Raw genomic sequence first — 72,089 nt, 5'->3', positions numbered from 1 at the left:
AATATACTCTAAAAAAATTTGGCTTCAATGAAGATCTAACCACTACCTTTATGGCTCTTTATTCAGGCCCTAAGGCAAAAATTATATGCAACAACCATATTTTAGAAACCTTTGCGGTCTCCAATGGAACTCGGCATGGCTGTCCCCTTTCTCCCTTATTATTCAACATGGCCATGGAACCTTTAGCAGAACATTTACGGCAAAATCCTAATATAACAGGTCTTAACACCCATACCCGCCAGCATAAATTAAGCTTATTTGCTGATGATTTAATACTCACTCTCACAAGGCCAGAGTTCTCCACTCCTGAAGCCCTCAGAGAAATTGATAGATTTTCAACTCTCTCCAACTTCAAAATAAATCATCAAAAATCAAACATTCTTCCACTTCATGTTCAAAATGAACAAATCACAATCATTAAATCTGCAAGCACATTGAATTGGTGCGAAAAGGAGTTCACCTATTTAGGTGCAATCATCAATAAAGACCTATCAGAAACAATCAAATTCAACGTTAAAAAAATAGAGGAATTAATACTTAAAGACAGCAGAACCTTCAAAGACAAAGATTTGACCTGATGGGGGAGGAATCTCGCAGTAAAATCATTTACTTTGCCAAAAATTTTATACATTCTGAGATGTTTACCTCTGCCCATTCCCACCATATCTCTCACGAGCATTCAATCGCAAATAAACTCAATAATTTGGGGAAATAAAAGATCAAGGACTGACACCAGGTCCTTATATAAGAAAAAATCCCATGGGGGAATTAGCTTTCCCAACCTCAATGCACATTACCTCACCCTCCTACTTAAAGACAGTTTGTCTTGGCTTTCGAACTCTGTTGATCCAGCTTGGCTTGACCTCGAAACTGCTATTAATAATACCAAACCCCTCAAATTTTTAGTACTGACCGTAGACAGCAGATCCAACAAAAATATCCTGTCTTTCAAGCAATAACTACTGCCTGGCAAAAAATCTCAAAACCAGCTAATAAAATTTTAAAGACAAAAACATTGCAAAAAATCCCTCTATCTTTACCATACACAATAATTGGCCTTACAATCCCCCTATTTGGGCTGTTTTTGAATAAGAAACCCACCCTCTCTGAGACCTCTTTGAAACTGTTATGCAACCACGACCATCCAAGATTTTGGAGCCATGGCTTCTTATATGACAGTTTCAATTGCGACTCAACTTTAACCCCTTCACTACCAAGGGTGGTTTGCACGTTAACTACCGGGCCAATTTTTACAATTCTGACCACTGTACCTTTATGAGGTCATAACTCTGGAACGCTTCCATGGATCCCGGTGATTCTGACAATGTTTTCTCGTGACATATTGTACTTCATGTTAGTGGTAAAATTGCATTCAAATAACTTGCGTTTATTTGTGAAAAAAACGGAAATTTGGTGAAAATTTTGAAAATTTTGCAATTTTCCAACTTTGAATTTTTATGCCCTTAAATCACAGCGATACGGCACACAAAAAACTTAATACATAACATTTCCCACATGCTTACTTTACATCAGCACAATTTTGGAACCAAAATTTTTTTTTGTTAGGAAGTTATAAGGGTTAAAAATTGACCAGCGATTTCTCATTTTTGCAACACCATTTTATTTTTAGGGACCACTTCACATTTGAAGCCACTTTGAGGGGTCTATATGATAGAAAATACCCAAAAGTGACACCATTCTAAAAACTGCACCCCTTAAGATGCTTAAAACCACATTCAAGAAGTTTATTAACCCTTTAGGTGCGTCACAGGAATTTTTTGAATATTAAAAAAAAAATGAACATTTAACTTTTTTTCACAAAAAAAATACTTCAGGTTCAATTTTCTTTATTTTACCAAGGGTAACAGGAGAAATTGGACTGCAAAAGTTATTGTGCAATTTGTCCTGAGTACGCTGATACCTGATATGTGGGGGGGAACCACTGTTTCGGCGCATGGCAGACCTCAGTAGGGAAGGAGCGCCGTTTGACTTTTTCAATGCAAAATTGGTTGGAATTCAGATCGGACGCCATGTCGCGTTTGGAGAGCCCCTGATGTACCTAAACAGTGGAAACCCCCCAAGTGACCCCATTTTGGAAACTAGACCCCCCAAGGAACTTATCTAGATATGTGGTGAGAACTTTGAACCCACAAGGGCTTCACAGAAGTTTATAACGTACAGCGGTACAATTAAAAAATCATATTTTTTCCACAAAAATGATCTTTTCACCCCCAATTTTTATTTTTCCAAGGGTAACAGGACCCTAAAAGTTATTGTGCAATTTGTCCTGAGTACGCTGATACCCCATATGTGGGTGTAAATGACTATTTGGGCGCATAGCAGAGCTCGGAAGGGAAGCAGCGCCATTTGACGTTTTTGGCTAGATTTGAGATCGGACACCATGTCGCGATTGGAAAACCCCTGATGTACCAAAACAGTGGAAACCCCCCACAAATGACACCATTTTGGAATCTAGACCCCCCAAGGAACTTATCTAGATGTGTGGTGAGAACTTTGAACCCCCAAGGGCTTCACAGAAGTTTATAACGTACAGCAGTACAATTAAAAAATCATATTTTTTCCACAAAAATGATCTTTTCACCCTCAATTCTTATTTTTCCAAAAGTAACAGGACCCTAAAAGATATTGTGCAATTTATCCTGAGTACGCTGATACCCCACATGTGGGGGTAAACCACTATTTGGGCGCATGGCAGAGCTCGGAAGGGAAGCAGCGCCATTTGACGTTTTTGGCTGGAATTGAGATCGGACACCATGTCGCGTTAGGAAAGCCCCTGATGTACCAAAACAGTAGAAACCCCCCACAAATGACACCATTTTGGAAACTAGACCCCCCAAGGAACTTATCTAGATGTGTGGTGAGCACTTTGAACCCCCCAGTGCTTCACTGAAGTTTATAACGTCCGGGCGTGAAAATAAAAAAATCGTATTTTTTCCACAAACATCATATTTTAGTCCCCATTTTTTTATTTTCCCAAGGGTAACAGGAGAAATTGGACCCCAAAAGTTGTTGTCCAATTTGTCCTGAGTACGCTGACACCCCATATGTGGGAGAAAACTACTGTATGGGGACACGTCGGGGCTCGGAAGGGAAGTAGTGACGTTTTGGAATGCAGACTTTGATGCAATGGTCTGTGGGTGTCATGTTGCCTTTGGAGAGCCCCTAATGTACCTAAACAGTGGAAACCCCCCACAAATGATCCCATTTTGGAAACTAGACCCCCTGAGGAACTTATCTAGATGTGTGGTGAGCACTTTGAACCCCCAAGGGCTTCACAGAAGTTTATAATGCCCAGGCATGAAAATAAAAAAATCGTATTTTTTCCACAAACATGATCAATTAGTCCCCAATTTTTTATTTTCCCAAGGGTAATAGGAGAAATTGGACCCCAAAAGTTGTTGTCCAATTTGTCCTGAGTACGCTGATACCTCATATGTGGGAGAAAACTACTGTATGGGCACACGTCGGGGCTCGGAAGGGAAGTAGTGACGTTTTGGAATGCAGACTTTGATGGATTGGTCTGCGGGTGTCATGTGCGTTTGGAGAGCCCCTGATGTACCTAAACTATTGAAACTCCCCACAAGTGACCCCATTTTGGAAACTAGACCCCCCACGGAGCTTATCTAGATGTGTGGAGAGCACTTTGAACCCCCAAGTGCTTCACAGAAGTTTATAACGCCTGGGCGTGAAAATAAAAAAAACATTTTTTTCCGCAAAGTTATATTTTTGCCCCCAATTTTTTATTTTCCTAAGGGTAACAGGAGAAATTGGACCCCAAAAGTTGTTTTGTAATTTGTCCTGAGTAGGCTGATACCCTACATGTGGGGGTAAAACACTGTTTGGGCGCATGGCAGAGCTTGGAAGGGAAGGAGCACCATTTGACTTTTTCAACGCAGAATTGGCTGGAATTGAGATCAGACGCCATGTTGCCTTTGGAGAGCACCTGATGTGCCCAAACAGTGGAAACCCCCCAATTATAACTCCAACCCTAACCTCAACACACCCCTAACCCTAATCTGAGCCCTATCCCTAACCCTATCCCTAACCCTATCCCTAACCCTAGCCCTAACCCTAACCCTAGCCCTAACCCTAGCCCTAACCCTACCCTAACCCTAAACCTAGCGGGAAAATGGAAATAAATACATTTTCTTTTAGTTTTATTATTTTTCCCTAACTAAGGGGGTGATAACGGGGGGTTTGATTTACGATTTATGGCGGTTTTTATGTTTGGTGGCTGTCGCACGCTAAAAGACGCTTTTTATTGTAAAAATAGTTTTTGCATCACCACATATTGAGAGCTATAATTTTTCCGTATTTTGACCCACCGAGTCATGTGAGGTCTTATTTTTTGCGGGACGAGTTGACGTTTTTATTGGTACCATTTTCGGGCACGTGACATTTTTTGATCGCTTTTTATTTCGATTTTTGGGACGCAGAATGAACAAAAACCAGCGTTTCATGAATTTCTTTTGGGGGGGTGCGTTTACACAGTTCCGCGTGCGGTAAAATTGATAAAGCAGTTTTATTCTTCGGGTCAGTACGGTTACAGCGATACCTCATTTAGGTCTTTTTTTATGTTTTGTCGGTTTTTTGCAATGAAAACAATTTTATATAAAAAATAATTATTTTTGTTTCGCTTTATTCTGCAAGCTATAACTTTTTTATTTTTTTGCGGATGATGCTGTATGGCGGCTCGTGTTTTGCGGGACAAGATGACATTTTCAGCGGTACCATGGATATTTATATGCGTCTTTTTGATCGCGCGTTATTGCACTTTTTGTTCGGTGGTATGATAATAAATCATTATTTTTTGCTTTGTTTTTTATTTTTATTTTTTAAGGGGTTCGCTAAAGGGGTTAACTAATGGGACAGTTTTATAGGGCAGGTCATTACGGACGCGGCGATACCAAATATGTGTACTTTTATTGTTTTTGTTTTTTTTTATTTTGAAAAAATGGATTTATTGGGGAATATTTTTTTTTTTTTTTTACTAATTTACTTAGCGATTTTTTTTTAATTATTTTTAACACTTTTTTTTTTTTACTTTATTACCTTGTCCCAGGTGGGACATCACTGTCCTGTGACAGATCAGCGATCTGTCACAGGCACTGCTGCAGACTTCCTCATGCCTGCGCTTTGCAGGCACTGAGGAAGCCAGCTTCCTCAGGCCCCCGAAGGCCCCCGTCGCCATCTTGGATTCGGGGGCCTGGAGGAAAGGAGCCCCCCGCAGCAGCGCTGCACATTGCGCTGCCGTGGGGGGCTCAGGGAAGCACGGAGGGAGCCCCCTCCCTGCCGATGCTTCCCTTTAACCCCCGGTACACCGCGATCGCGTTTGATCGCGGTGTGCAAGGGGTTAACGTGTCGGGGGCGGTCCGTGACTGCCCCTGACACATTGTGCCGGGTGTCAGCTATGATAATTAGCTGACACTCGGCCGCGATCAGCGGTGCTCACCACGTGGGCGCCGCTGATCGCGATGAATATTCCGTCCATGGTAATTAGGTCCATGGTCACATGGACGGAATATTACGTCAATTGTAGGTAAGGGGTTAAAAAAAAACCCTTATATGCTCAACTTGGAAAAAACACTCAATCGCACATTTTCCACAGAAGAATGGGAAAATTCCCTTTCTCTAACCTACAAATCCACCCTATCCATGTCATTACAGGAGGCGCACTATAAGGTATCCTCTCGCTGGTACTATACCCCGGCCAGAATGGCCCACTTTGGCTCGTCAAACTCAGCTCAGTGTTGGAGAAATTGTGGGCAAAAGGAGACATACTTCACATATTTTGGAATTGCCCAATAGCACACTCCTTCTGGACTCAGGTTTCCTCTATTCTAAGTAAACTTGCCGGCACTACTAGGACTTTAAGCCCACAATCTGCACTTCTTTCCTTAGACATAGAAGCATGGGAACCCTCTTTAAGACCACTATTTTTACACATCTGCATGGTAGCAAAAAACTCTATTGCATACCATTGGATAGGGCTTACACTTCCTTACTCAAATGATATTGTACAATTAGTTTCTCGCCACCGCTCCCATGAATTAAAGTTTGTTCTGTCTAACAATCACTTCAAATCATTTTAGAATAAATGGCAAAAATGGGACCAAGCCTTCCCACCCCCCATAGCTTAAACTTTATCGTACTAGGTTTTAGACCTATTTATTTACTAGATTTAAGTCTCTCCAAAGACACGTTAGTGCCATATTGCAACATCTATCTTATTACACTGCTATTCAATCTAAACCCTATAATGTTCTACAGATTCGCTGCTGTGTATTATTTTGTAATATTATTATTACTATTCTCTTCACTGTGGCTCATTACGTAATGCTTTTGTCTTTACCCTTGTATTACAATTTAGACTATAATGTTAAATATGTTCAATATTCAAGGGTTGCATCCCTTGTCAACTGATGCATATTCCCTAATTCCCTAATATCCTTTGTTCCCTTCCCCCCTCCCCACCCCTTCCTCCTTCCCTCCCGCATACCTCCCCTGTTTAAGACAGTTTAAAACAATATAATATTTGGAAAAAAAAAGAATCTGGGAATTGGAAGGTAAACCAGGGCTACGGTCTCAGTTATAAGTCACTGACAGGTGGGAGGTGGGAGGGCTTTTTAACCTCTCTGTGTTTCCTGTCCCCCATCAGGGCAAAGAGACAACCTCCGTATACCGTCGTGGAAGGTTCCTAGAAACCGAATTACCGGTAAGTCTAATTCTATTTTTTGTAGTCCACCAGCTTCTACGGAACCCGATGGTTCATCAGCTGCAGAAACAGATGTTTCTGCAGCTGAAGAAGATGGGGCTCCATCAGAAGCTGTGTCAGGACATGGTGACAAGATATCATCAGCTTCACAGGACCCTGCTCCATCTTCGGAATCTTCCACTTGCGAAACAATGTTCCCTTGAGTCCTGTGGAGAGAAAAAACAAAAAACAATATTATGTTAATTTTGAAACGCTTTATATGAGCAATGTTTTTGACAACTCCTAAAGACATCTACGAACAAAGAGGTGCCTCCTTTTTTATAGCATGTTGATAACGCATGTTTGCGTTGTACACAAAAAATTGGTACATAAATGGCTAATTACCAATTTGTGACTAGGTTGCATTTGGCAATGCATGCCAGTTTGGGTAAAGTTCGCCCCAAATTTTTAACCAACATCTATCCCTGTGGGCACGGTCTTTGTAAAAATGGTCTGCGGGGTCCCAAAGTGCTGGGTAATCACGTACCAACAAACAAGTAATGTAATTAGCTACTATATCCTTTACCAAAATAATAAAAAAGCAAAAAAATAAAAATTTATATATAACCCCTACACATGGCCTAACCATAAGGCCATCCCTAAACCTTATCCCATCCCTTACCCTAATCCCGTCTGTAACCCTAATCCCATCTCTAACCCTGATCCCATCTCTAACCCTAACCCTAATCCCATCTCTAACTCTAACCCTAATCCTATCTGTAACCCTAACCCCATCTCTAACCCTAACCCTAATCCCATCAGTAACCCTAATCCCATCTCTAACCCTAATCCCATCTCTAACCCTAACCCTAATCCCATCTCTAACCCTAATCCCATCTCTAACCCTAACCCTAATCCCATCTCTAACCCTAATCCTAATCCCATCGCTAACCCTAACCCTAATCCCATCTCTAACCTAACCCTAATCCCATCTCTATCCCTAATCCCATCTCTAACCCTAACCCTAATCCCATCTCTAACCTAACCCTAATCCCATCTCTAACCCTAACCCTAATCCCATCTCTAATCCTAACCCTAACCCTAATCTCATCTCTAACCTACCCCTAATGCCATCTCTAACCCTAACCCTAATCCCATCTCTAACCCTAATCCCATCTCTAACCCTAACCCTAATCCCATCTCTAATCTAACTCTAATCCCATCTCTAAGCCTAACCCTAATCCCATCTCTAACACTAACCCTAATCCCATCTCTAACCCTAACCCTAATTTCATCTCTAACCCTAATCCCATCTCTAAGCCTAACCCTAATCCCATCTCTAACCTAACCCTAATCCTATCTCTAACCCTAACCCTAATCCCATCTCTAACCTAATCCCATCTCTAACCCTAACCCTAATTCCATCTCTAACCCTAACCCTAATCTCATCTCTAACCCTAACCCTAAGCCCATCTCTAACCCTAACCCTAATCCCATCTCTAACCCTAATCCCATCTCTAACCCTAATCCCCACACATGATTTTATTTTTTACATAATGTGGTAAAATAACATGCTTTTTGATGTAGATGTCAAATTTTATTTTTTTTTCTTTGTAAAATAAAATTTTAGACAAAAAATTCATAGCCTAGGAAGGGGCCATGGATATTGCCCCCCCCCCCCCGGCTACAAACAAATATCACCCTGCAGTCACCCCAGAAATGGCACATCTATCAGATGCGCCAATTCCGACACTTAGCCCCTCTCTTAACACGCCCGTGTAGCAGTGTGAGATGGGGTAATCAAGGGGTTAATGTCACCTTTGTTTGTAAGGTGACATTAACCCTGGTTAATAATGGAGAGGTGTCAATAAGACGCCGATCCATTATTAATCGAATAGAAAAGTTTAAAAAAATACACAGACACATTCAAAAAATATTTTTAATTAAATAAAAAACAGTGTTTTTGACCATTTTTTATTGGACAGGTAATCCACAGCGAAGCCCTTGATCTCCTAGAAAAAACAAAACAAAAACAAACCAAATTTATACTCCCTGGTCCAACGCGGTCCATAATCGACTGTCCCACAACGATCTGCCATGGAGAACAGTCACATCAGGAGATGTGACTGTTCTCCATGGCTGCAGAAACACACTGACAGGAGCTAAGCTCCTTCAGTGTGTTACTGCACATGCGCCAGAGTTTACCGGAGTTCATTGACTCCGGTACTCTCCTTTACGGCACTGCTGCGTGGGAAAGTTCACATGCAGCTCTTGTGCCGTAAAGCGAGGGAATGGAGCTTCAGAACACCGGGAAACTCGGCGATACACTGCAGGAGCATCGCTCCTGCTAGTGTATCGCCCGAGGAAAGAAGAGATGGCCGCGGGACAATCTTTTTTTGGATTTCTGCGGACAGGGAATTTTTTTTTTTTTCACCGAGGGGAGCGAGGGCTTCGGGGAACAAGATGGCCTGGCCTGTATGGTGAGTATATAGTATATGTTTTATGTTGTATGTCATGTCTGTTACATGTATTGTATGTTGTATGTAATGTATGTCATGTATGTTACATGTATGTTGTGTTTTGTTATGTGTTTATCACTGTACAATTGTGCTCGGTCGCCGCAGGGACTAGTCTCCCATCCGATAGCCGTATGGGAGCAGCAGTCTCATGCGGCGATTGAGCACAATTGTCGCACTACCGTCGCATGGAGACGCACACAGACTGACGCACACAGACAGACACACAGACAGACACATACATACAAACCAAATCAATCAAACGTCCGACGTCTATCTCCATGCGACGGTAGTCCTCCATCATCCTGCAGATATGGCGACTGGACACTACACTCCATCCACACACTACACTTCTTCCCGCCTGACATCACTTCCCTCCATTCTGCAGCGGTTTTTACACCACAATCCGCAGTAAAAAACGCAGATATTTTTCAAACTGCGGTTTTTCGGCGGATTTTCCAAAATCAATGGAAGTCAATGGGTGCAGAACCGCTGCAGAACCGCAAAAATAATTGACATGCTGCGGAAAATAAACCGCAGCATTTCCGCGCGTTTTTTTCCGCAGCATGTTCCACAGCGGTATTTATTTCCCATTGACTAAAATGGTACTGTACAACGCAGCAGAAACTGCTGCTGTTCCGCAGGGCCAAAACCGCTGCGGAACCACAGTAGAATCCGCAGCGTGTGCACACACCCTAAGGGTAAGTTTACACAGGGCATTTTTGGTGCTTTTTTTCTGCAGCAAAACATGATTTCTTGGCAGGAAAGAAGCTGCGGCAAAAACGCAGGTTTAGGTGCATTTTTTTATGCGTTTTTGTTGCGTTTTTTTTTATGTGTTTTTGTGTCTCTTTGTGCAAGTTAATAAAGTTGAATGCCCCCAGAGAAAAAAAACTTCCTGTAGAACCGCACCTCCTTTGAAAAGCCGGCAATTCAAGTGCAAATCACACTGACAGGGAGGGGGATGGTAAAATCACACGGACGGATGGTAAAATCACACGGATGGATGGTAAAATTACACGGACAGATGGTAAAATCGGACGGACAGGTGGTAAAATCGGACGGACAGACGGATGGTAAAATCGGACGGACAGATGGTAAAATCGGACGGACGGTAAAATCGGACGGACCGACTACCTGACTGACTACCTGAGGTACCCTCTTCACTGTCATTTTCCCACGGTGAAGAGTTCACCTCAGGTCAGGCTGTCAGCGAGCACAGACTCAGTGAGGTGACGTCACTGACTCTTTGTTTGCTGCTGGCATGAACTCCTGTGACCTCAGCATCGTCATTTTCCCACGGTGCTGAGGTCACAGGAGTTCATGCCGGCAGCGAGCACAAACTCAGTGACATCACCGCTACGCACTGAGTCTGCGCCCACTGCTTCTCATTCATTCCCCAGTAGTTTACAGCAGCCAGGAGCAGTCGCATTAGCACTGCTCCCGGTTGTAAACTGATTAACCCCCTGAGATGGATTTACGCCTTGGGACTTGACTGTACGCCGGACAGGTATGCTATATTGTTGGTTTATTATTTAAATTTTTTTGGAGGAGAACGAGGGCTTCGATATTGGAATAGCAGTTTAATAAAGATGTAAAAAATGTGTGTAGTGTATTCTTTCATTAACCCCTTTCTGACATCAGACGTACTATCCCGTCCATGGGACCCGGGCCCCTATGCCCATGGATGGGATAGTACGTCTAGCGCGATCAGCGGTGCCCACGTGGTGAGCGCCGCTGATCGCGGCCGGGTGTCAGCTTATTATCACAGCTGACACCCGGCACAATGTGTCAGGGGCGGTCACGGACCGCCCCCGACACGTTAACCCCTTGCACACCGCGATCAAACATGATCGCGGTGTACCGGGGGTTAAAGGGAAGCATCGGCAGGGAGGGGGCTCCCTCTGTGCTTCCCTGAGCCCCCCATGGCAGCACAATGTGCAGCGCTGCTGCGGGGGTCTCCTTCCCTGCAGGCCCCCGAATCCAAGATGGCGATGGGGGCCTTCGGGGGCCTGCAGGGAGCTGACTTCCTCAGTGCCTGCAAAGCGCAGGCATGAGGAAGTCTGCAGCAGTGCCTGTGACAGATCGCTGATCTGTCACAGTGATCTGTGATGTGACAGATCAGCGATCTGTCACAGGACAGTGATGTCCCTCCTGGGACTATGTAATAAAGTTAAAAAAAAAAAGTGTTAAAATAATTTTAAAAAAATCGCCAAATAAATTAGTAAAAAAAAAAAAATTCCCCCAATAAATCCATTTTTTGGAAATAAAAACAAACAAACAATAAAAGTACACATATTAGGTATCGCCGCGTCCGTAACGACCTGCCCTATAAAACTGTCCCATTAGTTAACCCCTTTAGCGAACCCCTTAAAAAATAGAAATAAAAAGCGAAGCAAAAAATAATGATTTATTATCATACTGCCAAACAAAAAGTGCAATAACGCGCGATCAAAGAGATGCATATAAATATCCATGGTACCGCTGAAAACGTCATTTTGTCCCACAAAAAACGAGCTGCCATACAGCATCATCAGCGAAAAAATTAAAAAGTTATAGCTCGCAGAATAAAGCAATGCAAAAATAATTATTTTTTATATAAAATAGTTTTCATTGCATAAAATCGACAAAACATAAAAAAAGACCTAAATGAGGTATCGCTGTAACCGTACTGACCCAAAGAATAAAACCGCTTTATCAATTTTACCGCACGTGGAACGGTGTAAACGCACCCCCCCAAAAGAAATTCATGAAACGCTGGTTTCTGTTCATTCTGCGTCCCAAAAATCGGAATAAAAAGCGATCAAAAAATGTCACGTGCCCGAAAATGGTACCAATAAAAACGTCAACTCGTCCCGCAAAAAATAAGACCTCACATGACTCGGTGGGTCAAAATATGGAAAAATTATAGCTCTCAATATGTGGTGATGCAAAAACTATTTTTACAATAAAAAGCGTCTTTTAGCGTGTGACAGCTGCCAAATATAAAAACCGCCATAAATAGTAAATCAAACCCCCTGTTATCACCCCCTTAGTTAGGGAAAAATAATAAAATTAAAAGAAAATGTATTTATTTCCATTTTCCCGCTAGGGTTAGGGCCAGGGCTAGGGTTAGGGTTAGGGCTAGGGCTAGGGTTAGGGCTAGGGCTAGGGTTAGGGCTGAGATTAGGGTTAGGGGTGCGTTGGGGTTAGGGTTGGAGTTAGAATTGGGGGTTTCCACTGTTTGGGCACATCAGGTGCTCTCCAAATGCAACATGGCGTCTAATCTCAATTCCAGCCAATTCTGAGTTGAAAATGTCAAATGGTGCTCCTTCCCTTCCAAGCTCTGTCATGCACCCAAACAGTGTTTTACCCCCACACGTAGGGTATCAGCCTACTCAGGACAAATTGCAAAACAACTTTTGGGGTCCAATTTCTCCTGTTACCCTTAGGAAAATAAAAAATTGGGGGCAAAAATATCATTTTTGTGGAAAAAAAAGATTTTTTTATTTTCACGCCCGGGCGTTATAAACTTCTGTGAAGCACTTGGGAGTTCAAAGTGCTCACCACACATCTAGATAAGTTCTGTGGGGGGTCTAGTGTCCAAAATGGGGACACTTGTGGGGAGTTTCAATAGTTTAGGTACATCAGGGGCTCTCCAAACGCACATGACACCCGCAGACCATTCCATCAAAGTCTGCATTCCAAAACGTCACTACTTCCCTTCCGAGTCCCGACGTGTGTCCATACAGTAGTTTTCTCCCACATATGGGGTGTCAGCGTACTCAGGACAAATTGGACAACAACTTTTGGGGTTCAATTTCTCCTGTTAGCCTTGGGAAAATAAAAACATTTTGGACTAATTGATCATGTTTGTGGAAAAAATACGATTTTTTTTATTGTCATGCCCGGGCATTATAAACTTCTGTGAAAACCTTGGGGGTTCAAAGTGCTCACCACACATCTAGATAAGTTCCTTAGGGGGTCTAGTTTCCAAAATGGGGTCACTTGTGGGGGGTTTCCACTGTTTAAGTCCATTAGGGGCACTCCAAAGGCAACATGACACCCGCAGACCATTCCATCAAAGTCTGCATTCCAAAACATCACTACTTCCCTTCCGAGCCCAGACGTGTGTCCATACAGTAGTTTTCTCCCACATATGGGGTGTCCGCGTACTCAGGACAAATGGGACAACAACTTTTGGGCTTCAATTTCTCCTGTTACCCTTGGGAAAATAAAAAAACTGGGGACTAATTGATCTTGTTTGTGGAAAAAATATGATTTTTTTATTTTCATGCCCGGGCATTATAAACTTCTGTGAAGCCCTTGGGGGTTCAAAGTGCTCACCACACATCTAGATAAGTTCCTTAGGGGGTCTAGTTTCCAAAATGGGGTCACTTGTGGGGGGTTTCCACTGTTTTGGTACATCAGGGGTTTTCCAATCGCGACATGGTGTCCGATCTCAATTCCAGCCAAAAACGTCAAATGGCGCTGCTTCCCTTCCGAGCTCTGCCATGCGCCCAAATAGTGGTTTACCCCCACATGTGGGGTATCAGCGTACTCAGGACAAATTGCACAATAACTTTTAGGGTCCTGTTACCCTTGGAAAAATAAGAATTGAGGGTGAAAAGATCATTTTTGTGGAAAAAATATGTTTTTTAATTGTACGGCTGTATGTTATAAACTTCTGTGAAGCCCTTGGGGGTTCAAAGTTCTCACCACACATCTAGATAAGTTCCTTGGGGGGTCTAGTTTCCATAATGGTGTCATTTGTGGGGGGTTTCCACTGTTTTGGTACATCAGGGGTTTTCCAATCGCAACATGGTGTCCAATCTCAATTCCAGCCAAAAACGTCAAATGGCGCTGCTTCCCTTCCGAGCTCTGCCATGCGCCCAAATAGTGGTTTACTCAGGACAAATTGCACAATAACTTTTAGGGTCCTGTTACCCTTGGGAAAATAAAAATTGTGGGTGAAAAGATCATTTTTGTGGAAAAAATATGATTTTTTAATTGTACCGCTGTACGTTATAAACGTCTATGAAGCCCTTGTGGGTTCAAAGTTCTCACCACATATCTAGATAAGTTCCTTGGGGGGTCTAGTTTCCAAAATGGGGTCACTTGTGGGAGGTTTCCACTGTTTAGGTACATCAGGGGCTCTCCAAACGTGACATGGCGTCCGATCTGAATTCCAGCCAATTTTGCACTGAAAAAGTCAACGGCGCTCCTTCCCTTCTGAGCTCTGCCATGCGCCTAAACAGTGGTCCCCCCCCCACATATCAGGTATCAGCGTACTCAGGACAAATTGCACAATAACTTTTGCAGTCCAATTTCTCCTGTTACCCTATGTAAAATAAAAAAAATTGAACCTGAAGTATTTTTTTTGTGAAAAAAAGTTAGATGTTCATTTTTTTTTAAATATTCAAAAAATTCCTGTGACGCACCTAAAGGGTTAAAAACTTCTTGAATGTGGTTTTGAGCACCTTAAGGGGTGCAGTTTTTAGAATGGTGTCACTTTTGGGTATTTTCTATCATATAGACCCCTCAAAGTGGCTTCAAATGTGATGTGGTCCGTAAAAATAAAATGGTGTTGCAAAAATGAGAAATCGCTGGTCAATTTTTAACCCTTATAACTTCCTAACAAAAAAACTTTGGTTCCAAAATTGTGCTGATGTAAAGTAAACATGTAGGAAATGTTACTTATCAAGTTTTTTGTGTGCCGTATCTCTGTGATTTAAGGGCATAAAAATTTGGAAAATTGCGAAATTTTCAAAATTTTCGCCAAATTTCCGTTTTTTTTCACAAATAAACGCAAGTTATTTGAATGAAATTTTACCACTATCATGAAGTACAATATGTCACGAGAAAACAAGAATCAACGGGATCCATGGAAGCGTTCCAGAGTTATGACCTCATAAAAGGACAGTGGTCAGAATTGTAAAAATTGGCATGGTCATGAACGTGCAAACCACCCTTGGGGGTGAAGGGGTTAAAAGACTTTATTCTTATTGTGTGTGTGTGTTTATTTAACCCTTTAGCAACTCTAGTATTAGTAATGGAAAGGTGTCTTATTGACACCTCTCCATTACTAAGCCTGCTTAATGTCACCTTACAATAGCAAAGTGACATTAACCCCTTATTAACCCCACTTGCCACCACTACAGGGCAGTAGGAAGAACCGGGCAAAGCTCCAGAATAGGCGCATGTAATAGATGCGCCTTTTCTGGGCAACTGGGGGCTGCTGTTTTTAGGCTGTAGGGGACCAAGATCAATGGCCCCTTACCAGCCTGAGCTGTGAGCTTTAGTCAGGGTGGTTGTCAAAAATGGGGGGTCCCCAAGCCATTTAAAATTATTTATTTAAATACCCCTCTATTCTTGAGAACCAACCTTGCTGAAGCTGACAGCTGAGGGTTGCAGCCCCCAACTGTAAGTTTCAAAAAATAAGAGGGAACCCACTGTTAGGCATCGGGTTCCTGCCTCTGCACAGAAGGAATCTCGAGTCTTGCCTTTTGCGGTCTCCCATTCAGTCCCAACCGCAGAGGAGGCTGCTCAGCTAAGATGTTGTTCCCAGCTAGTGCTGTCAGGTTGGTTGCTGCTGCCACCTCTGGTTCAGCTTTAGCAATCCACACTAGCCAGCAGTGAGCAGCTCCAGAGTCTGTCCTTTTTTTCCTACTGACGATGCCCATGGGATGACCTCTCATTGGAGGTTGGAGGTCACATGCGCAGGTCCTCAAGTGGCTCGGATTGGACCATCACGAAGGTCCCTGAAGGACGCTGCTATAAAAGGTTTGCATGGCCGCTCAGCCATGTGCTAGTATAGACTCTTATTATATTTTGTGTGAGTGATGATGGATGCATGTGTCTGGTGACTGACTTATTATGACTCCCCTCCCTTGGATACGCATTTTGTACGGCTATTAGAGTCAAAGTCAGCGCCTTGTAGTGGCTAAGTCTAGTGCCACAGTGCTTCCAATTCACAGCACCTTTCTTAGCACCATATTCTGCCATTCAGCACAAGGCACCTAAGTGACTGCATCTGCCTGCGCGACGCCGTGCGCAGTCTAGCGCTTTCCTTACCCTAGTCAGGGTGGTTAGTGGCGTCCGCCAGAGCGGTGCAGTGTGCACTAGGTGCGTTACTATTTCAGTAGCTTCCTTGCTGGCACTGCGGCGCCGAGCCCTAGTGGACTAGAGGGACTCTAAGGCTGGAGTCACACACAAGGTAGAAAAATACGGACCGTATTTTACGTCCATAATACGCATAAATGGTCCCTAAATAGTGCTCCGTATGTCATCCGTTGTCAGGGTGTGGCCGTGTATTTTTCTCATGTAAGCATCCGTATGTAATTCGTATGTGATCCGTATACCGTTTTATTCTCGCAACCTTGCAAAATGGACATTTAACAGTTTTGAGGCCTGCACATAATTTAAATCATCAGCACCAACCCTATTTATTGCCTCAACATCGGGTGGCAGCCTCCAATCTGCTCATTTTGGTGCTCTGCTTGTGTGGGTGTCTTGCTGGTTGTTAGCAAACATGTCTGACACACTTCAGTTCACCCCAACTGACCGTGTTCTCTTCAACTGGGTTTTTTCCAGGCGCTTTGCTCAGCCATACCCAGTGATTGTGGATCTGAGGAGGAGGAGACGCATGTGGGTGCATCCGCATTTGAGACAACGCCTCAATAAAGGCCATTTTCACAGGCTTTATGCAGCTCTGAGGACACATCCTGACAAGTTTTTCCTCTATTGTCGGATGACCGTTTCTACCTTTGATGCTTTGTTGGAGACAGTGCACCCAGGGATCACCTTCCAGGACACCCGGATGCGCAAATGTATCTCTGCGGAGGAGTGCCTTCTCCTTACGTTACGGTATGTATTTCTCAGCTACAGAATGTATGTAGATGATTATTTTCTCAACTAATTCTCTTACTCAGTAACCCCTTTTTGGCCAAGAAACATCATGTATTGGTACCAAATATATGCTCTGAAACTTAGAACACTTTGATGTGTTATTCCACATTACATAGCCGTGGGACATGTGTATATGTAATGTTCGCCTAGCTTCTTACTTACACACTGTTCTGGTGATCTATATGTAATGTGTGCATCCTTGAGCATGTATTTTAATGTATATATTTTCAACATTTGGTAATTGTAGGTTCCACACAACTGGCCTTTCTTATGCAGCACTCCATCTGGAGTTTTTGATTGGGCGATCGACAATATCCGACATCGTTCGTGCTACATGTTCGGAACTCTGGTCCAGAGTTCATCATCTGGTCATGCCAGAGCCCAAGATGGTAGACTGGTTGAGGATTGCCAGGGGATTTGAGTTGCACTGCCAATTCCCCAATTGTATTGGAGCCCTGGATGGGAAGCACATCCGTGTGCCTAAGCTGGCGAACTCAGGGTCGCAATTCTATAATTATAAACAATTTTTTTTGTAGTTTTGTTGGCTCTGTGTCATGTCCACCATGTCTGTCATGTCCGCCATGTCTGTCATGCCGCAAGATGCCTGGAGCAGTGTGCATGCGTGCCTTACCTCATGGCTGCACGCTGTTGCTGTGTAACCATCCGTCTCTGTCTGACTCTGCAATCCGCTGTATTCCTGGAAACCCCTGATCATGTGACTTTTCCTATGTTCCAGTCCTGCTCTGATTCTGCAATCTGCTGTATTCCTGGAAACCCCTGATCATGTGACCCTTCCTGTGTTCCAGTCCTGCTCTGATTCTGCAATCTGCTGTATTCCTCGAAACCCCTGATCATGTGACCTTTCCTATGTTCCATGTTCTGAGTTCATTTTCTCCTTCACCTCTGATGTCTGATGAACTCCCTCTGCTGGTGAAATGAGGTAGTGAAATTGATCTGGATGGGAAGAACCTGTCATCTGAACAGGTGGAGTGTGATTGGACATCCGGAATTTCTGAGTGGATATAAAGCAGCCGACGCCCTGCAGGGTTGCTGGTGATCCTTTCTGCTCTGAGCTCTGGCATCCAGTTTAGTTCCTGTCTACTAAAAGCTATGTTTTTGCTCTCTATTTTTCCATGAGATTTTGTCTGTTTACTTAGTGTTTGTGTTCAGCCTGCCCTGGTTGGGATGGGCTGAACTCCATTTTTGTCTCTGATCAGTTGATCTCTTTGCTCTGTCTTCAGAATATACCTGAGTGCTGATATAGTGATTTTGAAGTCGTGACTTCAGGGCCTTTTCTATCAGACGTGTTGGACATTATTTTTGGCAGGGTTTTTTGCGTGATTGCAGCCAGCATCTTTTCTGTCCTTTCCTATCTAGTTAGTTGGGCCCCATCATTTGCTCAGCCTGTCTTTTTGTCTGTGTTTGTGTTTTCATCTTCACATGCTGCTGAACCAAAGATCCCTACTCCTGATGTGTTTTTTGGGGATCGGTCTAAATTTTTGAATTTTAAGAATAATTGTAAATTATTTTTTGCCTTGAAGCCTAACTCATCGGGGAGCTCCGAGCAGCAGGTTAAAATTGTCATCTCTTTGCTGCGCGGCGATCCCCAGGATTGGGCGTTTTCTTTAAAATCTGATGATCCTATTCTAACTAATGTGAACGCATTCTTTCAAGCCTTGGGGTTGTTGTATGATGAACCTAATGCTATTGATCAGGCTGAAAAGGCCCTGTTGGCATTGAGCCAGGGTCAGGATTCTGCAGAGTTGTACTGTCAAAAATTCCGAAAGTGGGCAGTCCTTACTACCTGGAATGATGGTGCCTTGGCAGCTCTCTTTCGGAAGGGTTTGTCAGAAACCGTAAAAGATACTATGGTGGGATTTCCTGTTCCCTCTGGTCTTGACGATTCTATGTCATTAGCCATTCAGGTTGATCGGCGTTTGCGTGAACGCAAAACTGCACGAGAGGTGTTGCCACCTGTTGAACAAATGTCTGAACCTATGCAATGTGATAGAGTTTTGTCTAGGGTGCAACGTCAGCAGTTCAGAAGGCGTAATAAGCTGTGTTTTTTTTGTGGAGATGGCTCTCATATTATTTCTGTCTGCCCTAAATGAGAGAAACGTTTTGCACACACATTTGCTGTGGGTGGTGTTCAACCTAAGTTTCTTAAGGCAATTACTCTGATTTGCTCCCTGTCCACATTTTCCGCTAAGGCTCTGAATCTGATGGACTTGGATTTTGCTAAACGTTGTGGGTTTCCTATGACACCTCTGCAGATGCCTATCCCTTTGAGGGGTATTGATGCTACTCTTTTGGCGAAGAATAAACCTCAGTTTTGGACCCAGGTGGTAATGCGGGTCGCCCCAGACCATCAAGAAAATTGCAGATTTTTGGTGTTGCATAATTTGCATGATACCATTGTTCTGGGGTTTCCTTGGTTGCAAATCCATAATCCAGTTTTGGATTGGAAATCTTTGTGGTGAGTTGGGGTTGTCGGTGTGCCCTTAGTGACGCTCCTGTTTTCTCCACCTCTCCCCAGTCGCATGATGTTCCTGACTATTTGGCTGATTTTTATGATGTATTTAGTGAGAATGAGTCTGCGTCTTTGCCTCCTCATAGGAGTTATGACTGTGCAATTGAGCTGAGCCCTGGGTGTAAATTTCCCAAGGGTCGACTTTTCAATTTATCTGTACCTGAGCACGAGGCTATGCGATCTTATATTAAGGAGTCGTTGGAGAAGGGTTATATTAGACCATCCTCTTCACCCTTAGGTGCTGTTTTTTTTTTCGTGGCCAAGAAAGATGGTTCATTAAGGCCTTGTATTGACTATCGTTCCCTCAACAAAATTACTGTTAAATATCAGTATCCGTTACCCCTGATTTCTGATCTATTCTCCAGAGTTAAAGGTGCTTGCTGGTTTACCAAGCTTGACCTCAGGGGGCGTATAATCTTATTCGCATTAAGCATGGGGATGAATCGAAGACGGCGTTTAATACTCCGGAGGGACATTTTGAGTACATGGTGATGCCTTTTGGGCTCACTAATGCCCCTTGTGTCTTCCAGTGCTTCATGAACTATATTTTCCCAGATTTTGTGGATAAATTTTTGATCATCTATCTGGATGATATTTTGATCTTTTCCAGGGATTGGGACTCTCATGTGGAACATGTTCGGACTGTTGTCCGGATCTTAAGGGAGAATTCCCTGTATGTCAAGGGATCGAAATGCCTTTTTGGGGTACAGAGGATTTCATTTTTGGGATTTATTTTGTCTCCGTCAACTATTGAAATGGACCCGGCCAAGGTACAGGCCATTTATGATTGGGTTCAGCTCACTTCTTTGAAGGCCCTCCAGAAATTTTTGGGTTTTGCTAATTTTTATCGTAAATTTATAGCTAATTTTTCTGGTATTGCCAAACCATTGACTGATTTGACTAAGAAGGGTGCTGATGTGCTGAATTGGTCTCCGGAGGCTGTTTCTTCCTTTCAGGAGCTGAAGCGAAGGTTCACTTCTGCTCCGGTCTTGCGGCAACCTGATGTCTCACTCCCGTTTCAGGTAGAGGTGGACGCTTCTGAGATTGGTGCAGGAGCTGTTTTGTCCCAAAAAGATCCTGTAACATCTAAAATGAATCCCTGTGCTTTCTTTTCCCGAAAGTTCTCCCCATCCGAACCTAACTATGATGTGGGGAATCGGGAACTGTTAGCCATGAAATGGGCATTTGAGGAGTGGAGACATTTTTTGGAGGGAGCTAAACATCAAGTTGTGGTCCTTACTGACCACAAGAATTTGATTTACCTGGAGTCGGCCAAACGCTTGAATCCTAGACAGGCTAGGTGGGCCTTGTTTTTCACACGTTTTGATTTTGTGGTCTCTTTTCTTCCGGGCACTAAGAATGTCAAGGCAGACGCCCTCTCTAGGAATTTCTTTGCTGATTCTCCTATTGTGACCAAGCCTGCTACCATCTTAGGTGAGGGGGTAGTTCTTTCTGCCATCTCGCCCGATTTGAGACGTGCTCTGGTAGAGTTTCAGGAGGACAAACCTGAGCGTTGTCCCATTGCAAAATTGTATGTTCCTGACCAGTGGAGGAAGAGAGTAATGTCTGAAGTTCATTGCTCCGCATTGGCTGGTCATCCAGGTATTTTTGGTACTAGAGATTTGGTGAGTCGGTCTTTTTGGTGGCCCGCCTTGTCTTGTGATGTCAGGAATTTTGTGCAGTCCTGTGGGACTTGCTCCCGGTCTAAACCCTGTTCTCGCTCTAGTGGGTTATTGATGCCTTTGCCGGTGCCCAGGAGGCCATGGACCCATATTTCAATGGATTTTATCTCTGATATGCCTGTCTCTCAGAGAATGACTGTTATTTGGGTGATTTGTGATAGATTCTCTAAGATGGTCCATCTTGTACCACTCCCTAAGTTGCCATCTTCCTCAGAGTTGGTGTCCTTGTTTTTGCAACAGGTGGTTCGCTTGCACGGGATTCCTGAAAACATTGTATCTGACAGAGGAGTTCAGTTTGTTTCTAGATTTTGGAGGACTTTCTGTTCCAAGCTGGGAATTCAGTTGTCCTTCTCCTCTGCGTTTCACCCTCAGACCAATGGGCAGACGGAGAGAACAAACCAGACTTTGCAGTCGTATTTGAGATGTTTTATTTCTGCTGATCAGGATGATTGGGTTTCATTTTTGCCCTTGGCTGAATTTGCTTTAAATAATAGAGCTAGTTCTGCCACTTTGATGTCACCTTTTTTTTTGTAACTTTGGGTTTCATCCTCGATTCTCTTCAGGGCAGGTGGAGTCTTCTGCCTGCCCAGGTTTTGACACTGTGGTGGAGAGAATGCACCAGATCTGGGACCAAGTGGTGGATAAGTTGTCTCTCTCCCAGGAAAAGGCCCAGCGGTTTTCCAACCAGCATAGGACCATTGGTCCCCGGTTTAAGGTGGGTGATATGGTTTGGTTGTCATCAAAGAATATCTCTATGAAGGTGGCTTCTCCAAAGTTTAAACCTAGATTTATTGGACCTCACAAGATTTTGGAGATTCTTAATCCAGTCTCGTTTCGATTGGCTCTTCCTGTTACATTCAAGATCCATAATGTGTTTCATAAGTCTCTGTTGAAGAGGTTTGTTGAGCCAGTAGTTCCTGTGGTGGCACCTCCTGACCCTGTATTGGCTGAAGGTAATGTGGAATATGAGGTTGAGAAGATACTGGACTCTCGTCTGGCTAGACGGAGAATCCAGTATTTGGTTAAATGGAAGGGTTATGGCCAGGAGGATAATTCTTGGGTCTCTGCATCCGATATTCATGCCAAAAGATTGGTTCGTGCTTTTCATCGGGCCCATCCTGATCGCCCTGGTGGCGTGGATGAGGGTTCGGTGACCCCTCCTCAAGGGGGAGGTACTGTTATGAGTTCATTTTCTCCTTCACCTCTGATGTCTGATGAACTCCCTCTGCTGGTGAAAGGAGGTAGTGAAATTGATCTGGATGGGAAGAACCTGTCATCTGAACAGGTGGAGTGTGATTGGACATCCAGAATTTCTGAGTGGATATAAGGCAGCCGACGCCCTGCAGGGTTGCTGGTGATCCTTTCTGCTCTGAGCTCTGGCATCCAGTTTAGTTCCTGTCTACTAAAAGCTAAGTTTTTGCTCTCTATTTTTCCATGAGATTTTGTCTGTTTACTTAGTGTTTGTGTTCAGCCTGCCCTGGTTGGGATGGGCTGAACTCCATTTTTGTCTCTGATCAGTTGATCTCTTTGCTCTGTCTTCAGAATATACCTGAGTGCTGATATGGTGATTTTGAAGTCTAGTGACTTCAGGGCCTTTTCTATCAGACGTGTTGGACATTATTTTTGGCAGGGTTTTTTGCATGATTGCAGCCAACATCTTTTCTGTCCTTTCCTATCTAGTTAGTTGGGCCCCATCATTTGCTCAGCCTGTCTTTCTGTCTGTGTTTTCATCTGTTTTTCACCGACAATACATGTTGGGGGCTGTCTATTGCTTTGGGGTCTGCTCTGGGGCAGTTTAGATTTCCCCTTTCGGCTTATTTAGCTCTCCGGCTGTGACGAGGAGTCTAGGGCACCGTAGGAACCCCCCACGGCTACTGTTAGTTGTGGTGAATAGGATTAGGGGTCTGCCATCCGCTAGCTACCAACCTCTCCGGTTTTCTGGACTTAGCTTGTGTTTTTTCCTCCTCCGGTGACTCATTCATAACAGTTCCAGCTCTGCTCTGATTCTGCAATCCGCTGTATTCCTGGAAAACCCTGATCATGTGACCTCCTCTATGGTTCTGCCCAGGCTGTTCTAGCGATGCTCTCTATGATCCTGGAGGATCTGAACCCAAAGTCCCTCCCTGGTCCTGACCCGGAAGTACTGGTGCTATAGTGCTATATCAGTCCGTCCCTCCCTATGGTCAGGGCTGAGTATTGTGTTGCTTCCCTGCTGTTAGGCGTCGGATTCCTGGCACTGCACAGCGGGAATCTAGAGCCAGACATCCTGCGGTCTCCCATTCTCCTCCGACCGCTCGAACTCCTGTTCAGCAATCACGGCGAGCCAGGCATTCTGCTCAGACTCGTTCTGTGAGCCTGGATGTTGCTGCCACCTCCGGTGCAGCAATGGTAGCGCAACCTGCTTTGCAGGGAACCGCTCCAGAGGCTAAGTCCTCGTGCCGTGCTACTGGGCATGCCCGCAACGTGCCCTCTCAGTGGAGAGCAGGGGTCACATGTGCAGGTCCTGTGTCGGATCTGATTGGTCCTTCCTAAAGTATTGGAAGGTCCCGGAAGCGCATGGCTATAAAAACCCCGCATGGCGGCTCGGCCATGCGCTAGTGTAGCATATTATTCTGTGTGTGTATGGTGATGGATGCATGGACTGGTGTCTGACTCGTTATGAAACCCCTACCCTCTGATAATACGAGTGGTGACTGAGTGTGTATCGTCAGCTCCAGGGTTGTGGCAAGCTACACGCCACTTGCTCCACGCCTACACTAGCGTCCGTTGGCACCCGGTTCTCGGCGCCAACGCTTGCGGCCTTAGCTGCCGCTGCGCTGCAATACCAGCAGCTATTGGTGTTCGCGGCTGCGACGCCACACGCCGGCTCCTGTGACGTTAACAGGGCCAGCACCTTTGAATATATTTTTGCCAAGCGACTCTGTGTCTAAACAGAGCCGCTCCTAGCGTTCTGGTGACGTTAACCCGTGCGCACTACGGCACCTTCTGGTGCATCTGCCATTGTCCAGCAGCGGTCTAGTCACCTATCGCACGGTGGACCCCGGGCTGCGAACGCACCTCCTATTATTTATATTTGGTGCGTTCCGCCGACTCTAACACCTGCATGGCTTCTTAGTCTGTTTGGTCACTCTCTGTATTCTGTGCCCCTGCACTCTGCTCTGTCGTGCGTCTCTGCACACGCTCTGTGCTTGCACTCTGCCTCCTGTCTCATGCCATGTCTTGTGTTGCCTCTCGTGCCATGTTTGTCCTTGCCTTGCTTTGCCTTGTAGTACTTCCGCTGTTCTCTGCCTTAGCCTGTTTCGCCATGTCTGGTCTTTGCTATTCTGAGCCTTGTAGTACTTATCATGTTTCTTGTCTCTGCCTGGTTTTCCGTAATCTGCCCTTTGGTGCTTTCTTGCACATTTCCATGTCTAGTCTGAAGGCTCTGCCTTGACCCGGCTCTGGGCTTCGGCCTACGCTCCGCTGCAAGACTCTGTCCTATCGTGCTCTCTTGCACATTTCCACGCTAGTCCCAAGGCTCTGCCTTGGTCCGGCTCTGGGCTTCGGCCTACGCTCCACTGCTAGCTTTGTTCTCGCTCTGATCTGACTCTGTGTCTCTGCCTAAGTTTCCGCTCCGTGTTCCGTACCTGCCTAGCTCTGCCTTGTTTTTTGTCTTGCTTTGCTTTGTTGCTTCGTGTGCCCTTTGCATGCGCATGGCCTTCCTAGCCTCCTACTTGTGCCTCAGCCGTGCCCGCCCTAGCCGTGCCCGCCTGCTTCAGCTGTGCTCGTCGGTCAGTGACAGCTGTGTCGCCTGCTATGCCTCAGCCAGGTTTGCTGGAGTCTTGCCCGCCTGTTTGTGCTGCAGACCGATCAGCTAGCCAGTGCCCCAGCCATGCTCTCTGTGCTTCCTTGCACTTCACGCTGTTTCTGCACTGTGCTCTACGTGCTCTCTATAGCACGCGCAGGTCCTCGCCTGCCCTTGGCATACCTCCCCGTGCTTCTATAAAAGTATGCGCAGGTTTTGCCTAGTCTGCACCTTGTCTTGAACCCTGACCCTGGCGTATTTCTTTGCACATGCAGAACTCTGCTCTGAACCTATCCCTGGCGTGTCCCTCTACACACGCAGGCCTCAGTCCTTGTACCTGTCCCTGGCGTGCACTCTGCACACGCAGGCCTCCGTTCTTGAACCCTGACCCTGGCGTGTTCCTTTGCATGCGAAGGACTCTGCTCTGAACCTGTCCCTGACATGCCCCTTGGCATGCGCAGGCCTCCGTCCTTGAACCTGACCCTGGCGTGTTCCTTTGCACATGCAGGACTCTGTTCTGTACCTTTCCCTGGCGTGCCCCTCTACACGTGCAGGCCTCCGTCCTTGAACCTGTCCCTGGCGTGCCCTTTGCACGCGCAGGCCTCCGTCCTTGAATGAACCCTGGCGTGTCTCCAAGCACGCACCCTGCCTTGAACCCTGGCGTGGCTCCAAGCATGCACCCTGCCTTGAACCCTGGCTTGCCTCCCGGATTCCAGAAACCTGCCGACCGCTGCCAGAGGTCCGGAACCAGATGACTGCGGCCTGATGTCCGGAGCTGATTTCCGATGCCTGGATCCTGTCGGTCGTTGCCAGTAGTCCGGAGTCCGATGCCATCGCACCCTGTCTTGGATCCTAGCGTGTCTCCTTGCACGCACCCTGCCTTGGACTCTGGCGTGTCTTTCGGCGCGCACCTTGTCTTGGACTCTGGCGTGTCCTAGCACGCATCCCTCCTAGGAACTCATGTGTGATTTCTAACACGTACCCTGCCCTGGACTCTGGTATGTTTTCTGCACGTGTTATGTCTGAACTTTTGGCGTGCCCTTGCCGTGTTTCACCGTTGGTGCCCTGCATCTGATTCTGTTTTTGCCTTGTATCTGATTAAAGTGTGTAACCACGTTTGCTGAAGAAACCCTGTGACCTCGCTTATGTTTCATATCCTGTTCGTCCTGTTGCTAGACACTCAATAGTGTCTCCCTGAGCCGGCTGTCTGGTCCAGCTGCCGTGGTGGCTCACCCCCTTGGTTTTGCCCCTGACACTCCCTGTACAGGGGGTGGGTTCTCACTAGGTTCGCTCGCACTAGGTGGGTGGGTGCCACGGCCCAGAGGGTCCACTCTAAAAGGAAAAACGACTCAGCTTAAGCTGACGCTCATCACACTCTGGTTGACAGCAACTACAGGTTTATAATTGTAGACATTGGGGCTTAGGGAAGAATGGGAGACTCTAGAGTCTTCAGTTCTTCCATTATGGGTCGGCGGCTGCGCTATAACCTGTTGGACCTACCACCACTACGTCAGCTGCCAGGCTGAAATCAAGAAGCGGTGCCTTATGTCCTCGTGGGGGATGAAGCCTTCCAATTGACCAGGCATGTCATGAGGCCATACCCACGCAGAAACCTTGACCACCAGTGCAGGATTTTTAATGTGCGCCTTTCACGTGCCCGAAGACTGGTGGAGTGCGCCTTTGGCATTCTTTGTGCCAAATGGCGTGTCCTCCAGTCTGCCATTCAGCTGAGTGAAGTCAACGTCAATGAGGTCATCAAAGCTTGTGTGGTCCTCCATAACTTCACTAGACTGCATGATTGCTCCTCATCTGATGTGACTGAAGGTGTGGTGGACAATGGGGATAGGTCTACGCCACATGTGCTCCCTTTACGGCGTCCTCTCTTAGGACTCAAAGTACGTGATGTGTTCACCCAGTATTTTGTTTCAACTCATGGTTCTACTACCTGGCAAAATCAGGCTGTATCTATGTTGTGATGTTCTTATGTGTATATAATTTTTTTGGTTTGGTCTTCTCTGATTTGTGTTGTCTGTTTATATGTGATAAAGTTGACTTATTCGAATGCCTAAAATAATTCATGAAGAAGGCCAAAGCTGCATTTTCAAAGGTTTTATAAATTAAAAAAATTGCTTACAATACGGTGTACCATATTTTTGTCATATGGCAGATATTGCCCAGGCCATTTAGCCTTTTCTGTATATAACATTGTCATTTTTTGACACACAAAGAGGTAACAAGAAATTATAAATACCAACAAAAAAAATTTACAAAACAATTAGCTATTTTATAATTGCTGGTAGCTTGGCGGAGGTGATGGCGGGAGGCCTTCATCTCTTTGTTGGGGGTTGGGGAGCCCAGCTTGACCATCACCCTGTTGGGGTGGATGATCTTGGCCCTGTGGGAAGATGTGGCCATGTTCCTGCAGCTGCGCACCAAAGAGACCATAAGGATACTGTCGATTATAATCCTGTGGCTGATTGTAGCCATGTCCATCATACCCCCCAATATGACCATGTCGTCCAAACCCAGATTGGGGCCAGCCTCCAACACCAGGTCTGTACAAGTGGCTATATTGGGCAGGTTGGTTATAGGCTGCCATTTGGCCCTGTTGTAGCTAAGGTTGGTTTGGGGGGAGAATGGGTGGAGGTGTAGGCTCACATGCAGGCGGACACTCAGATCCTAATTGAGCATGCACAGCTGGTTGTCGGACAAGACGGAGACGGTTACGGGTTGAGAGCTGCCACCTCTCAAGATACTCAAACAACTCATATGGGTCATTGGGGTGTGTGCATGCATCAATTAGGATCTGAAAGGATCCGTGCACACGTAGCCTCACCTCACGGGGTAGGGGTGGGGGTACCGGGCTAGGCTTCGGGAATATGCCTCTTCACCCTCATCCTGGGCAGCCCTGGACAGGTAATTTAGGACACCTGTGTCTACATGCCTCCGGGTATCAGAGGAAGTGTTGTCCCTTCTCCGTCTCCCACGGCGGCCTACGGCTGCAGGCTGGGGGGACCCCTCAACACGGACAGTAGGGCTGCTGCTGTTGCCAGGGTCTTCTAAGTTGCTGGCTGCTGGTGGCTCTGCTGGGTCTGGACCAGGTGCAGAACCTGATGCTGGGCCTGATGCTGGTGGAGCTTGAGGGTTGCAAAAGCTCTGGTCAGAAGATGGGCCAGCCACCTCTTCACATCCCCCGTCTGGGTCTATAATGAGCTCAGTGTCTGACCCTGTCTCCCTCTCTGTGAGGTTGGACTGAGTTCTGTTAGGAAATGTACAAAATGTACAAAAAAAACAGATGTAGCTCTGACCCTAAAAAGCATATGTGTCATGTGGTGTGATGTCTGTACTTACGGTCTGAGATCCATACTGGGTGCCAAAAATGCCTAGCGGTCAAAATAGATGTATTTCCGCTTGGTCGGTGCTGCTGCCCCACTCCTGGCCCTCTGCTGCCTTTCCCGCTGGTACTGGTTGCGGATGCTGCGCCAAAGTCTCATCACATCCTCAACTGCAATGTGAAGTGAAAAGGGACTGTAACCTTTGGGAATTGTGCCAAGCAATATTCCTAACATTTCACATAGTCACGTGGCCTAGTAGGGGGTGGTTTTGATGTAAATTTTTCTTTAGCAAACAGGGAGACCTACATACACAGTCTAGGATTGTAGGGGCTACATTTAAAAAAAGCTCACTTCTAGCCTTTAAGCTGATTGGCAAAAATGACATTTACTTACGAATGTGTTGTTGCTCCTAACGTGGCCGTTGGGCATAGTCTGGGAACATGTGCACTCAGATGCGCCTCCATGCCGCCTCTTTGCGGCCCCGGTCAGAATAATGGGCATCCCGTTGGTCCCAAAGTTCGGGCCTTTCCTGTACCAACACAATTAGGAGCTCCACAGTAATGTGGCCAGACATGACGCTGCAGGACTCCATGGAGGCATACTTCCTGGATGTCTGGAGCGCTATTTGAGCTAATTTGCATGTCTAAGCTCCCTGATGATGGATTGGCCCATTTCCTGTGACCAGGAAAAGTCTTACGTATTTCTCGCAAGTCACACGGGTGGTCTGTGTGTAATGCGATTTTTTTGCGCACCCATAGACTTGCATTGGCGTACTACAGTCGTAATACGCTGACAATTGCAGCATGCTGCGATTGGCACGGACTGTAGAAAATACGAGAGAAAAATACGGCTGATGGGAGCTACCCCATAGAGAATCATTGGTAAATGGGCAATGCGTTTTTTTATCGCCTCTCACTCGTCCGTATTCCTCTCTAGTGTGACGCCGGCCTTACCCTGTGTCCTTGGGGCAGTGTCCTGTGTCTGCATACTAGCGCTCATCCGGCTGAGACCTGTGAGCTTAACAGGCTCCGCTGCTTACACTGTGCGGCTACGCGGTTCTGTGGAGCAACAGTACTCGCTCCAGTGCACACCGGGTGACATTAATCTGCGTGTGTTCATTTATTAGTTGCCGTATATCCTCCGTCATTACCGAGCAGCAGGTAAGATCTCTGCAAGGTGGACCCCGGGCTGCGAACGCACCTTAATTCCATCTCTTTTCTCGGTGCATTCCGCTAGCCCTAACACCCACGCCGTTGTTTTTTTTATATATACAGCGCAGGAGCGGCAGATAAATACTCCCATCCGCTGCTCCTGCTCTCACTGCAATTAGCGGCTGTAGGTGTCAGATGATGGGAGCAGTAGTCCCATCATCTGATACAAGTGACCGGAGGTAAACTTCATATGACAGCGTGTCAAACATTGAATTGAACCGAACCCCATTCATTCAAGTGAATGAGGTTCGGGTCCCGCTCTGCTGGATTACAGGCTGAATGGAATCACCATTCAGCCTGCCATCTAGACGTAGCAGAGCTGACTGTGAGGTCAAATCCGGCTGTCCTTGACTTTCCTGAAGCAAATACGCCGCAAAAAAAAGTCAACCAGTGTATTTGCAACGTTTTTTTCACCATCCATTCAAGTCAATGGGTGAAAAACGCTGAAAAAACGCTGAAAGAAGTGACATGCTGTATGCCTAAAAAACGCTGCAAATCATAAAATCCTGATCACAAAAAAACCAATCTGTGTGTATGAGATTTCTGAAATCTCATAGGCTTTGCTGCTAATGAAAAAAGCAGCTGAAAATCAGCATAAAAAAACGCCCTGTGTGAACTTACCCTAAGGGCGTCAGATCCAGGGATAGTGGTATACTTGTATACTCTCCAGTGACTGGTCAAAAGTGCACCATCACTTTACGGACACACTGTAGTAACATCTCTCTGGCAGCTAAACATTTTATTTTACATCATAATAGTAACACTTCCAACACTTCCTCTTTAATATTTATAGGTATCAAGCAAGTCAAAAACCTTAAATGTGGAGGAGACATTAAAAGACGCCTCCTCACGTGTGAGGCTTTCTGGATGTATAATCTAGAAACTAGATATCGTACTGGTCTTAATTAACGGAATGAAATTATGTTCCATTACTGATGTTAAACCTTCTGATATTAATTTTGTTTGATATATGTTTTCATTTAATCTTACAACATTACCACATTAAGTATTAAGTTCTTGTATGATAGATCTTTCAGGACCTTAAAATAAAATCATCTGACATCGGTAAACTATAAAATCGGTCCGTATATACTACTGTATATGACCTGCATGTTTTTAGATGTTGTTTAGCTGTGACAAAGATCTAATTACAGATTGAAACGCGTCACGACTCGCTAGACTCTCTGCACCTTATGGGTACATCCACATAATTTGAGGGTTTTTTTGCCGAATATTATGTTTTTAATAGTCCAATAAAGTTTTAAATTTTTGAGGAGCTGGAACGCCCATTTTTTTAACTTTTGACCACTCCACGTCCAGTCAAGACGGAGTTCTGTGCACTTATGGCTGTCGGTAAGCTGGCTGGGGCTATTTAGCCCATTTGCTTTCTCTGAAGCCTCCCTAAACTTATTTTATGGAAGGTGGGGGAGAATTTGTCGGCACTCAGATTTTCCAACTATTCAAGGTCTCTCTTTTTCCCGGCGCCTCCTAGAAGCTTTGAGTTGGCATTAGTGATGAGCGAGCGTGCTGGGATAAGGTGTTATCTGAGCATGCTCAGGTGCTAACCGAGAGACTTCAGCGCGCTCAAATATTATGTTTGCGTCGCGCGGCTCCATGTCTTGTGGCTATTCGACAGTCAAAGCACATGCAGGGATGGCATAACAGACAATCCATGCACGTGTTGCGACTGTCGAACAGCCGTGGGACAAGCAGCCGCGGCAACTCAAACATATTATTTGAGCTCTGAAGTCACTCGGTTAGCACACGAGCATACTCAGATAACGCCTTATCCCGGCACATTCACTGATCACTAACTGCCTTGTAAGATTAAAAGGGGGCTTCCAGTTTCAGATAAATAAAACTTATTGGCTGATGTCTAGAAGAAATTATTGACGTTCAGAAGAAACATTTCCCATTGCTGATGGTTAGAAGAAACTATGCTTTACTCATCCTCCTCGGGCCCAACAATGCAGCCTGTTGTTGGCTGCAACACTAATGAGTAAAAGCGAAGCAGCCAATCAGAGCTCAGCTGCTTTGGCTGTGTCTAATATTGAAGCTTGGTTCCACTGATACAAGAGCTCAGAGCAGCAATACTACACACAACCTGTGGACAGGGGTGGCGCTGTTCTGGGAGTATACAGCCATATTTACTTTTAATCCTGAATAACCTCATTACGGTATCACTGTGGTACCAAGAGCTCGAGTCGGCACTCTCGTATACACTGTGTGAACTGTGCAGCACAATCCCTGAGGACAACATCATCAGCAATAACAACTCGTCCCCGCCCACCACACCGTTTGCGTTCCAAGCCTCGGTCTCACAACAAGCGGCAAACGGACGACTTGGATTTTTAATTTCTATTGGTCAATACAGGTCCTAGGCGTGGTTCACGTTCCATTTTCTTCAACGTGATTGGTTTAGCCAGCATGATTGCGAGCAGGGTCGAACAGAGAGGAAGTGGCTGCTGCTCATGTGATCCATGCTCGTATTGGGCGGGAGATGCAGCAGGGCCTGGAGCCCGCGACGTCACGTTCGTTGGTCACGTGCTGCGTTGTTGACGTGACGTGGCGCCCCGTGACTGGTGCAGAGGTGACAGGGGCAGTGACGTCACGCGGTGACAGTTCTCGTGGTGGCATCGGGGGGGACAAGTTTTTGAGGGGGTCCCTGTGTGGTGAGTTTGCCGTATCGGGGAGAAAAAGATGGGGGGCGCTAATAACGTCGTCAGTGTGACGTAGCGCGTTTCTGTGTCGTGTGTGGTGCGTTTGTGCTGTGCACTGCGGCTGTATTGAAGCGGTTGCTTGGGGACGAGTGTATCAGGCGTTTATGTTTTGACCTGAACTAAAATCATCCCCAAAAATGTAGTGTAAAAATCTTCTGGGCCGCTTTACCTCTTAAAGTGTCAAAGTTATGATTCATACATGCGATATTTGCCTGATATATGCAATATTTGCCTCTGTAAATGTCATAATTACCTCATACATTCAATATTTGCTTCCATAAATGTAATATTTACCTCATATTTGCCTCACTACATGCAATATAAATCCCATACATGTGATATTTGCCTCCCTAAATGTGATATTTACCCCATTTATGCAATATCTGCTTCACTACATGCACTTTATACCTCATGCATTATTTGTCTCCCTACATACTTTATATTCCCCATACATGCAATATTTGTCATACATGTGATATTTGCCTCCCTACATGCTATATTTACCTCATGCATGCATTTGTCTCCCTAAATATGACATTTACCTCATGCATTCAGTATTTACTCCATACATGCAATATTTGTCTCAATAAATGTGATATTTGCCTCCCTACATGCAATATTTGCCACCCTACATGCAATATATACTTCATTAAGCGTGGTTTTTAACCCATACATGCAGTATTTGTCTCAATAAATGCAATATTCGCCACCCTACATGCAATATATACATCACTAAGTGTGGTTTTTAACCCATACGTGCAGCATTTGTCTCAATAAATGTGATATTTACCTCATGCATTTAATATTTACCCCATAGATGCAATATTTGTCACAATAAATGTGATATTTGCCTCCCTACATGCAATATTTGCCACCCTACATGCAATATATACTTCACTAAGTGCGGTTTTTAAACCGTACATGCAGTATTTGTCTCAATGAATGTGATATTTACCTCATACATGCTATATTTGCCTCCCTACATGCAATATTTTCCCCATACATGCAATATTTGTCTCAATGAATGTGTTATTTACCTCATATATGCAATATTTGCCTACCTACATGCAATTTTTCCCTTATATATGCAGTATTTGCCTTCCTACATGCAAAAATTTACCCCATAGATGCAATATTTGTCTCAATAAATGTGATATTTACATCATGCATGCAATATTTGTCTCCGTACATCCTTTATATTCCCCATACATGCATTATTTGCCTCCCTACATGCGATATTTACCCTATGATACATTGTCTCAATAAATGTGATATTTACCGCATACATGCAATATTTACCTCACATATGCAATATTTGCCCTATACATGCAATATTTACCCTATACATGCAATGTTTGTCTCAATAAGTGTGATATTTACCTCTTGCATTCAATATTTGTCTCCCTACATGCTTTATATTCCCTATACATGCATTATTTGCCTCCCTACATGCGATATTTACCCCATACATGCAATATTTGTCTCAATAGATGTGATATTTACATCATACATGCATTATTTGACTCCCTAAATGTGATATTTACCTCATGAGACTCATTGATATCAAAGTTAGGACTCGTACATGTAATATTTTCCCCATAAATTTTCATATTGACCACGTAAGTATTACATTTAGGGTTTATATATCTAATATTTACCACATAACTGTCAAAAATCTGTGTAACGTCATCTTTGCATGAGCTATATCAGACTTGCTCTCTATACGAGCTTGTGTCTTTCTGGGCAGTGTTATTTACCAATTCTACCTTGCGTCCTATGAGGTATTTTGGTGCATCGCTGCCATTTTTCTCAACTGGGTAAGTTCCAATTATGTCCATAGGGATATAAGTCAGACAAGCGTGCCCTTTTATTGACTAGCCGTAAGTATACTGCAAAAACACAAGAATAAGGGATAGCTTACTGATGGCTGGGGATCCAATCATTTGAATGAAGCAGAGGTGCACATGCTCCACCTCCACTCCTGAAATTGTATATAGGACTAGTGGAAATAGCGGGGCGCTGTATTCAGCTTTCTCCGGCAGTTCTATAGACGATGAATAGAGAGAAGGTGGAGGGTGCGCTCCTCCGCTCTTCTCAAGACAGGGCTGCAGCAAGTTCCCTGAATCCAGAGCTCTGTTCTTGGGATTGCTAGACATCCTAGTGGTTGGACACCTGGTGGTCAGTAAGTTATCCCCCTATCCTTCAGGAAGGAGATGCATTTTTATTTTAAGAATATCACTTAAAGTCTTATTCCATTAAAGCCCAACAGATGCCATTATTAGGCATCTGTCACAGATAGCAATGGGCGACCGTGCTCGGATAACGTCTTATCCGAGCAGGCTTAGGAGGTACCTAGTATCTTGGGTGTGGTCGTATATTATGTTCGAGTCCCTGCGGCTGCATGTTTTGTGGCTGTTGGGCAGCCTGAACACGTGGGGTATTCCCTAACAAACAGGCTATTCTTGCATGTGTTCAGGCTGTCTAACATGTTACTCAAGCACGTCCAATATACTCGGATGAGACGTTATCTGAGCACGTTCGCGCATCACTAGTGACAGCCTCTGTTTAACCTATATGTCAGGAGCTTTTCCTGGCATATACAGTACATTGAACAGATACTGTAACAATTAAAAAAAAAAAAAAGTAAATGCAGACTCTAAACAGCTAAATAAAATTAAAAAATAATACTTAAGTTGGTCTCTTATGGTAAATGGACATGTTTCAGTTTGCAGTCTGTGTTGCTCTGGTCACTGGGGTCCTGCTCTTGGTAAATGCTGTTTTTGCTGAAGGAAGCCGTCGCCAGCCAGACATTTCCCCTGCAATGGCTACTAAAATGGGATCTGTGCACCCACGTGGCGGGCAATCTGGTATGGAGATCAGTGGTGTGCACCAGAAATGGATGTTGCCCATTGATGGGAATCCCTAGTTAATAGGGATAGGCAGTATGACAACCCGTGACCAGCAGCGCAGTCTATAAGGCTATTTAGTAAAGGTCTTGTAATATTAATACTTTAGAATATACTATTAAAATGACATGATATATGTGTGTGTGTGTGTATATATATATATACACACACAGTATATACAGTACAGACCAAAAGGTTGGACACACCTTCTCATTCAAAGAGTTTTCTTTATTTTCATGAGTATGAAGATTGTAGATTCACTCTGAAGGCATCAAAACTATGAATTAACACATGTGGAATAATATAATAAACAAAAAAGTGTAAACCAACTGAAAATATGTCTTATATTCTAGGTTCTTCAAAGTAGCCACCTTTTGCTTTGATTACTGCTTTGCACACTCTTGGCATTCTTTTTTTTTTTTTTACTTCAATAAATTTTTTTTGCATATTTTCGAAAAAGAAAACATTTTGATGAGCTTCAAGAGGTAGTCACCGGAAATGGTCTTCCAACAGTCTTGAAGGAGTTCCCAGAGATGCTTAGCACTTGTTGGCCATTTTGCCTTCACTCTGCGGTCCAGCTCACCCCAAACCATCTCGATTGGGTTCAGGTCTGGTGACTGTGGAGGCCAGGTCATCTGGCGTAGCACCCCATCACTCTTTTTCTTGGTCAAATAGCCCTTACACAGCCTGGAGGTGTGTTTGGGGTCATTGTCCTGTTGAAAAATAAATGATGGTCCAACTAAACGCAAACCGGATGGAATAGCATGCCGCTGCAAGATGCTGTGGTAGCCATGCTGGTTCAGTATGCCTTCAGTTTTGAATAAATCCCCAACAGCGTCACCAGCAAAGCACCATCACACCTCATCCTCCATGCTTCACGGTGGGAACCAGGCATGTAGAGTCCATCCGTTCACCTTTTCTGTGTTGCACAAAGACACCCTGGTTGGAACCAAAGATCTCAAATTTGGACTCATCAGACCAAAGCACAGATTTCCACTGGTCTAATGTCCATTCCTTGTGTTCTTTAGCCCAAACAAGTCTCTTCTGCTTGTTGCCTGTCCTTAGCAGTGGTTTCCTAGCAGCTATTTTACCATTGTGACGAGGTCAGCTTACGCTGAGTCGACTTTTTCTTTAGAGTGGATCCTCTGGGTTGTGGCACCCACCCACCTAGGGCGAGCTGACCTTGTGAGGAACCACTCCCTGTACAGGGAGTGTAAGGGGCAAGACCAAGGGGGTGAGCCACCACGACTGCTGGCACCAGACGGCCGGCTCAGATAGACACTAGGTACGAGTGTCTGACAACAAGGACGTGCAGGAAACAAGACAGGACAAGACGTAAGTTCAAGGTATCTTCATTAAGACAAATTCAGGATAACATTCAGTGCAAAACGTGATAACGAGCAAACACGGCAAGGTGCGTGCGTGGCACGCCAAGGTCCATGGAATAGTACATGCTAGAAGGCAAGCTTGGTTACTGGCAAGGACACGATGACATCGGACTCCGGACAGCTGACAGGGATCAGGGCATCAGGCTGTAGACTTCATGCTTGCAATCTCTGGCAGGGATGGCAGGCTCTGGGAATCCAGCAGGCAAACCAGGGTACAAGCAAGGAGGCATGACGGATCTTCAGGCATGGTGCATGTTAGGGAACACACCGCGGTCCAAGGCAAGATTCCAGGCAGAGTGCGTGCTAGAGGCACACCAGGGCAAGGTGCAAGGCAAGGTGCGTGTGTAGGGGACACGCCAGGTTCAAAGTGCGAAACACGGTGCGTGTGTAGGGGACACGCCAGGGTTCAAAGTTCAACATACAAGACTGGATGCGTGTATAGAGACACGCCAAGGGACAAGGCAGAGTCCCGTGCGTGCAGAGGGGCGCGCCAGGGTCGGGGTGCAAGGCAGAGTCCCGCGCGTGCAGAGGGGCGCGCCAGGGTCGGGGTGCAAGGCAGAGTCCCGCGCGTGCAGAGGGGCGCGCCAGGGTCCGGGTGCAAGGCAGAGTCCCGCGCGTGCGAGAGGGCATGACGGGGTACATGGCTAGACCTGCGCGTACTTTTACAGAAGCACGGGGAGGTATGCCACGGTGCAGGCGAGGGCCTGCGCGTGCTAAGAGAAGCACGGAGAGCACAGTGCAAAGACAGCGTAGGTGCAAGGAAACACAGAGAGCACGGCTGGGGCACTGGCTAGCTCGACGGGCTGCAGCACAAACAGGCAGGCAAGACTCCAGCGAACCTGGCTGGGGCACGGCTGAGGCACAAGCAGGAGGCTAGGAAGGCCAGGCTCATGCAAAGGGCACACGAAGAAACAAGGCAAAGTTAGGCAGGGTACGGAACAATGAGTGGAACGTAGGCAGAAACACAGAGCCAGGTCAGAGCGAGAACAGAGCTAGCAGCGGAGCGCAGGCCGAAGCCCAGAGCCGGGTCAAGGGAGAACCTTGAGACTAGACATTGAAATGTGCAAGAGAGCACAAAAGGACAGAGTACGGAAAACCAGGCAGAGACAAGAAACATGAGAAGCACTACAAGGCTCAGAATAGCAAAGACCAGACATCGCGGAACAGGCAAAGGCAGAGAACAGCGGAAGTACTACAAGGCAAGGCAAGGACAAACATAGCACGAGAGACAACACAAGACATGGCACGAGACAGGAGGCAGAGTACAAGCACAGAGCGTGTGCAGAGACGCACGACAGGGCAGAGTGCAAGGGCACAGAATACAGGGAGCGACCGAGCAGACCATGCAGGGAAGCAACACAATACTCAGGCCCCGACCATAGGAAGGGGAGGTCTGATATAGCACCTGCAGTTCAGGATCAGGGAAGGACTTCCGGTTCAGATCATAGAGAGCGTTGCTAGATCAGACTGGGCAGAACCATAGAGAAGGTCACATGATCAGGGCTCCAGGAATACATAGAGGATTGCAGAATCAGAGCAGAGACGGATGGTTACCTAGCAACGGTGTGCAGCCATGAGGTAAGGCGCGCATGCACACCGCTCCAGGCATCTTGCAGCACGAGACATAGCGGGCATGAGAATTCAGTGCACGTGCACACCGCTCCAGGAGTCATGCGGCATAACAGACATGGCGGGCATGACATGCATAACGGACATGACAACCATGAAGGCCTGCTGCACAAAGTCTCCTCTTAACAGTTGTTGTAGAGATGTGTCTGCTGCTAGAACTCTGGCATTGACTTCGTCTCTAATCTGAGCTGCTGTTAACCTGCGATTTCTGAGGCTGGTGACTCGGATGAACCTATCCTCCGCAGCAGAGGTGACTCTTGGTCTTCCTTTCCTGGGGCGGTCCTCATGTGAGCCAGTTTCTTTGTAGCGCTTGATGGTTTTTGCCACTGCACTTGGGGACACTTTCAAAGTTTTTCCAATTTTTTGGACTGACTGACCTTCATTTCTTAAAGTAATGATGGCCACTCGTTTTTCTTTACTCAGCTGCTTTTTTCTTGCCATAATACAAATTCTAACAGTCTATTCAGTAGGACTATCAGCTGTGTATCCATCAGACTTCTGCACAACACAACTGATGGTCCCAACCCCATTTATAAGGCAAGAAATCCCACTTATTAAACCTGACAGGGCACACCTGTGAAGTGAAAACCATTTCCGGTGACTACCTATTGAAGCTCATCAAGAGAATGCCAAGAGTGTGCAAAGCAGTAATCAAAGCAAAAGGTGGCTACTTTGAAGAACCTAGAATATAAGACATATTTTCAGTTGTTTCACACTTTTTTGTTAATTATATAATTCCACATGTGTTAATTCATAGTTTTGATGCCTTCAGAGTGAATCTACAATTTTCATAGTCATGAAAATAAAGAAAACTCTTTGAATGAGAAGGTGTGTCCAACCTTTTGGTCTGTACTGTGTGTATATATATATAAATATATAAATTGCAGAGTCACCGCCAATTAAAAGAATGTGGGTTGTCTGTCTGTACGTAAATTGATTTGTACTACTCATACATGACGACCGCTCCCATAAGTAGTGAATGAAGCCGTGCATGCATCCTGCTGCTTGCTCCCTCATTCCTGTGATCGGTGGAGAATCCTAGCAGTCGGTCCACTCCTGGTACATGAACCTTGACACGTGGACGTGTTGAGTTAGGTTTAAGGCTGGCGGCAGACAAGTCTGTAAAAATAGTCCTAGTTACCTGCAGAAAAAAGAAGCCGTTCTTTTTTACGTCCCTGTGCAATCCGTTCTCATTCATATATATTAAAACATACATGATCAAATACCGTGGTAAAGGTTGATAATAGAAATATATCCATAAAAATTGGTTCACTTTATTATTTTTGCTGCACCCATTGCCTTACATGGGTGAGTCTCAGAAGAAAGAAGTGTATGCTGCAAATTTTTTTTCCTAACGGACTGTTGAACCGAGAGATCGTTCATCTGACCAGCTTTATTGAATAACATTGGTCAGTGTTGTGTCTTATAAAAAAATTGAACAGCACACGTCAGATTTATACACTCGTCTGCATGAGCCCTAAAACCGGGAGGCTGGGAAGACCTGCCCATTGGCATTATTCTTGCATGTAATACCTTGTACACAGAAGACTGCATAAAGATGTGCTGCTTAAACTCAACATTATAAATGAAGGGCTCATGAATACAGGCTTTTATTTGGTTGTTTTATGGTTGTCATAGTACAAATAAACTTCTATGGGGGCTTCTCTACCTCTGTACCTCTTATATTAGTGGTCCACACCCATCTTCACTATAGACTTGTATCTTTTTGTTAGGATGCAAATAATTGATAAGATACTTTATAACATGTTACGCTCTTGATGTTAAATACTGCCTTGCATTTGATTGTCAGATGATTGGCCATGTGGAACATTTGTAAAACACTATCGAATCTTTAAAGTTTCTGCACCATGAGCTGTCCAGAGAAGAGTGGGGAGTGCTCTCCTCCACCAGCTAAACAGAGAAAAGTTTTGGACACTGAGGAAAAAAACAATGGAGTTCTTGATCTTCCAGATAGTCGTCAGGAAGTTGAGGCTGCTCAGACATTATGGGAGATGACCAATTGGAGGGAGAATGCAGAAGATAAGGAGCAGACAGGAAATGTTATTCCACACAATACAGAAAATGGCGCAGTGGAAGACACACATGCAAGGCTACCTGTGTGTACACCCGAAAGGGGAGATACGGGAGAAAGTGCAACAGGAACCCCTCACATCCCTGAAGGCGGTGAAACCGGAGAGAAGAAAACACCATCCAAGCAAGAGTCATTAAGAAGGGAAGCAGCAGGGAATGGAGATTCAGATGATCAACGGAGAAGATGTGCCCCACCGAGCCTAGAGATAGCAGACACAGAAGAGTCGGCTGTTTTGTCACCCCTGTCCTCAGATTCAGAAACGGGTGACCGTCGATCTTGCAGCGAGGGTGACTGCTGTATTGTTTCTGTTGGCACTCAGGCTACTGGTAGTGATCGCTCCCTGCAGGCTCTCGAGTCAGTGCAGCAGGAGCTAAGGTCAGTGAATGAACGGGCCGACCGTGCTCTACTGCAGCTGAAACGAAGGTACGGACAGCTCAGAAAACCACACATACAGAAACGCAATGCGATCATACGCACCATCCCAGGTTTTTGGGTTACTGCTGTATCCTATAACAAATGTGTTACTCTTTTTATGACATTTTATTTTTCCCCTTCTCTGTGAAGACAGTAAGAAGTATTTATGTAAAAATAATGCACTGCAAAGTATTTGTTATACAGTAGTGTTCAAAATAATAGAAGTGTGTTCAAAAACATGAGTTGATTACAAAAATCTTTATGCTAGCTTTTAATTTTCATGCATTGGGAACATTGCACGCTGTTGTCTAATATACCCACAGTTTTTTTAAAGTTGCTTCACATCTCTGTTGCATAGAGTCAACCAAGTTCTGGCCCCTGTCAACTGTTATTCCAGACCAGGTTGCTTGGACTACATCTTATAATTTTTTGTCATTTGATGACTCTGCCTCAGAAACGGCATTTTTAATGTCACTCCATAGGTGTTCTATCAGATTAAGGTCCGGGGATTGGGCTGGCCAGTCCATAATCTCAATTTTGTTGGACTTGAACCATTATTTTGCTCATTTACTGGTGTGTTTAGGGTCGTTGTCTTGTTGAAACACCCATTTCAAGGGCATATCCTTTTCGGCGTCAGGCAACATGACCTCTTCAAGTATTTTAATATATGCAAACTGGTCCATGATCTCTGGAATGCAGTAAATAGGTCCGGCACCATAGTAAGAGAAACAAGCCCATATCATGATGTTTCCACCACCATGCTTCACTGTCTTCAGGGTGTACTGTGGCTTGAATGCAGAGTTTGGGGGTCGTCTGACGAACTGTCTGCGGCCCTTGGACCCCCCCAAAAAAGAAAAAAAAAACAATTTTACTTTCATAAGTCCATAAAATGTTTCTCCATTTCTCTTTAGGCCAGTTGATGTGTTCTTTGGCAAATTGTATCCGCTTCAGTACATGTGGGGTTTTTTTAAGAGTGGGACTTTGCAGCAATTTCTTGCTAAGAGGTTAGCTTCACATAGAAAAATATTTAGAATTGAGAGTCCTCAGTGGTTGATACCTTTTAATGGCTGACTGAAAAGATGGTAACACATTGCAAGCTTTCGAAACTACTCAGGTCTCTTCATCAGGCTAGACTAATACAACATCTGAAGAATCACATATTTATACACAAGACAGCACAGAAATAATGCAATAGAAAAGACAAGTGATGTGAAGCAGAATTGTAATTATGGGAGAGGGATAAATATTGGAACAGTGCATAGATAAGGAGTGTGAAAGTTATATTGTCCTCTGATTGGTGTCTGGTTCTGTGTTGATGTTGTATTAGTGTGTGCCTGATGAAGAGACCTGAGTAGTCTCAAAAGCTTGCAATGTGTTACCATCTTTTCAGTTAGCCATTAAAAGGTATCAGCCACCGAGGACTCTCAATTCTAAATATTTTTCAATCTACTGGCTAACACGGTGCAAAGATATATAGCTTCACATAGGCATCTAACTGTCAGGCTGGGTTCACACGTAGCGGAATTCCCATGGAAGTTACCGCGAGAATTCCGGAATTCCATTCCGCGGGAAAATCGCATTTTAAATTCCCGCGGAAAAACTAGCAATTTGCAAGCGTAATTAGCTTGCAGAATGCTAGCGTTTTGCAAGCGATCTGTAGCATCGCTTGGAGAACTGATTGACAGGTTGGTCACACTCGTCAAATATAGTGTTTGACTAGTGTCATCAACTTTTTACTATTGAGGCTGCCTATGCAGCGTCAGTAGTAAAAGATAAAATGTAAAAAATAGAATGTTATTCTCACCTTCCGACGGCCGGCGATCTTCTTCCCGCCTCTCTCCACGCTCCCGGCATCTTCCGGTTCTTTGCGCGAATGACCGTGAGACGTTGCGCCCTCGCGAGACCGCGACGTCATCACGGTCATTCTCGCAAAGGATTACTGGGACCGGAAGATGCCGTGAGTGTGGAGCGAGGCGGGAAAAAGATCGCCGGCCATCTGAAGGTGAGAATAACAATATTTTTTATTTTAATTCTTTTTTTTACAGGGATATGGTACCCAGAGCCCGGAGGGGAATCTCCTCCGGACCGTGGGTACCATCCTCAAATGTTATGCTTACTTTTCGCATGGTGGGCACAGCCACATGTGGAAAGTAAGCAGAACAATTCATTCCTATGTGTGCGGGATTGCCGCGATTCCACAAAATTAATGAGCATGCTGCGTATTTTACCACGATGCGATACCGCCGTTGGAAAATCCGCAGCATTAGCACAGCATTGCGGAATCCCATAGGATTGCATGGGATGCTGTTTTTTTGCATTTTCGCGGCAAAATCGCGCATTTAAAATCGCCGCAAAAACGCTACGTGTGAACCCAGCCTCACAGTTCTCACAGGTACAGTTGTGGCCAAAAGTATTGACACCCCTGCAATTCTGTCAGATAATACTCAGTTTCTTCCTGAAAATGATTGCAAACCCAAATTCTTTGGTATTATTATCTTCATTTAATTTGTCTTAAATGAAAAAACACAAAAAGAATTTTCCTAAAGCCAAATTGGATATAATTCCACACCAAACATAAAAAAGAGGGTGGACAAAAGTATTGGCACTGTTCGAAAAATCATGTGATGCTTCTCTAATTTTTGTAATTAACAGCACCTGTAACTTACCTGTGGCACCTAACAGGTGTTGGCAATAACTAAATCACACTTGCAGCCAGTTGACATGGATTAAAGTTGACTCAGCCTCTGTCCTGTGTCCTTGTGTGTACCACATTGAGCATGGAGAAAAGAAAGAAGACCAAAGAACTGTCTGAGGACTTGAGAAGCCAAATTGTGAGGAAGCATGAGCAATCTCAAGGCTACAAGTCCATTTCCAAAGACCTGAATGTTCCTGTGTCTACCGTGCGCAGTGTCATCAAGAAGTTTAAAGCCCATGTCACTGTGGCTAACCTCCCTAGATGTGGACGGAAAAGAAAAATTGACGAGATATTTCAACGCAAGATTGTGGGGATGTTGGATAAAGAACCTCGACTAACATCCAAACAAGTTCAAGCTGCCCTTCAGTCCGAGGGTACAACAGTGTCAACCCGTACTATCCGTCGGCATCGGAATGAAAAGGGACTGTATGGTAGGAGACCCAGGAAGACCCCACTTCTTACCCAGAGACATAAAAAGCCAGGCTGGAGTTTGCCAAAACTTACCTGAAAAAGCCTAAAACGTTTTGGAAGAATGTTCTCGGGTCAGATGAGACAAAAGTAGAGCTTTTTGGGCAAAGGCATCAACATAGAGTTTACAGGAGAAAAAAAGAGGCATTCAAAGAAAAGAACACGGTCCCTACAGTCAAACATGGCGGAGGTTCCCTGATGTTTTGGGGTTGCTTTGCTGCCTCTAGCACTGGACTGCTTGAACGTGTGCATGGCATTATGAAGTCAGAAGACTACCAACAAATTTTGCAGCATAATGTAGGGCCCAGTGTGAGAAAGCTGGGTCTCCCTCAGAGGTCATGGGTCTTCCAGCAGGACAATGACCCAAAACACACTTCAAAAAGCATTAGAAAATGGTTTGAGAGAAAGCACTGGAGACTTCTAAGGTGGCCAGCAATGAGTCCAGACCTGAATCCCATAGAACACCTGTGGAGAGATCTAAAAATGGCAGTTTTGAGAAGTCACCCTTCAAATATCAGGGACCTGGAGCAGTTTGCCAAAGAAGAATGGTCTAAAATTCCAGCAGAGCATTGTAAGAAACTCATTGATGGTTACCGGAAGCGGTTGGTCGCAGTCATTTTGGCTAAAGGTTGTGCAACCAAGTATTAGGCTGAGGGTGCTAATACTTTTGTCTGGCCCATTTTAGGAGTTTGGTGTGAAATTATCAATGTTTTGCTTTTTGCTTCATTCTCTTTTGTGTTTTTTCATTTAAGACAAATTAAATGAAGATAATAATACCAAAGAATTTGTGTTTGCAATCATTATAATAATAAATTTTATTTTTATAGCGCCGACATATTCCGCAGCACTTTACATTTCAGAGGGGATTTGTACAGACAATAGACATTACAGCATAACAATAATCACATACAGTAGATTATAACAAATACCAAGAGGAAAGAGGGCCCTGCTCGCAAGCTTACAGTCTATGAGGAAAGAGGTAGACACGAAAGGTGGGTGGTAACAATTGCCCTGATTGTATGGACCAGCCTTAATGTTAAGTGTGCAACAGTACAGACACAGAGGGCTAATGGATGCATAAAGCATGTGGGAACATGATGCGGGAAATCTGGTTATGGTAAAACTTTTGGCTGTGCCACACAGGGATAGATTAGGTTAATGTGTTGAGGTGATAGGCCAGTCTGAATAAATGCGTTTTCAGGGCACGCTTAAAATTTTGGGGATTGGGGACTAATCGTATTGACCTGGGAAGTACATTCCAAAGAATTGGCGCGGCGCGTGTAAAGTCTTGGAGACGGGAGTGGGAGGTTCTGACTATTGAGGATGCTAACCTCAGGTCATCAGCAGAACGGAGGGCGTGGGTAGGGTGGTATACTGAAACAAGGGAGGAGATGTAGGGTGGTGCTGAGCCATGGAGGGCTTTGTGGGTGAGGGTAATAAGTTTATACTGAATTCTGGAGTGGATGGGTAGCCAGTGTAATGACTGGCACAAGGTAGAGGCATCGGTGTAACGATTGGTGAGGAATATTATCCTGGCTGCAGCATTCAAGACAGATTGGAGAGGGGAGAGTTTGGTAAGAGGGAGACCGATTAGAAGAGAGTTACAATAGTCCAGACGAGAATGAATAAGAGAAACGGTAAGAGTTTTTGCAGAGTCAAAAGTAAGAAAAGGTCGAATTCTAGAAATGTTTTTGAGGTGCAGATGACAAGAGCGAGCCACTGATCGAATGTGGGGGGCAAAGGAAAGCTCGGAATCAAGTATGACCCCAAGACAGCGGGCCTGTTGCTGGGGAGTAATAGTGGAACCACACACAGAAATGGCAATGTCGGGTATAGGTACATTAGTAGAGGGAGGAAACACCAGGAGTTCAGTCTTTGACAGGTTCAGTTTCAGATATAGTGAGGACATGATGTTAGACACAGCGTTTAGACAATCGCCTGTGTTTTCTAGAAAGGCTGGCGTGATGTCAGGAGAAGAAGCGTATAATTGGGTGTCATGAGCATAGAGATGGTACTGGAAACCAAATCTACTGATTGTTTGACCAATAGGGGCAGTGTACAAGGAGAAGAGGAGGGGGCCTAGAACTGATCCTTGGGGGACCCCAACAGTAAGGGGAAGGTGAGAGGAGGAGGAACCGGCAAAAGATACAGTAAAGGAGCGGTCGGAGAGATAGGAGGAGAACCAGGAGAGAACAGTGTCCTTGAGGCCAATGGAACGGAGCATAGTGAGGAGGAGCTGATGATCCACAGTGTCGAATGCTGCAGAGAGATCCAAGAGAATTAGCATGGAGTAATGACCATTTGATTTAGCTGTTAGCAGATCATTAGAGACTTTGGTGAGGGCAGTTTCAGTGGAGTGTAAAGAGCGGAAACCGGATTGGAGAGGGTCGAGAACAGAGTTTTCTGAGAGATAGCGGATAAGACGGGAGTGGACCAGACGTTCCAGGAGTTTAGAGATGAAGGGAAGATTAGAGACAGGTTTATAGTTAGCGGCACAGTTTTGATCGAGGGATGGTTTTTTAAGTAGTGGATGTATGATGGCATGCTTAAATGAGGAGGGAAAAATACCAGAAGAGAGAGAGAGGTTAAATATTTTAGTTAGGTGAGGGGTGACAGCAGGGGACAGGGACTGGAGGAGATGTGACGGAAATGGGTCACTGGTGCAAGTAGTTGGGCGAGAAGATGCAAGGAGCCTGCTTACTTCTTCTTCTGTGACTGGTTCAAAATCAGAGAGTGAGCTAGATGCAGTGGGGGAGGGAGGACAGTGCATGGTATGAGGTGATTGGGAGATAATTTCCTGTCGAATCTGGTCAATTTTTTCTTTGAAGTAATTGGCCAGATCGTCAGCTCGGAGCTCTGTGGTTGGGGCCTGTACTCTTGGATTGAGTAGAGAATGAAAAGTGTCAAAGAGACGTTTCGGGTTATTGGACAGTGAGGTGATGAGGGTGTTGAAATAGATTTGTTTTGAGAGGTGAAGGGCAGTGTTGTATGTTCTAAGCATAAACTTATAATGGATGAAATCTTCGTGTAGATTGGATTTTCTCCACAGTCGTTCGGCGCACCTGGAGCACCGCTGCAGGAAACGTGTTTGCACCGTGTGCCAGGGCTGTCGCCGTCTGCGTCGTGGTGTTCTATTTATAGGGGGTGCAAATTCATCCAGGGCACTTTGAAGTGTTTCATTGTAATGCTTCAATGCAGAATCAGGACATGAGAGGGAGGAGATAGGGGCCAATGAAGACTGCAAGTTCTGCATAAGTTTCTGGGTGTTAATGGCCTGTATGTTTCTATAAGTCTGGACAGTGGGGGTGACCTGAGCGGCCTGGCAGTTCTTGATAGAGAATGAAAGAAGATTGTGGTCAGAGAGCGGGAGAGGGGAGTTTGCAAAATCATCCACTGCACAAAGCCGAGAGAAGACCAAGTCAAGGGAGTTTCCGTCTTCATGCGTTGGAGAATTAGTAAGCTGCGAAAGGCCAAATGAGGAGGTTAGAGATAAAAGGTGAGTAGCAGATGGGAAGAGCAATGGGGATGTTGAAATCTCCCATGATGAGGGTAGGGATGTCACAGGAGAGAAAATGTGGAAGCCAAGTGGCAAAATGATCCAGGAACTGATGGGAGGGGCCGGGAGGACGATACACCACCGCCACTCGCATGGAGAAGGGGGTGTAGAGTCTGACGGCATGGACCTCAAAAGAAGGGAAGACTAGTGAGGGTACTTGAGGGATAACCTGAAAGGTACATTTTGGTGATAGGAGCAGACCAACGCCTCCACCTGCTCTACTGTCTGATCTTGGGGTATGAGAGAAGTGTAGCCCCCCGTATGAAAGAGCAGCAGCAGCGGTAGTGTCTGACTGCTGGATCCAGGTTTCAGTAAGAGCCAGGAGGTTAAGAGAATTAGAAAGGAAAAAGTCATGGATGAAGGAGAGTTTGTTACACACTGAGCGCGAATTCCAAAGTGCACAATTAAGAGAGACAGATGGCATGCAGGGAATATTAATAAGATTAGAGGGGTTTCTAAGTGTAGCAGACGGGGGGTTTGACTTTCTGTAACATGGGGGACCAGGGTTGGGAGCAATGTCTCCTGCGACTAGGAGAAGGAGGATAGAAAGAGTGAGCAGATGGTTAAGTGATTTGTGAGAGCGTCTCTCATTATCTGACAGAATTGCAGGGGTGTCAATACTTTTGGCCACAACTGTAACTTGAGACTGTCTTTGATTATCCTGGAGCTGATCATTGGCTGAGCCTTTGCCATTCTGGCTATTCTTCCATCCATTCGTACGGTAGTCTTCCCTTTTCTTCCACGTCTCTCTGGTTTAGCTTTCCATTTTAAAGCATTGTAGATCATATTAACTGAACAGCCTATCATTGTCTGCACACTTTAAGGCTATGTGCACACGTTGCGGATTTTGTGCGTTTTTGCTGCTTTTTTTCGCAGCGAAAACGCATACAATAAGCAACCCATTGTATTCAATGGCATTCCGCACATGCTGTGCTAATGCTGCGTATTTTTCCGCGGCGGAATCTCATAGCGGGAAAAATACGCAGCATGCTCATTCTTTTTGCGGAATCGCGAGGATTCCGCACACATAGGAATGCATTGTTCCGCTTATTTTCTGCATGTGGCTATGCCCACCATGCGCAAAGTATGCGGAAAATGTGTGGATGGTACCCAGGATCTGGAGGAGAGGAGACTCTCCTCCAAGCCCTGGGTACCATATCCCTGTTAAAAAAAAAAAAAAAGAATTAAAATAAAAAATAGTGATATTCTCACCTTCCGGCGGCCCCCAGAGTCCTTCTCAGACCTCAGCGATGCTCCTGGCAACTCCCGTTCCCAGTGATGCCTTGCGACAATGACCTGTGATGACGTAGCAGTCTCACGAGATGCTACGTCATCTGGGGTCATTGTCGCAAGGCATCGCTGGGGAACGGGACTTGCCAGGAGCATCACTGAGGCCTGGAAACGCTGCGGGGGACGCCGGAAGGTGAGAATAACAAGATTTTTTATTATTATTATTATTATTTTTAACATTATATCTTTTTACTATGTTTGACGAGTGTGGCCAACCTGTCAATCAGTTTTCCAAGCGATGCTACAGATCGCTTGGAAAACGCTAGCATTCTGCAAGCTAATTACGCTTGAAAAACACTAGTTTTTCGTGAGAATTCCGCATGCGGATTTCCTGCGAATTTCCCGCTGCAGGGAGTTGCGAATTTCCGGGGCAATTCCGCACGTGTGCACATAGCCTAAGACTGTGTTCACACACAGCGTTTTTTTAGTGTTTTTTTTTTTAGCGGTTTTTACCGCGGTTTTCACTATAAAACCGCTAAAAATAAGCTTCCCAGTCACTTCTATGCATTTTGCACTTTTGTGCACATTGATGCGTTTTTTACCGCGAAAAAAACGCATTGCGGTAAAAACCGCAGCATGCTAATTAATTTTGCGGATTTTTCCACGGTTTTGGCTTCTTCCATGCGGTTTGAAACCGCTGCGGAAAAAAAACGCGGAAAAATAGGTGCGGTTTCTGGGAAGGGATTCAGGTTTTTGAGCAGAAATTTTCTGCAACGTGTGCACTTAGCCTAAAAGTTTTTGCCCTCTCCAATCAACTTTTTAATCAACGTACGCTGTTCTTTTGAACAATGTCTCAAACAACCCATATTTCTCAGGCTTGTACAATATGTCCTGGCTTCACCCTTAAATAAGGGCCACCTGATTCTTCACAGAATGATTGACCGCTCTAATCGATCTCCACACTGCTATTATTTTGAACACCCCCCTTTCATTTATTTATTCTAATACACAGACTCAAAAACATGCAGAACTTGAATGCTGAGTGTTCATTTTCTTAGAATCTACTCCATCAACTGGTAAATTGACATGGTAGTATAATTTATACCAAAAGCAGTGATTTATCTGGTTAGTCATATTGGACTGCTATTATTTTGAACACTACTATATCTGATTAGAGGTTTTAACAACAGTAGATGTCAGTGAGGGAGTGGTAAGAGGGGGGATAGGTGTTGAGGAATTACTGTATATACTCGTGTATAAGCCGACCCCCTTAATTTTGTCACAGAAAACTGGGAAAACTTATTGACTCGCGTATAAGCCGAGGGTGCACAGTGAGTGGCCCCAGATAATGCTGCACAGTGAGTGGCCCCATATAATGCTGCACAGTGTGTGGCCCCAGTTATGCTGCACAATGTGTGGCCCCAGTTATGCTGCACAGTGTGTGGCCCCAGTTATGCTGCACAGTGTGTGGCCCCAGATAATGCTGCACAGTGTGTGGCCCCAGATAATGCTGCACAGTGAGTGGCCCCAGATAATGCTGCACAGTGAGTGGCCCCAGATAATGCTGCACAGTGAGTGGCCCCAGATAATGCTGCACAGTGAGTGGCCCCAGATAATGCTGCACAGTGAGTGGCCCCAGATAATGCTGCACAGTGAGTGGCCCCAGATAATGCTGCACAGTGAGTGGCCCCAGATAATGCTGCACAGTGTGTGGCCCCATCATATTGCTGCCGCTACCTCCGTTACAAAAAAAAACAACTGTATACTCACCTTCGTTGCTGCCCCCTGCTCATCAGCATTGCGGGCTCTGCAGTGACTGTGCAGGCAGAGGGCACGATCGCGCCCTCTAACCTGAATGTCACTGCAGAGGACGCAAGACAGCAGAGCGTAGGGATAGGTGAATATGCCTCCCCCCCCCCAGTTCATACTCACCCGGTCCTGGCGCTTGTCTCTGCAGCTCCCCTGCTTGTTCCATGTTGTCGGCGCTGCTCTCTTCCTGCTTCAGCGGTCACGTGGTACCGCTCATTAAATATGCGCATATTTAATGAGCGGGTACCATTTGACAGCTGAAGCAGGAAGAGCGCAGCGCCGACAACATGGAAAACAAGCAGGGGAGCTGCAGAGAAGGGTGAGTATGATCTGACGCCCCCCCCCCCCCCCCCCCCGTATATGACTCGTGTATAAGCCAAGAGGGGGACTTTCAGCCCAAAAAAATGGGCTGAAAATCTCGGCTTATACACGAGTATATACGGTACACGGTTTAGATCACCACAAGTTCTGTATCATAGGAAGTTTTGGGCATCAAAACCTTACTGCATGAGCAAGGCCTAAAAGTGTCTCTTATTTCTCTCCAAACTGTTTTTACATTTTATGTGGACATTAAAGTAATCTCATTATCTAAGGTGTTCATATAATAAGAATTCTTTGAAAATATTCCCCATATTTTCCTTAACATTAACCTATTTTAGTTTCTTAATCACCCGCAACTTTCTGCGATGATTGACGACCGTGATGAAGATACATTAAGTTACATGAACAATTTACAGGTAGGTGGATATACCCATTATGTATGTGAACCTGCTTATCTCATACTTGCTTATGCTTAAAGGGGTTTGATCAATACATAATCTGGCGTGGGCTCTCTTTATCAGATCACACCCTGGTTCATGGACCCCTAGGCCCAATTTCTGCAGCCAGTGTATGTGCATTTGCCAAATGCCTTCTGTACTTGCATGTAAGCAATCATGTGGTTAAATCGCAGGGTTGTATAGTCCCTATCTCAGGATCGCTGGTCGGAGCCCAAGCAATTAAACCAATTATCCTCTATCACATGGATAGGGGATAATTTTAGGTTTTTTAGGGAATAATCCTTTATTTCTGGAAATTACGTACAGAAAATCCAGATCTCTGCTTAATTTAGCCCATGCAATTCTGAGACCTAGAAATGTTATTACACCAGAAGTCGTTGTTTTTGTTTAATTTTCTCTTTATCAGTACCATAATTTTTAATTTTTAGGTAGAGGACTTTACACACATAAAGTCTAGTTGCAAGATAAAATTCTACTTTAACTCCAATCCTTACTTCAAGAACGATGTGATCATCAAGGAGTTTCAGTATGCTTCCTCTGGTGAGTATTGAGTTGGCAAATCAGTCCGGGGAATGGGATTTCTGTGTAACACTCCTCTGTTGTGTGCTGAACTATGGGCTGGAATCGTTAAGCAGAATTCTTGCTTAAGGCCTGTTTCACACTTCAGTTATTTGACGTCAGTCAAAATCTGCTGTTTTTCTAAAAAAAAAAACATCCGCAATTTTTTTTGGCGGATCCGTTTTTTGTCCCCATAGACTTGCATTAGCGGCGGATTTTGAATGATGGTCGCCCGTTGCATCCGTTTTTTGACGGATCCGTTTGAATTTTAGCGTCCGCCGGCTGGAGTAGACGGACAGTGTAACGTTTTTTTTCCAGCGGCGGACCTCTATTTTAAACTGTGCATGGATGGAAGATTTTCCTTTTCATGCAGTTTAACCCTAAAAGGCGTTCTGGAAGCGGCGAAAAAAATCTCTCTATCTCGCTTTAAATTTCAAGTACTTAGCGGCTGCAGCGGATCCGTCCAAGAAACGGATCCGGTGGCATCCGTTCGTTGCGAAGTGAATCCATTTTTTCACACTTTGGCGGTTTGCAACTGACGTCAAACAACTGAAGTGTGAAACAGGCCTAAAACAGCTTGAAATGTTGCAAAATTGTTGCACAACTCAAAACTGAGCAAAAATGTATCGACTTTTGACATTTTTATGCTAGTCCCAGCCAGTGTCTGTGCGAACATACCAGTTCGGGGATTCAATTCAGGCATCGCGAGCACTATCAATCAAGAAGTGGTAAGGTACACGGCATGGTGATTGATGAGGCACAACAGTGCCCTGAGCACTTGGCCATACCAGGTGTACACTGGAGCCTCTTGGATCCCCAGAACTAGGCTCTGAAATGCCCCCTTCTGAATGCTCCACTTATTCTCTATGAGACTACTGAAGGGACCGGAGTACAACATTTGAATCTGGTGGTCCTACTGCTTCGTTCCTGCCAGAAGGTTCAGCGCTCCATTTTCAAAAATGGTGGGGGTCATATCTACTTTTAATGATGTTTATGACCTTTTAATGTGTTTGAGTTCTTAGCCTCCATGTCATTGATCTGGCCAGTTCTTAGGAATGCAGCTAAATATTGCATTTACTATTTAGAGAGACAATATGAAATTATGCACAAATATTTTTAGAGCTGTTAATGAAAGGGAGAGGTCCATTCTTGAGGTGGGTAACCTTTTGTCTCATTGTGGGTGTTTAACTGCTTTTCCTATGATGTTTAGTCATAAGTGGTGCAGAATGTTGTGTATTCTTGAACCTTTGTATGTTTACTGAACATTGAACTTATAAATTATATCTATATTTGTTTTGTCTTTAACAATGACTACATTTTTCCTGGAAAAACATTTGATTTATTTAAATTGTCAGTGGTAAAACCTATAATACTAATAAAAAAAATACTTCATGCCGATATCAGCTCCAAAAAAACATAGTGGTGCAGTGCACCTACTATCTGTGTGTTGTGATATTTTCCTATAATTGAACGACCCATAACTTTCATCTTTCCATCGATATAGCCATATGATTGTGGTTTTTTTTTTAATAATTTTCGGACATGTTCTCATTTTGAATGACATCATTCACTTTTCTAACAGAAAAAAAAAATCCCACAGTTTCACATTTTTTTTTGGGGGGGGGGGGTTGTGTCTACAGCATTAATTTTTTGGTTAAAATTGCCTGTTAGTTCGATTCCTTGGATCTTTTTTTTTTAAAACTAAATCTGAACTTTTGGAAATAACAAAAAAAAAATTCTGATTGTGTTGCCTTTTTTTCAAAACCCATAACATTATTTTTTTTCAATCTGTGGAGCTGTATAATAGCATTTTTTTGTGCGCTGAGCTGTAGTTTTTATTGGTACCATGTTGGAGGGCTTACAACGTTTTCATCACTTTTTTGGGGAGCAACCCTCACCAAATGGGTTAAGCAATATTATATTTTCGTGTATTCACTAAGGAAAAGTCATCATGTTGCAAAGGTCATTGGGCGCCCTGTATGGAATCCCTGCAGGATCGGCCGGCTTAAATGCTGTTGTCATTGATTGACAACTGCATTAAGATCACTGCTCTAAAGGCCCTTTTACATTTAGCGATGCACCAGCGATCCAACCAGTGATCCGACCCGGTCAGGATCGCTGTTGCATCGCTAAATGATCGCTAGTGAGCTTTCATACAGAAAGACCTCACAGCGATGCAGCAGCGACGCAGCGCACGATACTTACCATTCACACACAGCGATCCTGCGTCCTCCCGCCTGCCTCCACGCGTCGCTGGACGTCACAGCAGGAAGCGCCCGACGAGAAATGGAGCTGGACATTCTCGCGCGATCAGCGATGGACAGCGGGGGAGCCGGTCGGAGGTAAGTATCACACATAGCGATATCGCTAGCAATATCGCTATAACGTCACAAAACCAGTGACGTTTTAGCGATATTGCTAGCGATATCGCTTAGTGTAAAACCCCCTTTAGAGAGAGTTTGCAGCTGTGTAACACAGCCCACATCTTGAGCCCACTCTACACACCCGGACATGCTCCAGGATGGATATGTCTGCCATAGAGTGTTAAATGGGTTAGTATTGTACAAACTGTGGAGTGATAAATATGCACACTAGAGTTATGTTCACATATATTGTAAGTCCTTTATCAGGACACCACACCACTACCACTTAGCAAAAACTGATATTGATTATTGTAAATCAACCTGTAGTTAGCTGATCTAATGTAATATCATGCTAATTATGTTAGACGGGATAGGTTTTCTGACAATATACTAAGATGTTTTTTTCTTTGTTTTACTATTATTGCATTAAAACTGCCTTGCAAAAACCATAGAATTGTGTAACAACAAGGCCATAGCCAAGCAAAACTTTTATCAAAACTGCCCATTGCATACTACTGGTAAAGTAACATGGAAATCTCTAGTTTTCTGTGTAATGCACTGCTCGTAAATACAATTTTCCAATTTGTTTCAGGCCGCCTGGCATCTCATTCTACTCCCATACAGTGGTGGCGAGGGCAGAACCCATCATACAGAGGCAAAAACACTTCTACACCAAGTTTTTTCAGTTGGTTTTCTGATCACAGCTTCCCTGCTGCTGACCGTATTGCAACAGTAAGATATAAAAAAAGAAAATTAACAAAAGTTGGGGCTTTATACATTAATGAACAGAAATTGTCAAGTTTTTAAAATCATAACTCAAGCAAACATGTAAGAGAAGAATTGCTGCAACCCATGCATTTTTCCTTGCAGAGAATCACAATATTTATGTGTAAATAATTATTAAAGTCCCGTGATTACAGCAGCCTCTGCTCCAACATGGAAAAAAAGAGTGTGGACATAACAAAGTTTAATGTCAGCTTGTAGAATAGTAGAAACTTTTTCATCTCCTACTTTATCTGTAACATGGTGGACAGCAATACCCCTCTGTGAGTTAGAATGGAGAGGTCTGCAGCACAAACTGCTGACAACTTAAGGAAAGACTCCAAAATCCTATAGTACGTATAGATCTGAGGACATTAGAAAAAAAAATAAATATATATATATTTATATATTTTCTTTCTTGCTTCATTGGGGGACACCGGTTACCATGGGTGTATGCTGCTGTCGCTAGGAGGCGGACACTATGCAAATAAAAAAAAAATAGCTCCTCCTCAGCAACATACACCCACCGACAGTCACAAAGCAATCCAGTTTTTGCTTAGTGTCTGTAGGAGGCAGACCTGGATCTAACACCAAGTTCACAAGTGTTTTTCCTTTACAGGTTTTGTGTTTGTTTATTAATCTTTTCCCCTTTATTTTTTAGATTCAGCTCTTCGGGTAACAGGGTGCAGTTTTTCTCACCCTGTTTTCCCACATTTATGCGACCAAGAGAGCAGTGTGGTATCACCCACATCGTCCACTCTCGGACCCGCAGGCAGGACTTTGTCCCCTGTCCGCCTTTGCGGTGTTTCAGGATGACTCTTGTTAACCAGTCCTTGCCTTTCCCCTCCTCACCCCTCTTTTCAGAGAGGGCTGAGAGGAAGACGGTGGTCACCGGTGGTGGCCTCTCCCCCCTTTTCTACTAAGGGGGTGCACAGCGTCCATCTTGAGCTCCTGCAGCTTCTTCTCTGACTCGGGGGACACAGCTACCTGCTTTCTTGCATCAGGGATCTGGTGGGGACACAGCTACCTGTGCTGCTGCATCGCTGGGTGTCTGGTCACTGGCCACTTTGTTAGCTCCCCTCAGCAGTATCGCCTCCATAGCATCCTGCTGCAGCCTTTTTCACTTAGGCTCTACCTATGCCCAACACTGCAGGGGCCTCTGGCTATATTCCTACGGTAATTCACTACGCTTGTGCCCGCTGTAAGAGAAAATGAGCTTCAGGCCAGCCGTCTCCCTTCTGTCCGTCCTGCAGTCCTTCCACCATGTCTGCTCCTCAGGAGAACTCTAACGCCCGGGATGAGAGCACACCCCCCCCCTCCAGAGTGGGCTGTTGCCATGTCCCAGTCGGTCTCAGGTCTGACTTTTGCCATGTCTCAATCGGTTTCAGACCTGACCAAAACATCACAGTCCCTGGTACAGGGCCTGGAACGTATGCCGCATCTCACTTCTGCCACCAGTGCCCCGAACACCTCACACGGTGATTCACACGCACCTGACCACTACCTTCATAGGGACAGATCAGGAGGTAGGTCTAGGAAGCGGACTCTGTCTAGCTCCTCTTCAGATTCGACAGCACCAAGGGTGCCCCTCTCTGCCCGTTCCCCATCCTCGGAGGCGGACGTCGGGTCAGATGTAGCCTCTCTGTCAGAGTCTGACTCGGATGCAGATCAGACCTCTGGAACGCAGGACATGGTAGATAGCCTTATTTCGGCTGTCGTTCAAACCCTCGAAATAAAAGAGGAAGATGCGACTGCTCAGGACGAATCTGTTTCATTCAAACGGGTAAAACGTCCCTCCAGACTTTTTCCAAATCACAATGAGTTTGAGGCCACTACTTCTAGACACTGGGAGCATCCTGGCAAACGCTTCCCGGGAAGAAAATGACTAGACATCCTATACCCATTTAGCTCAGACCTTGTCAGCAAATGGTCTGAATCTCCTAAGGTGGACCCGCCGGTCTCACACTTAGCATCCCACACAGTCATGTCCATTCCCGATGCGGCATCTCTCAAGGACGCTATGGACAGACAGATTGAGGCTTTAACCAAATCAGCCTTTGAAGCGTCAGGCGCTTCTTTCTGCCCAAATTTTGCCTCCACGCTGATGTTATTTGTATGGGAGACTTTAACATGGTCATTAACAACTGCCTTGATAAATTGAGGTTGGATGATGGAGTGACTGGGGGGTCCTCGCCACCGACTACAACCCCGTTGTCATTATTTATGGGGGGTGGCGGGTGGTTGGATTTGTGGACGGTGCGTCATCCTGAGTTAAGGGAATATACTTGCCACTCATCCACTAAACGCTCTCTATCACGCATAGACTAATATTTGGTTCTAGTGGTCTGGCAATGTGGGTGACTGATATAGAGCATGGAAGTGGGGGGATCTCAGACCATAGTCCGGTCATCCTTAAACTTAAATATGGGCAAATAAATAATGGGATAGCTTGGAAGTTGAATCCTTTCTGGTTAAAATTGATGGAACCTCCTGACAGAACGATTGATCTATTGCATTGCTTCATCACGTCCCTCTCGGAACCTCAAGATATTAATTTTCTTTTGGGATGCCCTTAAGGCATACCTGAGGGGCTGTTTGTCCTCCACGATCTCTTATATTAAGCGGGTAACCTCAAGAAAGGATGATGTGGAGCAACAACTGAAAGACTCAGAGGCTACATATATATCTAACCAAACCAGTGGGAACAGGATTGAATGGTTGGCTGCCCAGAGGTTATATACTCAGCATGTGGACACTAAATCTAAGCGTTAACTATTCTTTACCTGTCAATCCTATTTCGAATTGGGGAACCAGACAGGCAAATTCTTGGCCTATCTGGTGCGCCAACATAACACCTCCAACACAATATTACAGATTTGTAGGGCGAATGGTATATTGGTGTCTTCGACCGAGGAGATTCTTGGCTGTTTTCAGGATTACTACAGGTCACTATATGAATCTAAAAGTGACTTTGACACTTTGGGGTGTTTAGACTATTTGTCAGATGTATCATTCCCCACATTAGATCCTGAGCAGCGAGCCCTTATGGACGCTGTGTTCACCGCAGAGGAGATAGAAAATGCTATGACAGACATGGCTTCTGGGAAGGCCCCTGGACCTGATGGGTTTCCTATTGAATTATATAGGAAGTACAGGGATATATTGATGCCACTTTTGGTGAAGGTATTTCGGCGAATTTGGGAAGGGAATTCTATGCCCGAGTCCTTTTATGAGGCTAACATCATAGTGCTTCGGAAGGAGGGGAAGGACCCTTTGGAATGTGGATCCTATCGCCCCATTTCGTTAGTAAATGTGGACTAGAAAATTTTCACCAAGATCCTAGCTACCAGACTGAATTCAATTATATTGAACCTTATACATCCTGATCAAACGGGCTTTATGCCTGGTAAAAGTACTTTCATTAACATCAGAAGAGTCCAGTCAATAGTCCAATATAGCTCCCTAATGCCAGACAAGAAATGGGCATTGGCATCGTTAGATACTGCCAAGGCTTTTGACTCTCTTGAATGGCCTTTCCTCTCCACATGTTTGCAAAGTTATGGCTTTGGCAATAAATTTATAACATGGATCAAAATATTATATATGAAACCCAAGGCCCGTATTATAGTAAATAATATCTGAGTCTTTCTCATTACATAGGGGAACCCGTCAGGGATGCCCTCTTTCCCCGACCCTCTTCATCCTTGCGATTGAGGCACTAGCAATACGTATAAGGTCCTCCCCTAACATCCAAGGTATAGATATAGCATGTCGGGTGGATACCATAGGCCTATATGCCGATGACATGGTGATATTCTTGAATGATGTGGAAGAAACTTTGCCACAAGTGATATCCCTTATAGATAGATTCAGTAAATATTCAGGTTTACATATAAATTGGTTAAAGTCTGCCCTGTTACCCCTTTCCCATGCCCCGATGCCTCATCTGGAAGCTCTCTCCTCGCTATCTACTGTATCTAGTTTTAAATATTTTGGCATCCACATATCTCACAATAGTACGCTTGATCTACAACTTAATGTCCACCCATTGCTGGAACTAGTTAAAGTTAAATTTGCATCCTGGCTGTGACTGGACCCATTATCTGTGGCTGGACCCATTAACCTGATTAAAATTATGCTACTCCCTTCAGCACAGTGCGCTAGCGGTGCCCAGGTCCTTTTTTTGTAAATCTCAATTCCCTGGTCACGTCCTTTATATGGGGGAAAACTAGGCCCAAACTTAAATTGTCCACTTTACAAAGACCAAAGAAGGGAGGTGGGGCGGCATTGCCAGATTTTTTCCTATACTACTTAGCTGGGCAGGCTAAAGCTTTAAGTAAATGGATGCCGGGTAATTGCCTCCCCAATTCTGAAAGTCACTTGCTTCACGCTGCACAAGCAGATTGCCCATTAGGGTTCCTTGAGTTGGAGAAAATTAATGTCCCATGTTTGCTACCCCTGCTCCGGCTGGCAGGATTAATATGGAGACAAATCAAGAACGTAATTGGGTTTAAAGATTTTATAGCTGAAATGCCCCTGTGGAATAATAACTTTCTTCCGGGGTTGTTGAATCACCCATCCACCATTTTTTGGATTCAGTGTGGCGTCTCCTCAATGGGAGACTTGTATGACCAAGGGATCTTAAAGTCTTTTGAACAATTACAGGTCACACATGATATTCCGAGATCTCAATTTTTTCGTTATCTGCAGCTGAGATCGGCTCTTTAATCACATATGAGGGGTAGGGATGTGGGCCGTACTATTTCATCTTTACCTCTAATAGGAATCCTTAATTCGCAGGGTCCCCAGGGTCTTATATCCTCTTTGTATACATACATGCTGTCAGTAGGGGCATAATCGGCCATAAGCTCTATTAAGAGGAGGTGGGAACGACTCATCCCTAATGCGCAAAGAGAGGAGTGGAAAGAGATTCTGGAATCTCCGATTGAGGTATCACCATCTATTAATAACAGAATGATACAATTATATATAATAAATCAATCATATTTGACTCCAATGCGACTTTTTAGTATGGGTCGGCTTCAATCATCAGAACGTTTTTGATGTCACTTGCCAGATGCGGATTTTATTCATATGGTGTGGCAATGTCCCACTATCCTACATTACTGGGAAGAGGTGACTACACTACTGACATCCCTGGTACAAACCCCTGTCCCTCTAGAGCCATTGGTCTGCTTGTTTGGGGTATGGGAGGAGGAGATTTGGGATCGCTGTACTGGGGTTTTCCTGCGCGAAACGCTGTTTATGGCACGGAATGTGCTGGCATTGCGGTGGATGGGGGGTTCATGTCCTTCCTTTAGATTTTGGATCGAGTTGGTAAATTCGATTGTTCCATATGAGCGCACGTTATACCAAAATAGGGGATGCCCGAGTAAATTTGAAAAGATTTTGGGAGAGGTGGAATTCCTCTCATCTTACTTTGCAAGGCTGAGACATCACATGCAACATAATATGATATAGGAGACCAGGGTGCGGAAATAGTAGATACTAGTTGATGTAGTGGTAGTTGTAGTTTAGGAATTTTAGTTAGACTTTATTTCTGAATGATACGACAAGGCTTGTGAAATTGGATTGATATACGAGTTACATGCTGGAAAATGTATAGCCAATTATCCTTTATGTATGTTTGAAAGGATATGTACATATGGCCTTGTTTATCTATAAGAGTGTGCCATCTCTTTGCATTGTATTTTACAATGGACGGAAACACGTGTGCTATGTATAATGCTTGTTATAATAAGCTATTATGTATGTTGTACATTCTTTGTGTCCTGAGGTTCAGTAACTGAATTTAAAAAAAAAAATTCTGCCTCATGGGTGGCGAAAGCCATATTGGCCTGGGCCAAGATACTTCGCCGAGGCATTGTGGCGGCAGCTCCCACAGAGGAGCTAGCAGATTTGGCAGATCAAATTGCCCATGCGGATAAATACCTGTTGAATGCCTCCCTGGATTCTGCTGCTGCTTGCTATTCGCCGCATCCTTTGGTTGAAGGCGTCGAACGCATATCCATCATCCAAAAAATCTCTCACTGGCCTACCGTTCCAGGGCTCCAGGCTCTTTGGGGCCAAGCTGGACCAGATCATTTCGGATGCCACTGGAGGCAAGAGTACTTCTCTGCCCCAATCCAGGCCAAGACGCCCCTTCAACAGAAAGGGCCCTTAGCCTTTTCAGCACTTTCGACCTTTCTCTTCCTCAGGTGGTTCCTCCCAGCAGGACTGTTCTTCCGCACAAGGGGAAAGACGGAATGCTTCCTTCTACCCCTCACTGGAGATCTAAGAGCCGCCCCTCTAAGCCCTCCGGTTCACATGGCCACAGATTTTCCTCAAAATGACGGGTCACCCCCACCTGGGAATCTTTCCAGGGTGGGAGGCAGGCTTCTTGGCTGGCGGCGGTCGATGGGTCAGGGAGATTGTCACATCAGGCTACAAGATAGAATTTTCTTCGCCTCCAAAAGGACGTTTCTTCCTCTCTCGTCCACCAAAACAGCCCTCTCATGCCCCTGGCCTTCTCCAGGCTGTCTCTTCCCTCCTAAGCTGAGGAGTAATCGTACCCGTTCCGTGGCATGAACGGTTTTCCGGGTTCTACTCAAACGTGTTCGTAGTCCCGAAAAAGGACGGTTCCCTTCGCCCGATCTTGGACCTCAAGCAGTTGAATCGCCACCTTCGGGTTCGCCACTTTCGAATTGAGTCCTTTCTCTCGGTGATCGCCTCCATGGAGCCGGGGGAATATATGTGGACATTCAGGATGCTTGTCTGCACGTTCCTGTTTGTGTGCAGCATCAGAGGTTCCTACAGTTTGCCTTACAGGAGTACTATTAACAGTTCTCGGCTCTCCCATTCGGTCTGGCGACCGCCTCCAGGGTCTTAACGAAGATCGTGGCGGCTGTCATGACCATCCTTCATTCAAAAGGGATTCTTATCCCTTATCTCAACGACCTCCTGCCTCCTGATCACTCTGGACACGTCGCGCCGTCCCGGCTGGGTAATCATCAACGAGAAGTCGACCCTGATCCCAACTCAGCCTCTCGTATTCCTGGGCATGGAATTCGACACCATCCAAGCTCGAGTCTTCCTTCCAAAGGAGAAGTTCTCGTCCCTCCGGCTGGGGGTCAAAGCCCTCTTCCCCTTCGGCTCTGCATGAGAGTCCTGGGGAAGATGATTGCCTCCATGGAAGCAGTGCCATATGCCTAGTTTCACTCCCGCCCTCTCTAGCTGGCCCTCCTGTCTGCCTGGGACAAGACAACGGTCTCCCTGGACCGACCCGTGCTTCTGCCTCTCAAGGTGAGGCAATCCCTAACCTTGTGGACGCTTTCTACCTCGGTCCTACGCGGGAGATCCTTCCTATCCGGTGGCAAGTCATCACCACCGATGCCAGTCTCCTGGGTTGGGGAGCGGTTTTCCTCCACCTCACAGTGCAGGGCCGCTGGGATGCTCAGGAGACTCTCCTCCCAATCAATCTCTTGGAGATCAGGGCAATTCTTCTTGCCCTCATCCACTGGCAGTCCATCCTCGCAGGCAAGCCGGTCCGCATCCAGCCGGACAACGCCACGGCTGTGGCTTACATAAATCATCAAGGCGTAACTCGTCGCAAGCAGATCATGCTGGAGGTGGCAAAGATTCTGCATTTGGCGGAAAGCCATGTTCCCGCCATATCGGCCGTCCACATTCCAGGGGTGGACAATTGGGAAGCCGATTTCCTGAGCCATCAGGCGAGTGGGCTCTCAACCCCGCTGTCTTCCACCAAATTTGCCTGAGGTTGGGCGTTCCGGATGTCGACATCATGGCATCTGAAACAAACCACAGGGTTCCCTAGTATGTAGCCAGGTCTCTGGATCCAATGGCCGTCGGTTGCGACGCACTTGTGATCCCGTGGTCCCAGTTTTGCATGCCTTATATGTTTCCACCTCTTCCCCTGATTCCAAGAATCGTGAAAAAGTTAAAGGAAGAAGAGGTCCCCGTTCTGTTAGTAGCTCCAGATTGGCCATGGAGGGCCTGGTATGCGGAGCTAGTGAACATGCTCTCGGACGTTCCCTGGAGGCTTCCAGACCTTCTATCGCAAGGGCCCTTCTTCCACCCGAATTCTCGGTCTCTAAGTTTAATGGCATGGCCGTTGAGGCCGTGGTCCTGAGAGACGCAGGTTTTTCCCACAAGGTCATCCAGACCATGATTAAGGCAAGAAAACCAGCGTCATCACGCATCTATCACAGATGTTGGAAAGCGTTCTTTCGGTGGTGTGAGGACAACAGTTTGTTTCCTATGACTTTTTCTCTTCCCTCCGTTATTGGATTTCTACAGACGGGTCTCAATTCCGGCCTTTCCCTCAGTACCTTAAAGGGTCAGGTGTCTGCTCTGGCTATCCTCTTCCAAAGGGATCTGGCTTCCCTTCCCCAGGTGAAGACTTTTCTTCAGGGCGTCGCTCACATAGCGCCTCCTTACTAGTCTCCGGTCGGTCCATGGGATCTAAATCTTGTCTTAAGCGTCCTCCAGCGTGCGCCCTTTGAGCCAATTCAGGATATTTCTTTTTCCCTCCTCTCGTGGAAGGTGACCTTCCTGGTCGCCATCACCTCTATTAGGAGGGTCTCAGAGTTGGCAGCATTGTCTTGCCGTTCTTTTTTCCTAGTTTTGTACCAGGATAAGGTGGTCCTCAGACCGGTTCCTTCCTTTCTGCCAAAGGTAGTCTCTGCCTATCACATCAACGAGGACATCGTCCTCCCCTCTCTGTGTCCCTCTCCAACTCATCCCTTGGAGAGATCACTCCACAAGTTGGACTCGGTCAGGGCAATTCGAGTCTACCTTGCTAGGACTGCTTTCTTCCGTCAGTCCGATTCCCTGTTTGTCGTCTCTGAAGGTCGTCGAAAAGGGTTTCCAGCCTCCAAATCCACCATTGCTCGTTGGATTCGTTCAGCGGTTCTGGAGGCATGACGCATTCAGGATAAACAGCCTCCTCCGGGGGTGAGGGCACACTCTACCTGGGCTGTGGGATCTTCCTGGGCCGTTTGTTACCAGGCTTCGGTTTTGCAGGTTTGCAAGCCTGCTACCTGGTCGTCTCTCCATACCTTCGTGAGATTTTACAAGGTAGATACTCACGCTGACGCATGCTTGGGTAGGAAGATACTGCAGGCAGCGGTCTCCCACCGGCCGACCTAAGTACCCTTCTCTCAGCATTTCTTTACCACCCTTGGGACTGCTTTTGGACGTCCCATGGTAACCTGTGTCCCCCATTGAAGCGAGAAAGAAAGAGGGATTTTTGATACTTACCGTAAAATCTCTTTCTTGGAGCCTTCATTGGGGGACACAGCACCCTCCCTTAATGTTGTACCGTGTTGGCCAATTTGCCGTTGTTTTAGGTTGGTACATAGGTTGAGTTTTTGTTGTACTTCTACTGCTTTAGCACCAACTGGATTGTGCCTGTCAGTGGGTGTATACTGCCGAGGAGGAGCTATTTTTTTTCTTATTTGTATAGTGTCCATGGCAACCTATGTACCCCAATGAAGGCTCCAAGAAAGAGATTTTACGGTAAGTACCAAAAATCCCTCTTTTTATATCATGGTCCACCTAAAAGGGACCTTTCACCTGTTTGATCAGGTGACTTTATGAAATATTGGCTGGAGAGCTGAATAACATATAGTTTTTTTTTCTCATTTCGGTTGTGGAGATATTAGCTTGTAAAGTTTATAAGTCCAAGGTGGCGTGTACTTTTTCCCCTGCTTGATGTTGACCAATCATTAGTGGTAGGCATCATACAGGGGGAAAAAAACAAAACATAACCCCCTCTCTGCAGCTCCTGTACAGTATAGCGCAGAGCTAAATGTGATTACAAACATCCCTAGCAGCTTTCATATCTCTTCGGTTAAGGCACCGTCACATATAAAGATACACCAGCGATCCCGACAACGATACGACCTTGTCAGGATCGCTGGTGCATCGCTACATGATCACTGGTGAGCTGCCAAGCAGGCAGCTCTCACCAGCGATCAGCACCAGTGAGGACGCTGGTATCTAAGGTAAATATCGGGTTACTAAGCGGCGCGCGTCACTTAGTTACCCGATGTGTACCTTAGAAACCTGCGTGCTCGCGCCAGGAGCTGCCAGTACGCAGGTATCTAAGGTACACATCGGATAACTAAGTGACACGCGCCGCTTAGTAACCCAATATTTACCTTAGAGACCAGCTCCCAGTGTCTGCTAAGAGCGCTGGGAGCCTCGCTGATCGTTGGCTACCGCTGCCACACGCAGCGATGCGCGCTGCCCAGCGGGAGACCAGCAATCAAAAAATGGCCCAGGCCGATCGAGCACAATCAGCGATACCCAGCTGGGGGGGGGCGGTCACTGTTCCCTGTCACACACAGCGATCTCGCTGGCGAGATCGCTGTGGCGTCACAAAATCGGCGATCTCGCTAGCGAGATCGCTGTGTGTGACGGGGCCTTTAGTGTGGGAGGGAAGGGCAGAGCTGACAACACTTTTGTTATATCTGCATGTGTTTATTTTAGATAATCAAAGAAGATCTATGGCCAAATCCTTTGCAGTACTATCTTATTGGTGAGGGCGAAAGTGACGATCATGCAGCTGAAGACAGGTTAGTAAGTGTTGAGAAATTAGTGGATTGTTTCAGTCTGTAATATTTTCTGAACACCATAGTTTTTATTGTTTTTAATAGCGATCCTGACAACACTGATGATTGTGTTGTTATTGTTGATGATGACGACAATGACGATGAGGAAGGAGGAAAAGCAAATGAGGAAGATGATGATGATGAAAATGATGTACATGAAATATCTGATAATACGGAAAAACACACAGAAGGTAAAGGTTGAAACATATTAGATGTTAGAGGCTCTAGATCACATATGTCTAACTCTGGCCCGTGGGACAGATCTGACCTGCAGGGTGATTATATTTGGCCTATGATGCTTGAACCGCTCCTCCCATCATACTGTATGGAGAACTATGTGGGGCCATTATACTGTGTGGAGGGCTGTGTGGCGATCACAGTTGGGGCATCATACTGTGTTGCAGTCACCATACTTTGCTGGGGGGGGTAGAGTATGGTCATCATACCATGCGTGTGGGGGTATCGTACTGTGTTTCGGTAGGCACTTTTGATGGAATCATACTTATCTGTTTTTATTAATTAAAGTTTACTATCCTTTGTTATTACATATTAGGCATTATTTAATAGATATAAAGGTTGGCCTGCGACTTTATCCAAGTTTATTTTGTCTCTCTCTGTATTTGAGTTTGACATCCCTGTTTTAGATTAAGTCCAAACCTCATCATGAGACTGCAAAGTAAATTATGGGGATTTCCACCCAAATTAATGTCATCAATTTGAGGTTGCAGGACTTGGGCACAATTGTTTAGTAATGGACAAAATAATATTTGTAAATGGAAGCACTTTTATTAACAACTACATGATTCAAAGTTCTTGGGCTGGTAGATTCCTTAAATTGCTTTTACTAAGGTCAGTTTCACATGTCCGGCATTTACGATCTTTGTACTAACTACAGTGCCTTGTCCAGCCACAGGTGTCCTAACCTGAATACAGTAGCTTCTCTGGCATATCTGAGGCTGTTGTGTTCTTGTCCGGTGGCCTGAGGCCGGTCCAGACATCGTGGTCTGTACATGGATCATTTATGTCATATGTACGAAACCAGTCTTTGGATAAGCCTTCAATATTAGATTGTGGAGATTCGCCTGTCTGCCCCCTCTCGAAATAATAGTTTGAAGAGGCTACAGTGTTTCAAGGAAGCAACGTTGCAATATCTTGAACAGCAGGATGTATAATATGATACTGGTGTTGTTAAGTACTCTTATTACATGTTCTCCAGGTACTGATAATGAAGATGATGATGATGACAACGAGGAAGAAGATGATGATGATGATGATGATGATGATGATGATGACGACGATGAAGGATCAGTGCCCGAGGAAATGGTGGAGTCATCTGTTGTTGAGGAAACGGATAACATTGTGCTGGATGCAGATGATTCTGACAACTCTTCAGAAGAAGGTGGTGATTCACAGTAGGATGCCAGGACGATATTAAATAGCTAAATTAGTAGATGCAAGGAATACTTCACCCCACTTAGAAGGCAAGTTGCACTACAGCGAGTAAGGTGTGTAAGAAACTTGGAAACTTGGTGAATTCCACTGGCATCAGGATAAAAAAAAAAAAAACAATTCTTGTGGGGCTTCTCATGTCCAGCTCCACAAGCATGTCTGATCAGGGACAACCCATTTATACGCTTTTCTAGTTAACGCTGTGGGGAAAGTGAACGTCTGCTTATATCCCATTGGCAGTATCCATAGCATTTGCACTGCAAAGTAGGCACACAGGAGCCAGATATATTAAAAATAAAATACTGGATTTGTTAAGGTAATTTAAAAATAAAAAAGACAGAAGCTATTTTATCAGTAAATTTTAACTGGTTTCTTTTTTTTTTAGGTAAATAGATATTTACTTTTTTTTATAATTCAGGGGAATTATTATTTTCTTGAGTTTTTTTATTTTTTAATCTTATAGTTGGCACCATTATGTGCCATAAAAAAGTACCAAGTAGTGGTCTGCATGCTGCTGTTGGTAACCTTCTCATATTTCTTCCACTCCTGCACAGAGCAGATGTCTCAATTAATACAGGGTGAATCTTTTACAGTGGTCAGTTTATATTTATTACTTCATCGCTATTCATTCCACATCTGTGCCGTCTGCTTTGGACCTCAACCATACCTTTCCGTGACAAGAGTCAAGTCTCTAAATGACCCAACACCTTCCTCTCATGGACCATGACTTTGAAACCTCAAGTCCTGTGTTACCCCTATGACACTTTCAGCAAAAGCTGTGCTTCTCCTAGCACAATAGTGTGTACACTGGCTTACTATGTATGTGTGTATTTATAGAAAGAGAGGTGATTGCTAAAGAACTTGGAAGATCATCTTGCTGTGTGCTTAATAGTATGTGATACAGCCAGCGTTCAACTCTTTTTGAATATTGATCCACCAGTGATGTAAGTAGTTGCAGCATTTTAGTTTCCAGATACACAATTATGTTGGATTGATACACAGGGGTATTATTATTTTTATCATTTGTTTTAGCAGCAATTTATTACTTACTTGTACAATCCTGTGCAGGCCACGTGTGAGGACAACGTCCCCTGGTGGCAGTTATGCAGATTTACCAACATAAGTCACTTGGCACGAGAGCCGCATATTTGAGCAACGCGATATCTATTCTTTCACATACATAGCACTCAGTAGGGATTCACTTATCCCATCATTTAATCCCATCCTGCATCTGCATGTAATATACAGCCCAGCAGGATTGATGGTGTTTCTATTTTCACCGTATGTCATATCTTTTTATTGTAATGTATTCCAAGGCAATTTTTGGTTGTCAGGAAGAGTCAAAACAAATAAGATGTAGATGAAAACGGTGTGCTTTGGTGTCTAATAATCTAGCTATCACTCGGTATAGAAACTAAGGAACTAAAATGTAGGGTTAGAAGTTGCAAAAAGCTTCATTTTCAGCTTCTAGGCAGTGTAATGCTCAGGATTATAGTGCACTGATTACCTATAGGACGGCCTATTTGTTCCTTATTTTATTTACATGGCACCCTCTGTCAGAACATAGCATTTTTAGTAGAGTAAAACTTGTAACTAATTATGTTTTGTGGGTAGCCTATTCTGCATTTTTAAGTAGGCTACCTGTGTAGCTGTGTCTTAGGTTTCCTTTCTTAGGCATTTGCTTGGGACGTGGGAGATACAACCTCCTTTCTTTATCAGTTTGTCATTCTCTATCCTCTCTTGGGATTATGCTCTAGGGGCAAGTAGCTTTCCTCAATCGCAAGTTGAATACAGAGGGGTATTTTTTTTTCTACATGATTGCTGCCCATGACAACATCAGAATGAATGACGCCAAGTAAAAGAAGGTCTCTAGAAACTTCGGATTGCTAAATAATCATGTATTATGACTTGTTACATAATCATGTACTATAACAAATGACAAACATTAAATTACATTTCATGGCACAGAACATCCTTAAAGCATTGATTCATCTTTGAACATAATTCCCACGTATACAGTATATATGATAAGTGGTAATGTTTATTGCTTGTTCTCTCTTGATTTTTAAGTTACATGTTTTATTATAGCCTGCCATTCATTTGCAATCTTTTCAGTAGCTAAAGTCTCCAATCCATCTTCTGTGGTTCATGTCTGCAGACAGCTTATTTTTCTGATGTTTACTTACGGACACTATGGGTCAGATCAATATTGCTATCTGACACAGACAAAAAAAAGGTGAGAATTACACTCACTGCATTTTCAGCAAAGGGATAGTAAACCTGCAAAATAGTTGTAACATAAACAATAGATAAAAAGATTGTTTTTCTTTCTTCACTTGGAGCACTCCCATAGGGAGGAACTTCAGGGATTTTTTTTTTCAAGTGATTCCTATGTTTAAAGGTGTTGTCCACCTTTTGGGAAACAAGTTTCTTTTTTTTACTTAAATACATGTTTTTGGAGCCCATTCATTTTTTTTCTATTGTTTCACTAAAAAATTGGCACCATAGGACTTTTTACTGGCTTTATTTCCCTGTAAATAATAATTTGCCCCTAGAGGTGAACAAACCTCTTCAATAGCATATTGACAGGATATGTCATAAATGATGTCAGCAAAGCACTGTGGAATTAATAGTGCCATAAAAGCTAGAAAAAGAATACATACATATACATGGTAACATTTTGTTCAAAGGTGAATATATACGGTATTTAAAATGTTCTGTAATAAAAAAAAAAGTACTAAAAATGAAATCTCAAGTCTAAGGCTATGTGCACACATCTGGAATTCCTGCAGATTTTATGCGTTTTTGCCACGTTTGTTCGCAGCGAAATTGCATAAAATAAGCAACCCATTGTATTCAATGGCATTCCGCACATGCTGTGCTAATGCTATGTATTTTTCCGCGGCAAAATTGCATCATGGAAAAATAAGCAGCATGCTCATTCTTTGTGCGGAATTGCGGGAATTCCGCACACATAGGAATCCATTGTTCCGCTTACTTTCCGCATGTGACTATGCGGAAAGTAAGCCGAAAATGTGCGGATAGTACCAGGTTCTGGAGGAGAGGAGATTCTCCTCCAGGCTCTGTGTACCATATCCCTGTAAAAGATAGAATTAAAATAAAAAATGGTGTTATTCTCACCTTCCGGCGTCCCACACAGTGTCTCCAGGCCTCAGCAATGCTCCCGCCAAGTCCCGTTCCCAGCGATGCCTTGCGACAATGACCTTTGATGACTTAGTGGTCTCGCGAGACCGCTACGTCATCAGGGGTCATTGTCGCAAGGCATCGCTGGGAACGGGACTTGGCGGGAGAATCAATGACGCTGCGTGGGACGCCGGAAGGTGAGGAAAAACACGATTTTTTATTTTTAACTTTATATCTTTTTACTACTGATGCTGCATAGGCAGCCTCAATAGTAAAAAGTTGGTCACACTTGTCAAACACTATGTTTCACAAGTGTGACCAACCTGTCAATCAGTTTTCCAAGCGATGCTACAGATCGCTTGGAAAACGCTAGTATTCTGCAAGCTAATTACGCTTGCAAAACGCTAGTTTATCGCAGGAATTACGCATGCGGATTTCTCGCATATTTCCCGTGGCAGGGAGTTGCGGAATTCCTGCGGGAATTCCGTACGTGTGCACATAGCCTAAAAAGTTGTTTTTTCTTCCTTCTTTCCTATGCATAGTGAACTTTTGATGTCATTCAATATCATGAGCATGGTCAGCCTAGCATTGTCGCTAGTATGATACCTTACAGTGAGGTTTTTCTTAAAATGAGTTCCATGGCAGTCATTTTTTTTCCTTCCGTTCACTCTGTGAGATTTTTTTTTTTTATACATCTTGTCCTTATATGCTATATATGTTATAGGTGATGTAGCAAAAAAAAGTTTAAAATAAAAAAAAAAGCCTACATATCCCTCCCAAATGCACATAAAATCTACTTTGAAAAAGCATTTTTGTACTAGTCATATTTCAGATGTAAGGCTGTGCTATTGTGTGTACTTTTGTATGTGTTTTTGTGGTGTATTATTGTTATTTTTATTTTTTTGTAATTGCTCGAGCTGTGGAAATGTTCTCAAATGCCCTAGGTAAGTAATTTCAGCAAGCCTGTGCATTAAAGAAGGTTTCCTAAATTATCATGTCAAATCATATTTGGCAACTCCTCCAGTTAAGACACTTGGACTAGGACTATAGGATGACACTGAATTTGCGATCTCGCATTGCGTCATTGCATATACTTACCATAGATTGGTGCAACTCACTTACCATAGAGTACCATGCGATTTCCGTGCGACTTATCTGCAATTTGGCCATTTATTTTTCTTTACAGCAAAATCACAGCTATAAAATAGTTGCAGTACTGCAAGTCGCACATATGTTTTGCTGTCAAATGAAGCTATGTATCCCTAGCCTAAATCTGCCTAATCAGAGCCCTGTTTTCTTTTTGTGTTGCGTTGAGCATTGGAACAATAAAAACGTTCGTGAAGCTCATCATTGCTAGCAGAAATTTTCTGGCAATATGCTTGGAATTTTTTTTATAGACTGGTATTATTTTACACCAATTTTAATAAATAGACCTCTGGTGTTAGATGCACTTAATTTATTACACTTCTTAATTAAATGTGTCTAATAAAATCTAGGTTTACACTATAATTTACGCCGCTTTCTAGCGTAAATTATTGTACATATATACCAGGATGTACATGGCCGCGCTCCTTCCATCTAAGCGTCACCTACATTTTCCTGAGGGAAAAAAAAAGTGGCACAAGTGGTGGAAAAGGTTTATAATATATATATATATCTATATCCTAAGTATTGCACACATCAAAATTTGCAACATTTTTACTGTAGAAAATTGGTGTAGGGGAAATGATAAATTCCCCACTTTCTTATCTGGTATGGGGAGATATTGACCAGTGTATGGTCTTTTTTTTTATGCACAGAGACTCTTAAACCTTAAAAGTCATAGTACTGTATGTA

At 44.7% G+C, this 72,089-nt stretch overlaps 1 protein-coding gene across 1 annotated transcript; it reads left to right on the top strand.

Annotated features, from left to right (window-relative positions):
• Nucleotides 1–32,106: 32,106 nt before the first annotated feature.
• LOC141101687 (uncharacterized) lies at nucleotides 32,107–67,468 on the top strand. The gene is made up of 8 exons (XM_073590964.1): nucleotides 32,107–32,329; nucleotides 40,111–40,894; nucleotides 51,224–51,305; nucleotides 51,776–51,883; nucleotides 54,857–54,996; nucleotides 65,539–65,624; nucleotides 65,706–65,851; nucleotides 66,877–67,468. The coding sequence occupies exons 2-8, from the start codon at nucleotides 40,169–40,171 to the stop codon at nucleotides 67,074–67,076; spliced, it is 1,488 nt and encodes a 495-aa protein (XP_073447065.1). The 5' UTR covers nucleotides 32,107–32,329; nucleotides 40,111–40,168; the 3' UTR covers nucleotides 67,077–67,468.
• Nucleotides 67,469–72,089: the final 4,621 nt, after the last annotated feature.

The sequence above is a fragment of the Dendrobates tinctorius genome, unplaced genomic scaffold, assembly GCF_039654945.1.
Source record: "Dendrobates tinctorius isolate UK_male_01 unplaced genomic scaffold, ASM3965494v1 ptg000120l, whole genome shotgun sequence".
NCBI lineage: Eukaryota > Metazoa > Chordata > Amphibia > Anura > Dendrobatidae > Dendrobates > Dendrobates tinctorius.
This window is presented reverse-complemented; position numbering and strand designations above follow the sequence as displayed.

What these genes read in the sequence shown, in the direction of transcription:
- LOC141101687 (XM_073590964.1), top strand. Translation starts at nt 40,169, where the DNA reads ATGAGCTGTCCAGAGAAGAGTGGGGAGTGCTCTCCTCCACCAGCTAAA. An exon ending in CAGGTTTTTGGGTTACTGCT is followed by an intron (nt 40,895 to 51,223) that starts GTATCCTATAAC and finishes AACCTATTTTAG; the next exon opens with TTTCTTAATCACCCGCAACT. An exon ending in GTTTCAGTATGCTTCCTCTG is followed by an intron (nt 51,884 to 54,856) that starts GTGAGTATTGAG and finishes AATTTGTTTCAG; the next exon opens with GCCGCCTGGCATCTCATTCT.